Here is a 60,948-nt window from a genome sequence, read left to right as displayed (position 1 = left end):
CAGACAAGCAAAAGCTAAGAGAATTCAGCACCACCAAACCAGCTTTACAACAAATGCTAAAGGAACTTCTCTAGGCAGGAAACACAAGAGAAGGAAAAGGCCTACAATAACAGACCCAAAACAATTAAGAAAATGGTAATAGGAACATACATATCAATAACTACCTTAAATGTAAATGGATTAAATGCTCCAACCAAAAGACATAGACTGGCTGAATGGATACAAAAACAAGACCTGTATATGTTTTGCCTACAAGAGACCCACTTCAGACCTACGGACACATACAGACTGAAAGTCAGCAGATGGAAAAAGATATTCCATGCCATTGGAAATAAAAAGAAAGCTGGAGTAGCAATTCTCATATCAGACAAAATAGACTTTAAAATAAAGACTATTGCAAGAGACAAAGAAGGATACTACTTAATGATCAAGGGGTCCATCCAAGAAGAAGATGAAACAATTGGAAATATTTATACACCCAACACAGGAGCACCTCAATACATAAGGCAAATACTAACAGCCATAAAAGGAGAAATTGACAGAAACACAATCATAGTAGGGGACTGTAACACCCCACTTTCACCAATGGACAGATCATCCAAAATGAAAATAAATAAGGAAACACAAGCTTTAAATGATACATTGAACAAGATGGGCTTCATTAATATTTATAGGACATTCCATCCAAAAACAACAGAATACACTTTCTTCTCAAGTGCTCGTGGAACGTTCACCAGGATAGATCATATCTTCAATCACAAATCAAGCCTTGGTAAATTTAAGAAAATTGAAATCGTATCAAGTATCTTTTCCCACTACAACGCTATGAGACTAGATATCAATTACAGGAAAAAATCTGTAAAAAATACAAACACATGGAGGCTAAACAACACACTACTTAATAACCAAGAGATCACAGAAGAAATCAAAGAGGAAATCAAAAAATACCTAGAAACAAATGACAATGAAAACACGATGGCCCAAAACCTATGGGATGCAGCAAAAGCAGTTCTAAGAGGGAAGTTTATAGCAATACAATCCTACCTCAAGAAACAAGAAACATTTCAAATAAACAACCTAACCTTACACCTAAAGTAATTAGAGAAAGAAGAACAAAAAAACCCCAAAGTTAACAGAAGGAAAACAATCATAAAGATCAGATCAGAAATAACTGAAAAAGAAATGAAGGAAACGATAGCAAAGATCAATAAAACTAAAAGCTGGTTCTTTGAGAAGATAAACAAAATTGATAAACCATTAGCCAGACTCATCAACATAAAAAAGGAGAAGACTCAAATCAATAAAATTAGAAATGAAAAAGGAGAAGTAACAATGGACACTGCAGAAATACAAAAGATCGTGAGAGATTACTAGAAGCAACTATATGCCAATAAAATGGACAACCTGGAAGAAATGGGAAAATTCTTAGAAATACACAACCTTCTGAGACTGAACCAGGAAGAAATAGAAAACATAAACAGACCAGTCACAAGCACTGAAATTGAGACTGTGATTAAAAATCTTCCAACAAACAAAAGCCCAGGACCAGATGGCTTCACAGGCAAATTCTATCAATATTTAAAGAAGAGCTAATGCCTATCCTTCTCAAACTCTTCCAAAATTCAGCAGAGGGAGGAACACTCCCAAACTCATTTTACAAGGCCACCATCACCCTGATACCAAAACCAGACAAAGATGTCACAAAGAAATAAAACTACAGGCCAATATCACTGATGAATATAGATGCAAAAATCCTCAACAAAATACTAGCAAACAGAATCCAAGAGCACATTAAAAGGATCATACACCATGATCAAGTGGGGTTTATCCCAGGATTGCAAGGATTCTTCAAATCAAGGTTACGCAAATCAGTAAATGTGATAAATCATATTAACAAACTGAAGGAGAAAAACCATATGATAATCTCAATAGATGCAGAAAAAGCTCTCGACAAAATTCAACACCCATTTATGATAAAAACCCTCCAGAAAGAAGGTATAGAGGGAAGTTACCTGAACCTAATAAAGGCCGTCTGTGAGAAGCCCACAGCCAACATCATTCTCAATGGTGAAAAACTGAAACCATTTCCTCTAAGATCAGGAACAAGACAAGGTTGTCCACTCTCACCACTATCATTCAACATAGTTTTGGAAATTTTAGCCACAGCAATCTGAGAACAAAAAGAAATAAATGGAATCTAAATCAGAAAAGAAGAAGTAAAGCTGTCACTGTTTGCAGATGACATGAAGCTATACATAGAGAATCCTAAAGATGCTACCAGAAAACTACTAGAGCTAATCAATGAATTTGCTAAAGTAGCAGGATACAAAATTAATGCACAGAAATCTCTGGCATTCCTATACACTAATGATAAAAAATCCAAAAGAGTAATTAAGGACACACTCCCATTTACCATTGCAACAAAAAGAATAAAATACCTAGGAATAAGCCTACCTAAGGAGACAAAAGACCTGTATGCAGAAAACTGTGACACTGATGAAAGAAATTAAAGATAATACAAACAGTTGGAGAGATATACCATATTCTTGGATTGGAAGAATCAACATTGTGAAAATGACTGTACTACTCAAAGTAATCTACAGATTCAATGCAATCCCTATCAAACCACCAATGGCATTTTTCACAGAACTAGAACAAAAAATTTCACAATTTGTATGGAAACATAAAATACTTTGAATAGCCAAAGCAATCTTGAGAAAGAAAAACGGAGCTGGAGGAATCAGGCTCCCAGACTTCAGACTATACTACAAAGCTACAGTAATCAAGACAGTATGTTACTGGCGGAAAAACAGAAATATAGATCAATGGAACAGGATAGAAAGCACAGAGATAAACTATGCACATATGGTCACCTTATTTTTGATAAAGGAGGCAAGAATATACAATGGAGAAAATATAGCCTGTTAAATAAGTGGTGCTGGGAAAGCTGGACAGCTACATGTAAAAGAATGAAATTAGAACACTCCCTAATACCATACACAAAAATAAGCTCAAAATGGATTAAAGACCTAAATGTAAGGCCAGACACTATAAAACTCTTAGAGGAAAACATAGGCAGAACACTCTATGACATAAATCACAGCAAGATCCTTTTTGACCCACCTCCTAGAGAAATGGAAAAAAAAAATAAACAAATGGGACCTAATGAAACTTAAAATCTTTTGCACAGCAAAGCAAACCATAAATAAGATGAAAAGACGACCCTCAGAATGGGTGAAAATATTTGCAAATGAAGCAACTGACAAAAGATTAATCTCCAAAATTTACAAGCAGCTCATAGAGCTCAATATCAAAAAAAAGAAACAAGCCAATGCAAAAATGGGCCGAAGACCTAAATAGACATTTCTCCAAAGAAGATATACAGATTGCCAACAAACACGTGAAAGAATGGTCAACATCACTAATCATTAGAGAAATGCAAGTCAAAACTACAATGAGGTATCACCTCACACCAGTCAGAATGGCCACCCTAAAAAAATCTACAAAGAATAAATGCTGGAGAGGGTGTGGAGAAAAGGGAACCCTCTTGCACTGTTGGTGGGAATATAAATTGATACAGCCACTCTGGAGAACAGTATGGAGATTCCTTAAAAAACTAAAAATAGAACTACCATATGACCCAGCAGTCCCACTCTGGGGCATACACCCTGCGAATACCATAATTCAAAAAGAGTCATGTACCACAATGTTCATTGCAGCTCTATTTACAATAGCCAGGACATGGAAGCAACCTATGTGTCCATTGGCAGATGAATGGATAGAGAAGATGTGGCACATATGTACATTGGAATATTACTCAGCCATAAAAAGAAATGAAATTGAGTTATTTGTAGTGAGGTGGATGGACCTAGAGACTGTCATACATAGTGAAGTAAGTCAGAAAGAGAAAAACAAATGCCGTATGCTAACACATATATATGGAATCTAAAGAAAAAAAGGTTCTGAAGAAGCTAGGGGCTGTACAGAAATAAAGACGCTGTCATAGAGAATGGACTTGAGGACACGGGGAGAGAGAAGGGTAAGCTGGGACGAAGTGAGAGAGTGGCATGGACATATATATACTACCAAATGTAAAATAGATAGCTAGTGGGAAGCAGCTGCATAGCATAGAGAGATCAGCTTGGTGCTTTGTGATCACCTAGAGGGGTGGGATAGGGAGGGTGGGAGGGAGACGCCTGAAGGAGGGGATATGGGGATATATGTACACATATAGCTGATACACTTTGTTATACAGCAGAAACTAAAACAACATTGTAAAGCAATTATACTCCAATAAAGATGTTAAAAAAAGATTAGCAACTGGAAAAGATTGGGTTTTTTTTTTTTTTTAAGATTGGGTTTTTAAACAAAAGGATATTTTTCTTTCATTTATTTTTAAACAATGAAATAGATTTTCCTGCATTGGAAAAGCTTCCTGAAGAGAGAAAATAATATAAAAGAGATATCATATATGTTCAGTTTTTTAAGAACTGATTTCTGAAATAGTGGAAGATTCCACTATGAAGGAAGAGAAAAAGTTTCTCCAAATCATTAAATCTCAGAGGTAGAAGAGACTTTAGGATTACCTAAAGGGATGGTATCCTTGTTCTAGTTTCACAGACCTAAAGCCTTGGGATAATCTTTGACTCTTCTCCCATTCCTCGGAAAATCCCGTCAGCCCTACCTACAGAATAGATCCAGAATCAGACAATTTTGCACCCCTTGCACCCACTGTGGTCCAATCTTACCACCTCAGTGGTCCCTCTGCTTCTTCCTCCTTTTCAGTTTATTCTCAAATTAGCAGCCAGAGTGATACATTAAATATATGTCAGATCATGACCTTCCTCCAATGGGTCCTCATCTCAGCCTGTTTTAAAGACAAGCTTTAAATAGCCACAAGCCCCTATGTGTCTGATCCCAACTCTCTGATGTCCTTCTCCTCCTACTTTGTGTCTTTCCTCTGCTCAGGCCACACTGGCCTTGTTACTTTGTCTTGATCATACCGGGTATGCTTGTACCTCAGGATCTTTGCTATGCCTTTTGCTTAGAATGCTTTTACCCAGAGTCTATGCGGCTTACTCCCCTGCCTCCTTTAGGTCTTCACTCAAATTTTACCTGCTCAGTGAGGTAAAACTGTAGCCCTATCATCCTCACTAATCCCCTCTCCTGCTTTATTTTTCTCGGTTTCACTCATCATCAACTGACGTATATTTTCCTAACAAAGTTTTTGTCTGTCTTCCTCTTCTGCAATAAAGGCAGGGAATTTTATCTGTTTTGTCCATTACTGAATTCCTAGCACCTTGAACAATAGTGAGCACTCAGTAAATATTTGTGGAATTAAATAAAATCTGGTAATTCAACCACTTCATTGTGCATATAAGGTGGGGGGGGGGGAAGATGGTCTAGAGAGATTAATTGATTTTTTTAGGGTTCCACTCCTGTTCAGGGTCAATGTTGGTGGCACTGACTTTCAATTTAATGTCCATTTCACCACACGATGTTTTTTTTTTTGAGCAGTTATTAGCAGTTGATAACTACGCTCCAGGTTTGAGACTCAGTACATCAAATAACGATAATGGGAGAGGCAGTCAGCCAGAGAGATAGAGAGAGTGAGAGAGAGCAGAGAGCCAGAGGGTGTGAAAGAGGGAGACACACACACACACACACACACACACACACACACAGGTTGGGGAGACAGAAAGGGCAGACAGGAAAAAAGACTCAAGAGGACAGAGACAGTCCTAACTGGATTCATGCCTCCAATCGTCCCCCATTCAAAGACACCCTCCATCCAACCCACTTCACTACTATCAAGGTTAATTTCACCCAGACCAGTTCTGGTCCTGTATCACTCTTCTCTGAGAGCTACAGAACAAAATGTACACTCCTTAGCTGGGCATACAAGTCACTATCTGCCTCCTCTTGTTTTTCGTAACCTAACACTAAAGAATATTTCCTGACATCATGACACTCTTGCCATATTATTTCCCCTCCCCAGACTCTCCAGAGCTTTCTAAATATTTGTCCATCTGCACTTGTGGTTTTCTGAGCCTAGAATTCCCTCTTTACTTCTTCCACTTAAAAAACTCTGTATCTTTTCAGAGCCAACCCCAAAATACCCTCTTCTGAGAAACTCCACCCTTCTCTCCCAGCAGAGTCAACTTTTCTGTTCTTTGAGTCCTTATCTAAGCAGCAGCATTTACCGCAGCACCTGAGTTACCTACTCATCTTGGTATCATTGTGTCTCTAGTGGCCAGCACAGTACCAGGGTCTAGTAGGTGCTCAAAATGTGTTGGCTGAATGAATTAAGTACAATCGCAGAAGCTTAACTGAACTTGACTCTTACGATAAGTAATTATGGGCAGTATAAAATAGGGGACCATGTACATGTAGCTGCTTATACAAAATGACTTAGGCTATTGCCTACTTAAAGCCCTCTCTTGTGGCAACAAATAGTTAGTCTAAATTAGAGACTCATTAAGTCTAAATGTGCAATGGCAGTTTTTACTGGCAAAATTCTCACCAGCTTTGCTTTCTTTTCCAAAATCTATGGCAATTATGCATTTTTAATTCATTAAGTCATTCAGTAAATATTTATCAGGCACATATTCTGAGTCAGGTACCATTCTAGCATCTGGAGACACTGAGGTAAACAAGACAAATATCCCTGCTGTCACAGAGCTTATGGGCTATAACAGGGGAGGCAGATTTTAAACAAACATTACACAAATAATTAATTCATTGCAATTGTAATGATAGGCGGTATTATATACATCAATAGTTCTAAAAAGCACAGTAATTGCTAGCATTTATGGAGCTCTTAATATGCAAGTCACTATTGTAAGTTCTTAACAAACATGTTGAGTTTTAATACCTTTCTTAACCTTGCATGTTTTGCTTTCACATAAGGAAGCCATGGCACAGAATGATGAAGGAATGGGGTCACCAACCAGGAAGGGCAGAATTGGTATTTAAACTACTGTGCTGTACTGCTGTCTAATGAAATCCAGCCATGGAGTCAGGGTTAATTCACAGGTTTCCTTCTGCCTGTGTAACACCAAGACTCAGAAGGTGCTTTAGAAGTGGTAGAAGGTAGCACAGAATAACAGACTGGGAATACCTTGGTCAGACTGGCTTCCAGTGGGTCCCATGTTCTTCTCTGTGTAATTTTGAGCAAGTTATTTAACTTTTTTGGCATTCAGTGTTTTATTTTTAAAAATTTTAATGTACCTTAAAGGTTCTCCAAGGACCTTTCAGTTTGGAAATCATCCCATTCAAATGTCACCTCCTCAGTGACCTCTCCCTAACCACCCCGTAGTATCTTCTTCCTCCTTCTTCCCTCACTCTGTTTTAGTTTCTACACAGGGCTTATCATTATTTAACATTGTATCACAGATTTGGTTTCCTGTTAACTGCTTTTTTTTTCAATGCCTGAAATAGTGCTTAGTGCATGGTGTTCACTTGGGTCTTTGTTGGACAAATGTGCTTTCCAGGAGACTGGGATAGGTAACCACCCTCAGCACCAGCATGGGATCTTTCACAAAAGTATGTGCTTGGCACTAACATTTCTAAAACTGCAAAAAAGGAGACAAAATCTATGTTTTCAACACCCACACCTTTCGTAAACTTGGCTTGAATGTAGCTGACTTGGCATATTTGGGCATGGGCTGGGTATAAAAGGAAGTTTCAGAGATCCAAGACAGAGGGACAGTCTTAGGATTTCTGACTTTCTATCTTCCATTTTTTCCCCAAGGTTGTGCCCTGTAGTAATGCTGTAGCTTCCGTCATCTGGGACTTAGCCTTCCTTGCATCATGGAGTAGCATAACCCTAGACAGTCATATTGAAATCATGTCTAACCTGTGCTAGACACATGACTCCAGGGTTGACCATTTTATGTCAGTTTTTCTAAACACATCTTTAAATAACACCTCCACATTTCTAGATTGTGAATAAATTAGAATGTAATCCCCATCCACTTGGGAAAACCCACAGTCATTTTCTTTGCTGTGCTCACATAGCTTATCTTTAAGTCATTATCAAACTGGTGGTTATGTGAGGGTTTCTGGGCAGAAAGGTGCTGAGCCCTGTGAAAGATGAAAGTGCAGGCAGAGAGCTGAAGACATCAGCAAAAGGTATGCTGACAAACAGCTTCATAATGATCATTTCTCAAAGCTGGGAGTTTTGTTTCTAGCGTCTGGCTTCTGCAGAGTGTGGTTGCCGGTACTCCTACTTTCCCCCTAGTCTCTAGTGTTTATGGAAGAAAGGAACTGTCTAAACTTTGGGTTTGGTGCCCCTCTTTGCAAAATGCAGCCCAGCCTGTGTGTTGATGTCCTTTGACTGATAGTCACATGCAGCCCATATGAGCTGACCTTTCAGTACGAGCTGCAGATTTGGATGGAAGTGGAACACACCTAGGAATTCAAAGTTGTCATGAGTTGGAGACTTGTTTTCCTGAAAAGAGTATTTTCAAGTTCTGAAAAATTCAGACTATGAGTCAGGGTCAGTTTGAATATTTGCTCAAGTCATACAATACCATATACTGGTAGGTATTTGAATGATTAGACTTTAGGCTGTCTGAGTAATCCCTGAAATTGTAGGGAGAATTTTATGAATACTAGGAAAGATGATTCATAGCTTTCATTTGATTCTCAAGTGGATGCTTGACTGCTGTGGAGGTTCTGTGTGAGAGTGCTGAATGGGAAATCTGAAGGTCTGCATTTTTCAGCTATTAACAGCAAGTAGAATTTGAAAAAAGACATTATTTTTCTGGGCATTAGACTCCTCACCCATAAATGAGAATATTGAATTAAGTTAGTGTTTTCCCAAACTTTATTCATATACATAGTCATTTATGTACTACTGCCTTCGTGATTGTTGCCATATCCTACCCTAATCTGTACTGTTTACTTAATTTCAAAATTTTTAACGCTTAAAAAATAAAATTTAGTTTAAAAGGAACCTCATTTTTGCATCTGTAAATGGAAAACTTGATGTAAGTAAAGTATGGTTATTTATGTACTACTTCAAAATTATTGCCTTTACACTGATGGCAGGTGTGACAATTGAGACACATTGGCATAATGGATCTATTATGTTTACTATTCCAGATTCACTCCCAACCTTTCTCCACCCAGAATGGCCTAGAAGACACTTCCTTGACTAAGGCATTATGAAGAGCTCTGTGGTTTTATCCTCTGTAGGTCAGATAAAATGATAAGGGCTGCTGCTTTGGAATATCAATGGGTAATATAGAATTATGAAATAATAGAGGCCAGGTGGTGACGCTTATCTCTCAGAGACAAGGAGGATATAATAAGCCACCAGATGGAATGGTAGTCAGGGTGCTTTGACCTACAGGGATCTGTGGTGATGACTAGTAGATCATGGTCTCTAGAAAACAGTAGATGGACATCCTGTTAAGGTGCTGCTTGACACAAAAAGATAAAAAGATTCTAGGTTCACTAGGGGCAGGACAGAAATAAAGACGCAGATGTAGAGAATGGACTTGAGGACACGGGGAGGGAGAAGGGAGGGTAAGCTGGGTTGAAGTGAGAGAGTGGCATGGACATATATACACTACCAAATGTAAAATAGATAGCTATTGGGAAGCAGCCGCATGGCACAGGGAGATCAGCTCGGTGCTTTGTGACCACCTAGAGGGGTGGGATAGCGAGGGTGGGAGGAAGATGCAAGAGGAAGGGGATATAAGGATATATGTATACGTATAGTTGATTCACTTTGTTATACAGCAGAAACTAACACACCATTGTAAAGCAATTATACTCCAATAAAGATGTTAAAAAAAATTCTAGGTTCACCAAACCTAACTCAGGTCACCACAATGGAATTCACAGTCTCTTATCTAGTTTTCAGACCTAGAGCCCCTTAGCTGAGGGGAGATGAGGTCCCTGTGAGAAAGACCACATATGTATATTTTGGAAGTTTCCTTAGATTTTCTCTGGAAGGACTTGAAGCAGTTTACTGTGGTGACTGTGTAGGGTGGAGTGAGGGAAGAGAAATAGCCAAACTTTCTGGAGGTTATTAGATAGTGGTTATGAACCTGAAAATCTTCATATTTTACCAATTAAAGCTTATAGAAGTCATATGAGAGATGGAATCTTGGTCTACATCCATCTAACTGTGGCCCAATGACTCTATCTTGTGGTTATTTCCCCAGTCCCAGAATATATAGTCAGAATAGATATGCCTAACGATTGGCAGCATTCCACATTGATTCCTACCCCAGTGGAATGAAAGCTATAAGTAGGAAGGTCCAAGTGGAAGGAAGCTTCTAGAACTGTATTCCTTTCTTTAATCCCTCAACAAGATGGTAAAACCTATAGGGGGAACTACAGAGATTAGTGTCACCACTGAAGGCTTGGGAGATGACCTACCACATCCGCACTTAACTCACTTGTTTGGCTGATGTAAATGCTATATGGGTCATGGGGACACAGTGGATTATTGCAAAATCAATCAGGTGGTGATGCCAGTGGTAGCTATAGTTCTAGATGTGGTAGCTTTATTGGAACAAATCAGTATAGCCCATGGCACTTCATATGTAGCTATTGATATGACAGATGCTTTCTTTCTATTCCAATCAGTAAGAAAAATCAGAAGCAGTTTTCTGTTAAATGGCAGGGACAATACAAACTTAAACTGTTTTGCCCCAGGACTGTGTCACCTCTCTTGCAATTTGTCATAAGATAGTCCTGAGGGTCCTTGATCATCTTCAAATCCCACAGGAAATCATGCCAATCCATTACATTGAAGACACAATGCAACAGGTTTTAATTAGAATGAAGTAGCAAGCCAGAGGGTGGAAGATAAATACTGCAGAAGTTTATGGGGCTCCTGACATTTCTAGAGGTCTAGTAGTCTGGGGCATGTCAAGATAACTAAAGTGAAAGGCAAGTTGCAGCAGCTTGCACCACCCTACAGTAAGAGAGAAGCACAATGCTTTTGGATTTCTTTGTGTTCTGAAGACAACATATACCACCTAGTATATAACTTGAAAGGCTGCCAGTTTTGAGTGGGACTTAGGACAAGGGAGGGGTACGTGTTGTAGCATAAGCTTCCCTGTCACTTTGGCATTATGACTCAGGGCTTTATGGAAGTATCTGTGGACCTCTGACAAGTCCTGACAGGAGAATAAGAGCACGGAACCTTAGGGTTCTCCTTGTGAAAAGAAGTTCTTATCTTGCTACTGGACCCTAATAGACACAATATGCTGATTTTGGGATGCCAAGTGACTATGCTACTTGAGTTACCCATCTTGAACTATGTGATTTATGATCCAGTGAACCATAAAATAGTATAAACAGCAGCATTCCATTGTAAGTGAAAATGATCAGGCTTTAGCAGGTCTGGAGGCATCAAGTAATTTGCCTAAGCAACAGGTTCAGGTTCCTCTTTATAACTTTGATGGCTTTCCCTCAATCCACACATTTGGCTTCACGGGGAGTTCCATATGACTAGAATAACCAGATGTCAAGGTTTGCCCTAGGTAGTACTGGTTTACACCTGTTGTCCGACATTCATTCATCATTCATGACACCACTTTTCGTTATCAAAGTATCCTAGTTTGGAGAATCAATTATATGACTACCTTATTTCTGATCAATTAATGGAGAGGAAAGAGCGTGTGTGTGGTTCATGGATTTCTATACTCAGGTATCAGCTGGAAGTGCACGGTTAATGCACCACAACCCCACTGAGTGGGCAGAATTTTAGTTTGTCTATTTTGTGTGGAAGGACAAATGGCCTGAGATATAGATCTATACAAACTCAGGGACAACACCAGATTGGTCAGCTGGTCAAGGACTTGGAAAGAACAAGATTGGAAGATTACTAATAAGGCAGTCTAGAAGGCAGGCTATTTAAATAGAGGCTTCGGGATGGGATGCAGTGGGAAGATATTCATTTCTCATATAAATTTCTGGTAGAGGGAAACCATAGTAGAAGAAATTCTCAATAATTAAGATGGCTCCTCCTGTGGGCGACATTTAGCCTCTTTCCCTGACCACCTTGGTGTTTTCTCATGGACTGGTGTTTGAGGTGGCTATGGTGGCAGGGTATCAACAACTTGGTATCCCACCTTGTCAAAGTTGATCTAACTATTTACACAATTAAGTGCCCAGCCTGCTTTGAGCTCTTTATAGGACAACATTCATCAGAGAAACCAGCGTATGTGAGCTCATAAATGTATGCTCTGAATTACAAAGAAGGACGAAAAAGGTAGTGTGTGGAAGTGTGAATAGAAAAGCACAATTTCATCAGATGATGGGAAAATTCCATTTCTCCACTGTTACTGCTGCTGTTTTGCTTGGTTCTCCTTATGAAAATGATCAGTAGGAAAAGAAGGAAACTACTATGATTTAGCAATTTTATCTGTGTACTTTATCTCATTTAGTTCTCACAACAACCTTGTGAGGTGAGTTGGGTTGTAGCTCCAATTTGGAAATGAAAGCACAGGAGCAGAGAGATTAAGTCTTACTTCCAAAGACTCATAGATGGTTAGATGTGATGTCAAGGTTTGAACACATATCTCTCTATATGTCTTTTACCATACTGCTTTCTTTTTTTTGATGTGGACCATTTTTAAAGTCTTTATTGAATTTGTAACAATACTGCTTCTGTTTTAGGTTTTGTATTTTTGGCCCCGAGGCATGTGGGATCTTAGCTCCTTGACCAGGGATCAAACCTGCACTCCCTGCATTGGAAGGCGAAGTCCTAACTACTGGACTGCCAGGGAAGTCCCCGTATTGCTTTTTAGGAGACTGTCTGGAGTGCTAAGGTGGGTCTCAGTGGGCATCTGCTGGCTACTATGGCAGTCATTCTGTTACACTTACACCTTTGCCAGAGCCACTATGGGACAAAAACTGAATTTGAATCTCCTACATCCTCTTCTGCTCTAGCCCATGGAGTAGGGGTGAGCAGAGCTCTGCCTGGAGAGAGCGAGAAAATAAGAGGTGGCTGCATGGTCCTGTTAAGGCTCCTGAAGTATCCCAGGTCAGGAGGCATCTCAGGGCTCTTTTCCTTGGCTGCATCTCCAAAATCTCCACAGGGCATGGAGGGGAATCTGAGCTCCATGGAGCCTAAGACCTGGGCTGGGCAACTTGGGAGGAAGTGGAGAGAATGGGGGAGGAGGCTCCTTTTTAGGGATGAGGCTAATTTTCAGATCTGGCCTTGGAACCTCTTAATTTAGGCAAATAGCCGTGACTGATATATACCTAGCTTTGGTGACAAGTAATGATCATTTTCTGGTTTTCCTTTTCCCACATTATATTTCACAGAAACGAGCTAATTCTTACATGGTGCCCACATAACTCTTCTTGTTTCTTCCTCTTGGAGGCCTCATTCTACAGATGCTTTTGATACTGTTCTGAGAAAACTTATGTGATCCCTCCCATCCCCTCCCATGCTCCTAACCTTAGGCTGGAGACGCCCCTAATCTCCTCTGTGGTTCAAGAATACCCTGTACTTGGCCTTGTTATAGCACTTTCACATGTTTGCAGGTTTGGGAGTATCTATTTTGCAGTGTTGTTGTGAGATAATACATATAAAGTACTCGGGCTTGGCCTAGAGTGGCTGTTTTTGTTATTACTGTGGTTGCTTGTCTGCTTGTCAATCATCCCTATTGAAAGCTCTGAGGGAAGGGGCTGTGTCACTGTTCCCTAGCACAGTGCCTAGGACATTGGTAGATACTCAATAAACTTTCCAGGAAAGAAAAATGAGTTGAATAAAATGGGTTAAAGAGTAGCAAATACAGGGGGTGAGTATGCTTTTCTTAATAGTTTGAATATATGTAAATAATAAGCGTATAATTTCTGATAGTTTCAGTGAGAAAAATTTTTATTTAAAATAGGCTAGATGCTTTTACTAGATTAAATAAAATACTCTACAAATGAGAATTTTAAATCCAGTATACCAAACCCAGTAATACCAGTCAGGGCTTGTCCACCAATCCCCATTTAATAATGTTTAAATGAAATAACTTATAATTCTAAGAATATGTGCCTTTGCTTAGAGAAAAATTTCCAAAGCAATGTCACATTTCCTGGATATAACAGTGTCATGCTAGTAAGAGAAATTCTATAATGTCAAGACAGCTAAGAAATGGTGATTTTCAAATGCAGAGACCCTTAGACTTGCTCTGATGTTATTAATAGTATTTCTAAATCACAGAGACAGGCAACACATTTTATTTCAATAAGAGAATGAAAGCAAGAAGGGGACCTACACTATTTCTAGCCACTTATATTTATTAGTATGTGCTTAACACTTTTAATGCCTTTGCTGCAGAGGGTAATAAGTGTTTTCACAAAAAGATAGACTATTGGGACAAAGCTGGGAAGCTTGTGCATACAGTAAGTAGCTGATATCTCAAGGCTCTCAGGGCTCTTGGAAATGCCATGCATCATGCTTAATCTGGGGCTGCTGGGCCTTGTTTCCTGGCATCGATGTGTGCTGACTGTCAGGGGTCACTGTGGAATCCATGGTGGTTTCTTCCTGGAGACCCAGAGTTGTGGTCTCATCAGCACTGTAGGTCTCATAAACATCAGCTAATCCAGGGGTCATCAGTGGGTCTGCAGCTGCTGGGGTGACCCTGAGGGGTCCCCTGCTCTGCCCTGCAGGGCCTCTTGCTAGGTTGGGGATATTGCCTTTAGTATTAGCAAGAAGCCCTCCAAGGGAACCAGGTGCTAGCTCTGAAAGGAGAGCTGGGTTTTCCAGATCGGCTGGGTTGGCCTCCGGCACAGGGGGGTCTTGTACACCTCCTTCTCCCTTCTCCGGGCCTTTGGTTCCAGCGACTGGGGAGTCAAATTCCAGAGTAAAGTCCCCGCCCATGGCTGGATTGGGGGGCATCCCTCCAAGGCCGGGCCTCATGCCTCCAAATCCCGGGAACATGGCTCCATAGGCCATGGGGCCTCCTCTTCCTCCCTGGAAAAAAACATTTATCACATATTATTAACTATACGATGCCATTATACCCGTCAGATTCACTGAAAAACCATAAAAAACTGATAGGGAGCAGAGAGTTGGCTGACAGCTTTGTGTAAGCACATTTCTCACTAAATTGACTTCTGTACTTTTCTGGGTGGGGACGCTCACTTCTTTGAAAGGGAGATGAAGACCCTTTGAATGCCTGCCGAAGGGTAAGAGGGAAAGAAGCAGGGAAGTAGGACAGAACCAAGTCTACAGGCAAAAGGTAGTTTAAATTTCATTTTAAGAAAACAATAAGCAGTTGAAAAGGGCAATACCATCATAAGACAAACAAAATCTGATGCATTCCTGAGTTTGTTGAGCAGAGTTTTGGAGGACATTGTCAGTATCATTTCTCAGTATCCCTCAAAATGAATGAAGCCCCATGTAATATTTTCTCTTTTGCTTTAAAATTTTTTCCTTCCTTCCTTCTCTACTTCCTTCCTTCTTCCCTCCCTCCCTCCCTCTGGAGAAACAGAAATATTTTCTTCCTGTGGACAGTTAAAATTCTAGAACTGACCATGTGTCCTTTTTTCCTTTGTTGTGAAAAATTTCAGGACCAAATCTTGGGCTTCTTACAGCAAGTGTGCAGGGCTTTGTAACTTGCATATCTGTATTCTCATTTCCTCATTTTAAATTCTATCTTCAATTTTTTGGTTATATTTATTGTGTTTTTCATAAGCTACAGAAAAATCTTTTAAGAATGAGGCAAAATATAAATTAATTAAAATTCTAAAATAATAATTAACACACTTGAATTTTCAACCCGTTTCGTTGGTGTTATGTAGAGTCAGTACTTTTTCCTCTTATCTTCTCCTGGCTCTCCACTCGCAGATTTTCCCATCATCTCCTCCAGGGATGGCACTGTGAACCCCTGGGCTGCTACCTTTATCACATGATTTTCACATTTTCTGCCCCTGTATCTATTTTTTCCACTGACTAGACTGTGAACTCCCTGAGATCAGGAACCTTATCTTATTTATCTTGCCTCCATAGGATCTTTTTATGTGTCTCACTCACAGAAGGCACTCAATAATGTTGAGATTCAAGTTTTCTTCGGTGATAGCATGTTTACATGTATTTATTAACTCAGTAGGATCCGTAGTTGATAATGATTTGTTAATTCAGTATGGTTTTGTTTTGTTTTGCTTTGTGCTCTAACAGATTTAACGTAGAAATTTCTGAGGGAAAAAAGTCCAGTTGTGTGAGTCTATTGATCTCAAATTTTAAAGTTGTAATATGCATAGATAATGATAAGAGAATAAGAACACACTTGACTTACATTGTTAATGTACTTTGAATTTTACAATAATCAAATTTTAAACTTGGTTAATTTTGTTTCTTTTTGATCTCTCAATTTTGAGGTCTAAATGATTTGCAATTTTGTTGAATTTGTTATTTTGAGGGGTTAAGTGGTCTGAGAAGTAACGGGAACTTCATGAACCATGTGTATCTTTTTTGGTTTGAAGCGTTTGCTGTTCAATAATGGTGGCTTTTCAAGAGAGGTTTCTCCTGTTCTCATATTCAAGAAATGGGGCAAAATCCTATGTGCAAGAATGGTCATCACTCAGAAACGACTATATGGGAAATGTGATGAAATCTTTGCATACTGCTTCAGAATCAAGCTTTCGGTTTTGGAGTGGAACAACTTGAGTCCCATGTTGTATATTCAGCTATATTCAGGGCCAACACCTCTTGCAGCCAGTCATCTGTGACTGTTCTCCCTTGGCCACTATTTTAAGAAGACTTTGAAGACATTACTCACAGCCATTTCTTCTGAGCTCATGATGCCAAGTCTGGCAGGAGCGTTCTGTTCAAAAAGAAACACAGCATCATATTATGAGCCAGCTGACTCCTATTATCTTTGTAACTACTCAAGACAAAGTTAAAAGTCATTTAGTCTTTCTTTAAAACTTAATATTAATACTGTGTCCAGAGGCAGGGTAAAGTGGAGAGATGAGTCATTATTAAATAAATGTAGCCAATTTGGATAATTAAGATAGAAAATTGACCTTTTCTTTAATGCCACTGTGTGTGTGTGTGTGTGTGTGTGTGTTTGTATTTGTATGCCTGGCCAGAATTATCCAAATAGGAAGTGTGCCTCCTTGCCATTTCAGTTGCTAACTTAGGCATTCAGAGAATATGGAATCTATTGTTTGAGGCCTAGATTTTATAATATTATCTCTTAAGAAAACATTTAATTAAAATGATACTTTTTATAGGATAAAGACTTACCAATTGATTTGCTCCATAGGACATGTAAAATATTCCTGGATAAAGCTAAATATAAATACAATAATCATCACAAAATGCATTTCCCAAGAGAAAAACTTTTAAGTAAATCACAGAGAAGTGGTATTAAAAAAACTTACTGGAGGTGGTTTATTTTGTGGCACTGGTCCCAGAGATATCAAACGGGCTATTGGAAACATCTTTAAGTGGTAGAAAGAGAATAAGCAATTCATATATGCTATAACACAGGCAAACCTCCCATTACGGCCATTTCTAGGAATTATATGAAACTTATTTTCAGATGGATTACTATGATAAACAAGTATTTAATACTTAAGCAAACAAAGGAACCCATTATATTTCATATTTATGGATAAATGGGGCAATTAAAATTTTTTACTCTCCTTTCTTGAAGTATAGAGATGTATTTCCCAAGAAAGTGTCTGACTGAGATTTGTACTTACCGATGGATCTTGTGGATCAGCAAAATTCATTCCTGGCAACTGCATTACAGATAAATATTAAAATTACTGAACAATTAAAATAGACGAAGTGAACTTAAAATGTTCTTATCTTATTTACGATTATGATAAAACAATCTAAAATGAATTTCCTTGTTTTTACTTTCATTTCGCCTCTGAGGGTACAACCAAAGAGATTACAGTTGCCCTTTACTAACATGACTCAAGTGCACAGAGAGGAGATGGGGCATGTCTGTCATGAGTTTGCTTTGTTTTGCAGAATAGATAGTAATGAATTTTGGAATCAGAGCATGCCAGATTGATTTGAATGCTGGCTGTGCCACTTAATTTTTGTGTAATACTGGGAAAATTTTATAACCTCTTAAAATATGTCTTTTTAAAAAAGGATGATAATATCTATCTTCATAGGATTGGAGTCAGGATGGTATGTGGGGATGTTAAATGCCTGCAGCATACTAGTTACATGATACCTTCCTTTTCTGTCCATTGCTCTTTTCTCAATATTATTACCTGATACTTTTGCTTGATTGTCTTCTCTATTACCAGATAGAGAAATAATAATGCAAAAATACTATTTGCAATGCTGAGGGATGAATCACTTTTCTCAGTCCTTCCAACATTGAAAAAAGCCTGATGATAAGAAGCCTGGAATTCTCTGGGCTGTCCTATTTCCTCTGAAAGCTTTCATCTTTTGTAACTAAGAAACCAATTTTACAGGAACAGGATCTTTTAGAATCCATGCCCCATCTCAGATGGCAAAGGGCAGGAATAGATATTTATATTCTACTCCCAGATATGTCAATTGCTCGAAAACATTTGTATTTTCGTGCATTATGCCCAAAGCTCTGATTATTTAAATGTGCTCTGCAAATCGATTTTCTTTCACTAAGTTAATGGACGATCCAGATCTGACTTCAGAGAAAAGAATTACCTCGGTCTTTGATGGCTTTTCTGATGGTGCCACCTGTTGAATCATTGGCCCCTCTGATTGCTGCAAGGGTGGATGTCCCGGGTAGATCGGAGGCTGAGGTATTCCCTTCTGGACTGTGTTCTGGACGGAGGTTACAACGGTGGGCTGGAGGAAAGGTTTCTGTCCTGGCTGTGGAGGCTGCAGGGATGGCTGCGATGGGAGAGGTGGGGGATGCACAGGCAAAGAATATTCATACTGCAGAGAAATTTGAAAGGAGCGTCAGGAAGTGATGGCTCACTGAACTGTGGTGTCTGACAAAGCAAAAGGGCGTGAAGAACTTTCTACTTGGAAGAGAGTCTAGGAGACTTGTCTTGAAGATGTGTTCCATAGGAAGCACTGATTCACTTAAAGTCAGTGTTTTTGGGAGCAGTCTGGTAGGTGTTTACCTCCCCTACTTCCTTTAGGACTATGACTGCGCATGAAGATGGAAAGCTATATGAACTTCTGGGTAGACTGAGCCGTTTCGTCCTCTGGGTTCCCACAGCTGCCTCTATGTATCTCTATTTTAACACTCTCTCACTGGATTACAATTACTCCTGATAAAGCTTTGTCCCTTGGTCAGCTGACAGAGAATAATGTCTTATTTATCTTTATAGCCCCAGGACTTAACATACGTCCTAATAAGTGACTGGCACAGGTTAGATAATATATTTTTTGAGTTAATGAAAGGAGAAAGGGTAATTAAATAAAATACCAATCAAATTCTTACATCATGAGTTCATTTTGGAAATAATCAAGTGAAGAAAGAATCACCATTAACATAATTTACTGTCCCACTAAATGTGGCTTTAAAAACAAAAAAACAAAAAATAAACAAAAAAGAAGTCTCACAACAATCTGGCTGTGCTTCATCTCTTCAACCATTGCCCATCTCTAAACTCCTGGGCTTTCATTACTTGTACCTCATTCATTACTTATACCTCACAACTTAGCACCCTGTAATATGTTGTCTTGTCTTATCCCCTAATCAGATGTGAAATTTTGTAAGCTTTGAAGGCATTCTTAAACACCTTCACTTTCATTTCCAATCTACCATTTGGTTTATGTATTTGTTAGGTATCTAATAAATAATGATTAACTGATTGATGTATTTATTAATTGCTTAGGGTTTATGATTTTTTTTTTCCAGTACGCGGGCCTCTCACTGCTGTGGCCTCTCCCGTTGCAGAGCACAGGCTCCGGACGCGCAGGCTCAGCGGCCATGGCTCACGGGCCCAGCTGCTCCACGGCATGTGGGGATCTTCCCGGACTGGCGCACGAACACGTGTCCCCTGCATCGGCAGGCGGACTCCGAACCACTGCGCCACCAGGGAAGCCCTATGATGTTTTAACTAGGAATGTTTGGCATCATTTTAAATGTGTCTTTTAGTAATTATTTAAGGAATCTTGACTGAAATCAGAATTTTCCAGGATATAGCCTGCTTTCATTTTCAGGCTAGTTTATTTATTGTTCATATCTTTAACATAGGTATCTATGTTTTGGAAGCCATATCTTCCTATTTGAAGTAAATATACAAATGGGTTGAAAATTTGGACCATTTTATTTTAAATTTTCCTAAGTACTAAAAACAGTTATAGGTTTTGATTTATTGTTATTTGGAAAATTTTTTATTCATTACTGTTACCTGTCTGTGGTTACTATATGACAACTTAGAGAAGGCAAGCAGGAGAATATTTTAAAGCTTGAAGTTTCAGACACATTGATGCAATTAACTTACCTGTTGAGTTTCATGTTCCCTTGGTCTCATCCACGGGAAAGAGGAATGTGGTGGGAGGAGACCATGCATCCACAAAGAATTAAATGATTTCCCAAAGCCAAATCTTGAATACTAAAGACATGGAGAAAAAAGTATGCTTATACTTCAGTGTTTTCTTAAACTTGGTTTCCATTTTCTAAAAAATCCAAAAAAAGTGTAGAAATAGCAAAAATTAGAGTGTTATTGGTTAATTTAATGTGGCTAGGTTAAGTCTTCCAATAGACTTGCTTTTTATTCTGAGCCAATCTGACATATTCCCATAAACTTCTTTGAGATTTTGCTTTTTTAAGCATTCATATTTTGGGCTGCATAATAAAATTAATAATACAAAAAGGAATTTTTTCCTTACTAAAGAAAATTCAACATTATTTTTATTTTCTCCTATCATCCCATCCTAGGTCCTTATTTTGTTTTAGGTTATCTCAATTACTCATTTGCTTTTTCAGTATTTAGGATATTGTTTATTCACAAACAAATTTTATGAATTACAGTGCTGCTGCTAATATCACTACCACCAACACCATGAATATTTGCAATAAGAATTATTTGAAAATAAGGTTACCTGAGAAAGCATGTTTAATTTCTGCAAACTTCCCAACTGTCTCATTGTCTATCAAGGAAAAAAAATGTGGGTTAGTGTTTTTCACATATGTTCCTTTTGTGTATGACACAATTGATTTTCAACATATGGTAGTATTAGCACAAAGTTTGGGGTGGGTCAATTTGAATAAAATAAGAGACACAAATCATCACTAAAAAGTAGAAATGTTAAATGTGATTCTGCCATTGTTGTTATCATTGCTATTAAAATAGTGAGCTTGCTTTTCATCATTAATTAAAAGAGAGAAAATATTTAAGTGGAGGTCATATTGAAACATGGGAAAATAGTTCATTGAATTGAAATATCAATCTAATGACGAGGACATTGTCTCATTGACTCTTTTTTCCCCCATTTAACTTACTTTGCTTTTTATAAATCCAGCCCGAAGAGGAATTTGAAAAAACAGGCAAACAAACCAAGCAAATTAAAACAAAACAACCCTACCTCCTTCCCAAGTAAAAGTTCTCAAAATAATAAATATAAAAAACACTGGGGAAAATGGTAAGTATCTAGATAGATGGTCAAGAATGCTGCCAATTCAACAGAAAGTCAATTTCATTTTTCCTGGGAAGAGGTTTAGAGTGCTTTGCGTTAAGTTTAAGCTAGAAAGTAAGAAAAAAAAAAACAAAACTCAGTGAAATTAGCTTCATTTTGAAATAAGCTTCTAGCACAAAGTATCGATTGCCCTCAGACTGTCATGATATAAATAAATTTTGCAAGGCCTTGTGAAAAATTTGTAATCTCATAAATATTTTTCTATTCATAACTGTTTATATTTTTTACTGATATCTGAAACATTTCTATTTTGCTGGGGTTTTCTAGACAGAGTATATGTTAGGTATAAGAACTGCAATAAGACAGACAGAGGCTATGCAGGAGGCACTATAGTACAGTGTTAATGCTATTTACAGTCCTCATAAACAATTACATTTTGTAAGATAAACTTTCTTCATGGGAACTTTATCATATGCTATATGGAGAAGGAACTAAGTATAAGCCATTTGTGACTTCAGAATAATGTGTTTCAATTAATGTATATATATGTATTAGGTATTAAATATTAGTACTGCTTTGATCACACACAGATGATGTTCTAAAGACCAAAACAACTGAAAATTTAAAATTGCAGTAAAATTATAAGATGAGGCTCTAATAAATGTCATAAACTTCTCTAGAACTGCGCAGGAGGACAGCCACTGACTTCTGGCCAGGAAAACTGAGAAACAGCCCATGTATTTCTCTTATGAAGAACATACCAATGTAAAGATTATATGTAAATACTCTAACAATACATACCTCAAGGCTCAAACTAGCCATGCCTGGTGTCCCAGGTTGCTGAGGAAACACCTAAATGGAAATAAAAATAATTTTGAATTTTCTTTGATGAGAAACTTCATTACACACTGAAAATAGAAAGCCACACATATACGTAAGGACCAGCTAATATTGGTTTATTACCCAAATGACTTGAGCTTTTGGGTAGAAAGAAGAAGAACTTAAATTGTTTGGAGTATTAACATAATATTAAAATTTATTTTTTTGGCTGCACCACACGGCTTGTGGGATCCTAGTTCCCTGACCAGGGACTGAAGCCAGGCCCTTGGCAGTGAAAGCATGGAATCCTAACCACTGGACCACCAGGGAATTCCTAATATTTAATAATTTTGCTCCCACATGAATCATCTACCCTTTATCTACATCTTAATGCTATATTGCTTTAAAAGCAAAATTTGATTTAGTTTGAAAGTTATGTTGAAAACAGATGAGAAGTAAAAGAAACAAAATAGAAAACTAATAACTCAACTTAAATATTATCACATAGAAAAGCAAAGGGAACAAACTTGAACTCAGTTTTCTTGTGTGTTTGACAAATCTACATACCTGGTTTGTGGAACGTGGTGTGGGATCACGGCATTCGGCAAAACCATGTGTAAAACCTAACTTGCCTCCCATTCGAAGGGCTTCAACAAATCCTCCATCATCTTTAGTGAAAGATTATTATTTTTTAAATGTTTTTTCTTCTTTTTCTGTTTTTATTTTTATTGTGAAAGATTATGTATAAACATGTTGATCTGTGTTTATATTTTTGGGATCATATAAAAGGCATTTTTTCTGAAATAAAAGGTATTCTAGTACCAAGTACTATTATACTTACTGTGTTCATTTAAAAGTTGTTAAAAAAATATAGCTATATTTACAGCTAGGTTTTTAAACTGTAAGATATTTTCCTTTCTAAGCCAATCCTTATTAAGATGCATGAATACAAGTGGGGGAAAAAAACCAGAGAATGGAAGAGAAGAGTAACAGAGTAAATTGGATTTTAAGCGGTTTTTGTTCTTTGGATATTCTTACATCTAGGGTCAAGGGGTTTTAATGCCTTACTTCCTTCATTTAAACCACAGGTATTTTTGGAGTCTTCACGAAATGTATTGGGATTATTTTTCCTTTGTGAGGAAGTTCAGGAATATTTTTCTGAGCATATGTTATTTGTCTCCACGTCCTACATTTTTATACAGGTAAAATCCCACCTTCTGGGTCATGGTGCAAATTTCTTCAAATAATGCAGTTTTGCAAGTGGATAGAAGGGAAGGAGTTATAAATGTGTAACAAATACTCCAAGTAGAGAAAGAGGTTACCTTTGTAGACAAAAAGAGTGATATGTGTATGTGTGTGGTGAGAAAATTGTTTGGAATTTGAGGGGATGTGAGAGTAGAGCCTTCTTTCCTCCTATTAGTCAGTACAAAAGTAAGGTAACTGGGATAGATTCAACTACAGGACAAAGTATACTTTGCTTCTATTTGATCCAAGTCATGAATTAATGAACAATATTTACATGAATGCAGATAGACAGAGGATATCTTTCCCAGGAGGAAGTAAAAGGAGAAGAACATCTGATTTGGCAGTTGGCAATCTTAAGCCATTGTCCTCTTGCTCAGAGTGGACCTGACTGACACAGGTGTGGACCATTGTAAGTTCCAAGAGTGTTAAGGTGTTAGACTGATGGTGGATGGCTGAGGTGACCCCAATGTCAGTATTATGCAAAGGTAAGCTAAGGTGGCAGCTTTAATTTTTCTTTCATTTAAAATTCATGTTGAGTAATGTAAAAGAAACTCTTTTTATCTGTAAAATGGAGGTTTTCATCCTAGCAGTCAGTTTTCATCCCCCTTTTTTGAAATGTTTTAACTTTAAGAAGCTCAAATGGCTACTCCTTTGTCTCAAGGAACTTAACTATTTAAAGTTCATTTAAGACCACCTATGAGCTCCTCAAGACAAGAGACCATGTCACATTTAATTTCACATCTCCAATGCCAGCACATTGCTGGATACACTGCAGGTGCTCGGTCAATATTTGTCAAATGCATGAAGCAACTGAATAATGTCTTCGTGTAAACAGAATCACATGATATTGGCTGGAGTAGTTCAGTGCTCAAAGGATTGTATTCATATGAAATCATCTCAGTATATGATGGAATGTACCAGGTGCAGGACTGTAACATACAAGTAGCCCATTGCATGGCGTGTTTTAATTTAAGAAACTTCAGTGCTTAGTCACACAGTATCTCCCTATAAGACAAATTTGTTGGTTAATTACTAGCTTCAAATGGAATTACTTAGCTCAGTTTTGTAACCATAGTAATTTGGCTAATGTTGTTCTTTTAAAAATGAAGAAGAAAACGTACTTTACTTTTTTGGAGAAATTTCCTCTTTCCATTTTGATTTCATAATGGTTGCAGGTAATTGATTATAAATTTGTGCTGTGACATTGTTGGAGACCACATACATCTTTTAACTTTGAGTGAATGGTATAAGATGTAGAAGTTGTCTTTGGAAAATTTAAAATATCTTTTTGTATAACAAAATTTTATATTTGGCTTACTGCTTTTGGATTATAAGGGCTGACATCTGGGCACCTGACTTTTGACTCAGTAGGAAGATACCACTGGATTAATCCCAATGAGTCCAATTATGGACACTCAGCCACTTCCTTCAGTGTTGTTTGGTGTCTGGCAATGTCTCTACTAGGGTACCCTCTAGAAGACTGACTTACCGGCACTGCAGAACTCATTTTCAGGAGGCACAGGATCAGTATCATGTCCTTCATTTTGAAAAGTGGGATCTGAAACAGAGTTGCATTGGAGAATCAAATCGGATGAATTTTTATTTCAGAATGGCTAAAAGACAATATTTCCACGAGCTCTTTGCTCTTCCAAAACGACTGGGTTCAAAACAAAATAAAACAAAACCAAAACAGATAAATGTTGCTAAACAACTGATTTTTATTTATTAGTTTTTGGAATGAATTGACGAGCAATTAAAAAATTTCTAAGTACTTTTTTTTTTTACAGAGCTACCACCTAAATGAACATGTGGGAACACTGCCATGAATATTTAATTTCATTTCATAAATGAAAATGAATTAAATGAATTAAATTAAATTCATTAAAATTTTAAATGTGAAATGTTCCACTATGTGAAATGTTGGTCTATTAAGTATGATTCACAGGAATTTTTACTTTGTTTCCCTCCAGAATAAATTTTGAAATGCATTTTAAATGTAATACAACCAACAGTCATTTCATAACAAACCTTTATATGCAGATATAAAGGGTATACTATTCTATGTTTAGGTTAGCCAGGAAACCATGCCAATAATTATCATTTAAAAATAAAAATTAACTAAATATTTTAATTTCCTTTGATATTAGTGGAAAATATGTCTCAAAATTGAGTTTTCCTCTTTCTAAAATGAATTATCTCTTCAGTTTATTCTATAAGTCCAGAAGGCACTTTACTCTCACATGAACAGAAATCTGACTAGTCAAGAGATTTGCTCAACTTCTAATACTTTTCCAAATTAGGTACTGTCACTAACAATCATAAATAGTAAAAAAAGTCTATAGGCAAGTCTTTTTGTCCTTAGCTGAAAGGGTATTAGGCAGGTCTCCTCTGGAACATGCTAATAATGTTTCACAATAAGCTATTATTCAGCTTCTGGTGACAAATGAAGATAAATCCTCTTTATAAAAGCTGCCTGGAGATAGGAAAAAAGAACAGGAATCACATGGAAATCATAAAATCACATTTTACCTTCAATGCTGGCATGCACTGTGCTCTCAGGGCCTGGTGATGCCAACCAAGATAGTTCTAAGAAAAGAAGATTAAAATTTTTTTCTGGACTGTGCCTGAGACTCACTCTGTATCCCTCATTCAGGGAAGACCTGAAACCTTTATTTAAAGTGCCAATCCACCAATCAAAGTAAAGCTAAATGGGGGGAAAAAAATCACAACTCTGCTCCTGCAATTAGCCCACACCCTTTTATTTCATGCAAGGACGTTGGCCCAGTAGAGTCTCATTATTTTTAATTGTAACTCAACCCCTGTATTTATTCAGAGAACTTGATTGCAGAGAAGACACTGAAGGAATAATAAACATAAACTCTGAAGACAATGGTTTTGGTGAGCTGGGGGAAATATATGTAAAATAGGGGCAAAATAAACCCTTATTTGTTTTGTGCAGGTTTTTATCTTCAGTTAAAGTTAGTGACCAAGTGCTAGTATTCTCACTTTCATGTTTGTTGTGGTAAAAGTAACACTCCTCCCTTCTCCCAACATACACACAATCTAGAAGGAAACACTAAAATAACTTTCTGGGTTTAGAAGCGAGGATGAAAATATTAGATGGATAATGAATATGTTATGATTTTTTCCTCAGAATTTCCTAGATATTTTCGTATCTGAAGATTATAGACTAGAGATAGCCAAACTTTTGTAAGAAATTTCAGTTGGACCTGCTGAAATAATCACCTCAGGTAAACTTTTAGTGCGTATTCTTTGGGAGGAGGGAGACATAAATCAGGACATTCTCCATGAACCAATCAAGTCCACGGGCACTACTCTCAGTTCACTCTTTAGATAGAACAATTTTCAGGCATTTAGTATCAAGCCAGGTTAGTAAGTCATATTCATGTCACTTAAAAGGCCAACATCAACATGAATGGAGTTTTCTCTGTGAACAAATAAGCATGTCTTAGATATGGATTGAACTTTAGCTGCTTTTGTTATTTCTCTGCCCCTCTTTGTCTTTCCAAAGGTATGATTTCAGATGTGGTAGGGATAAACATTTAAGATTAGTTTCTTGAGAAGGGATGAGTAAGTATACTCCTTAGGGAAGTAGAGATCTTGCAAATTACAGGGAACATTTAGGAAGCTGGTATTTTAGGAGAGAGATTTTTTCATACCTAAGTTAGGCCTAACAGCTTCAAATAGTGTTATCTAAGAAGCTGTCCCTGAAAAACTCCATTTCCCATTGATAAGAGAATTATTTTAGGGGGCAAGGAAATAAAGATTGTGAATATGTTTTGTAAATAACAAAATGTTAATGAAATGATAAGTATTATTTTTGGTCTCTCGTCTCTCTCTCACTGTCTTTACTCCAGCTGTGGTGCTTGATCAAGTCCGTTAATCTCTCTGAGCTCCACTTTCTTCCTCTGTAATATAAGAATAATCATTTACTACCTACCATAGGCTTATTTTGAAGATTTGGTGAAACGATCAAGACACAACAGCTGCCATACAGTGGGTGCTTAATAAATAGGTTGATTGTCCTTTGTGTAGGAGAAACTACATGAAACATGTGACCATGAAGACATAGTGTGTGTTCGTGTGTTATAGGAGAAGTTTTGGTGGTTAGGTCCATGAGCTCCAAGGATGTAGAGGAGGGACCTGATGGAAGGCATTTCCTCTTCATGGAAGTTGATGCTAAATCTATGGGATTAAGTTTCCTAGTTGACAGCTAAACAGGGAAATGTGTGTGTGTGTGTGTACGTGTCTTTTATGGTTTATGAGCATGATCATAATTTTGGTAGCACTCACATGTTCTGCCTTACTCTTAAGCCAAATATCCAATACATCATAAGTAATGTTGCTTTTACCTTTTTAAAACATCCTTCATACTCAGTCCTGGGGTTGTTGTCTTCTAGATGTTTGCCCATTAGTTTCTTTTTCCTTCAGTTTCCTGCATACCAACACCAAATTTATCTTCCTAAAATATTGGTTTCAGCATTTCACTGCCACACTCAAAACCATTTAAAGTATCCCTAAGGCTATAACGTAAAATCCACCCTCTGTAACTAGACAGTCAAATTAACATTTTAATTCACCTTCCAATCATATCTCCCACTTTATGTGAGACACATGGGTATAATAATAATGATTGTTGTAATCAGTTGAAGTTAGTCTCATTTTGTATCCAGTACAGTTTTTTATTTTTGGCTTACGTTACTGGGAAAGTTAGTAAATATTCCTAATATATGCTATGCAAAATGTTTTAATTACAAAAAATCTGGAAATTATTATGAGTATATGAATGCATTTCTGATAGTGATTATAGGTTTTAAGGAAGTAACTACAGCTGATGGAAAGTATATAATGTTGGTCAAGACAGTACCTATATAAAGAACAACCAGAGTCCCAATTTAAAAAATTCTGTGTCCAGCAAAAATAAAAAACCTCAGAATAACAGAAAATCTGAACACCTGAGGGGACACATGCCACAGAAAAAGTTATAAAGAAAAATCTAGAGAAAGAAGACCCTGTGGACAATGTTAATAATTATAGTAGCTGAGAGCACAGCTGTTTAAATCCCCTCTGTCACACTGATCATGCGACACTGGGTGAGCTACTCAACTCGAATATATATAATATTTTCATATAGTAATTTCATCTGTGAAGTGTGGTCTACCATAGGACAGCATTAATTTCATTTAATTTAAATAGAATACTGAACAGAATACTAAAATAGAATATAGTGCTTAGCATGCTCTCTGATATGGAGAAAATGTTCAATGACCATGAGTTATTCTTCTTCTTGAAGTAAAGAAACATATATGCTGAAAATATGCTTCATATTGAACTGTGGGCCTTGGTGTGGCTGTTCCAGCCACCAGTGGGAACTGTAACAATTAACTAAAATGTATAGAAATGATTTTGTATGTTGATTCCATGTGACAAAATATGAACTTTGATTTTTGCTTTTTTTTTACATATTGTCCTTTCAACCTTCTACTCTAGCCAGAATTATTTAGTCATTCTCTCCAGTTATGCCCTGGTTTTTCTCTTCCTGCATTTTGGATGAAACTTCCTCTCTGCCGAGACTCTTTTCTCATCTCTTCACAACTTGTTTTTAAAGTTCTACTCAAATTTTACCTCTTCTGTGACTCCTTCCCCCACCATTCCATTCCTCTGTGATTTTCTCTTCCCTGAATTCCAAATAATTGTCAGTCACTTGTCAGTTGTTCGTACACTACATGGTGACTGTTTGTTGTATACACTTCACATTTTACTTTGCATGTGGGCCTCTAAATTTTGGGTATGGTTTTCATGTCTTTTCAACCATATAAAACATTCCTGTGAGAACAGAAATCATCCATTCTACTATGTTGCACCTTTTGGTTCTATGCACATTATAATAGGTAATATTTGGATAGTATTTACCATGAGAAGGCATTATTTTAGAGTTTTACATGTATTAATTTATTTAATTCTCATAAGAACTTTATGAAGAAGATACTCTTCTCCCCTTTCTATATATGATGAAACTGATCTATAGAGAGATGAATTGCCCGAAGTGACAATCAAATAAGTGGTGAAACCAGAATGTGGACACTTGCTTCTTATGCACTATGCTTAAATGAATCAGTCATCCATGGCAGATGACATGGACCAATCATTTCAAATACAGAGAAGTACAACACACCTGTCTGTAAGGAATTTATCAGGTATTTAATCAAAGAAGAGAGATACACAAAAATAGTTAATAAAACATATAACAAACCAACAATAATTTAGTTAAAAAGCACACATAATATCAAAACCATAGCCCCACATGGATTAACTGCTAAAATAAGAATGCTACAGAACAGTGATTCTCAGTCCGGGATGATTTTACCCCTCAGGGAAATGTCTAGGGGGTCAGGGGGTATTTTTGGTTGTCACAATTTGTAGCAGGGAATGGGGAAGGAGGGATTTGCTATTGGCATCTAGTGAGTAGAGGCCAGAGATGCTGCTAAATATCCTACAATGCACAGCATAGGCCCCTCCACCTGACCAAAAAAATTTATCAAGCCCCAAATGTCAACAGTGGTGAGGTTGGGAAACCCTGCTGTAGAAGATTGCTATAAAATTTTTGAGGTTGGAGAAATACTTTGGGACTTTGGGGTCAGGTATGAGGAGAATAGATTCATGCTGAGCCTTGAAAGAAGGACAAGCTTTGATAATATGCTCAGTCAATAGCTGGTGACTGAATGAACTGTCAAATATTAAGTGTTCCAGGGAAAGAATCTGATGGAGTGTCAGGCATTAGACTTTAGTGGAAGGAAACAAGGGCAGAGGGTATTATCACGTCAGGGAAGGCCAATTTTTAAAGCTGATTTTGTATGTTGAATAATAAAAGCAATAATTAAGGGTTTATGGATCTTACACTAAAGTCTACAGTATATAATATTAATAGCTTATTTTACATGTACACACTGCTATATGTAGAATGGATGGCCGACAAGGACCTACTATATAGCACAGGGAATTCTGCTCAATATTATGTAACAACATAAATGGGAAAAGAATTTGAAAAAGAATAGGTACATGTATATGTGTAACTGAATCAGTTTGCTGTACACCCCAAACTAACACAACATTGTTAATCAACTATGCTCCAATGTAAAATAAAAAGTTAAAAAAATAAAAAATTATTATATGAATAGCTTATTTTTATCAACCACCATTTACCATGCACTAGGCGCTGTGCTTTATATTCCTTATCTTAAATCATCTTCATTAATCACCTCATGAGATAAGTACTGTGAAAACTGGACTTTAGAAAAGGTACTATGTCCTTCAGAGTTAATAAGTAGCATGACTGGAGTCAATCTCCAAAGACCATGCTCCTGACTGCTAGACCACCCATATTGATTGCTAGTGCTTAGTGTTTTATAAGGCTCATTGTCATGCTGGTTTAGGCTAATGTTTATAACTGATTTTTAATTTTTACAAAATTTGGATAATAAATTTTTGTGAAATCTATTGATACATTATTACCATATAGTTCTACAGCATAGGAGTCAAATTTGAATTATTTTTGCTTGCTAATAGTCAAAGTTGTTTTGAAAACTGCAAAATATTAGAAAATAGTATTTTTGTTGGATTCTGTTTGTTTCATAATTAAGAACAATAACCAGAAAAATAAGGTGATTATGATAATGATTGTATAAATAAAAAAGAGAAACAAATTAGACAGAATTTTACTACCTTACCAACTGTTTTTATTTTTTTCTCTTACAGTACTTATTCATGTTAAATTCATATTTATCATAGTTATGATTGTAGTGTAAGTATAATTTTGTATTGGGCTTTATGCTTTATATTAATATGTAGGTATAAATACTGTATTTTAAGTTGCTTGGGTAATAGCTTCTCAAATTGGTGCTTAAGACTCCTTTTTTAAAATGTATTTATTTATTTTTTTATTTTTGGCTGCATTGGGTCTTCATTGCTACACATGGCCTCTCTCTAGTTGTGGTGGGTGGGGGCTACTCTTCTTTGTGGTCCGCGGGCTTCTCATTGTGGTGAATTCTCTTGTTGCGGGGCATGGGCTCTAGGTGCATTGACTTCAGTAGTTGCGGCATTGGGCTTAGTTGCTCTGTGGCATGTGGGATCTTCCTGGACCTGGGCTCGAACACGTGTCCCCTGCATTGGCAGGCGGATTCTTAACCACTCCGCCACCAGGGAAGTCCCAAGACTCCTACTTTTTGACTTTTGATTGTTTCTAATTTTTCACCATAAATATTTTAATAATTTATATTTTAATTAGTTTCTTAGTATAATTTACCAGAATAGGATTCCTAGTTAAAAGTATGCATTCTTTTATGACTCTTGTTAAGTATTGCTGAATTATCCAGTTTATGTGTTATCAGTAATTTATGTATACCAGTTCACTTGCCAGAATTTGTTCATCTAATTAATTTTTCCCCATAACTTAATAGGCATAAAGCAATATTTCATCATTTTTTTGAGGTATAATTGACACATAACTTTATACTAGTTTCAGGTGTACAATATAGTGATTCAATATTTGTTTATATTGTGAAATAATCCCTGCAATAAGTCTAGTTATCTGTCACCATACATGGTTACAATGTATTTTTTTTCTTGTGATGATAACTTGGGGTTTTGATTTATATTTCTTTGATCATTATCAAGGTGAAATATTTTCCTCCTGTATTTATTTTCTAACTATACTTCTACTTTATGTAAATTGTTCATGTATTTGCTTATTAGCCACAAGGAAATTGATATTCTTATCAATTTGTGTTTTATATGTATATCGCTGAGCATATATTACGAAACTCTTATATAACATACAAATCTCTTGCCATGTTTGATGTAAAGTTTTTGATAGACATTTAAAAAATATATGTTAAAATGCCTTCCATGTAAAGAGTTTATATTTTATAGTAATTTCTCACATAGTGTGTTTCATATATACTTATTGGAGTCAGGTTGAGCTCATTTTCTGCCCCACTTTCCTTTCTTTGCATGGTGGATTCCAAAGTCACATACTTGGAAACTCTGATGATGAACAAATTTGTCATTAGTCCTTTACAAACAAAGGAATTTGTGACAGAAATATGTGTAATGGGTACAGTAGTTCTTGGTAGATTGTCAAGTAACACACCCACTTGCTTTGTATGTTAAAAATGGTGATTCATTTGTATTTTTCTGGATTATTATCTGCCAGTTGATACCCATTATAAGCCACTTCAGAAGAACTTTTGGAAGAATGAGAGAGTTGACCACAAACCAATACAGTGACTTCATGTCTACACACATTGACCCTACAAGATGACATAAAGTTAGTTTTACCGTAGAAATGGTGTTTTGTTTTTACCCTACCCAGGAGAAGCTTCTTGCATAGATAATTGGAAAGCAAGGCAGGAAGCATGTCTTGTGCTAGTTACTTAACTGCTGAGTTTGTTAAAGAGCATTTATTAAAGGCTCACTATGAACAGACTACATATTAAATTTAATGATGGTAAAGAAAGACACTCAAGCTCCTTTTCTTCAAAAGTGTTACAGTCTAGGGCTTCCCTTGTGGCGCAGTGGTTGAGAGTCCGCCTGTCGATGCAGGGGACATGGGTTCGTGCCCTGGTCCGGGAAGATCCCACATGCCGCAGAGCGGCTGGGCCCGTGAGCCATGGCCGCTGAGCCTGCGCGTCCAGAGACTGTGCTCCTCAATGGGAGAGGCCACAACAGGGAGAGGCCACAACAGTGAGAGGCCCGCGTACCGCAAAAAAAAAAAAAAATGTGTTACAGTCTAGTTGAAGAAACCCTACATAACGTTGATACATGAGCTGACGTGAGCCTTATTATGCAAAATCTTATGTTGAAGAAGATAGGACACAAAGTGCTTAGCTGATGAAAATGTGGGCTTTGGGGTTAGTGTGGTTGGGTTGGGATAGAGATTCATGACTTTCTAGCTGTGTGTCTTGGGCAAGTTACTTCAGCATTCTATGCCTCAGTTACTTCATCTGTAAAAGAGTATAAATAAAGAAATCTACATAGAGTAAATAAAATAATGTCTAAGGTACTTAGAACAGTGTCTGGTACACTGAAAACATGAAGTTAATGCAAATTATTATAGATTTAGCACAAATGCTAAAGGGATGTCAAATAAAGAGTTTATTAGAATGGGAGAGGCTTAATCATAGAAACACTTTTGCAGAAAGTGAGTTTTACAACCAGGGTTGCAGATAAAGAATATAGAAGATAAGGTGAAAGATGCTTCCATATTGAAGGAATGACTTATGAAAAGAAAGGAACTGGTTGCATGATGGTGAAAGAAAATGTTGAGGTCAAATGATACTAGGGAATCTAGTGAAAAATGTATCCGATTAGTAGGATGTGATGTGATCATGATGCCAAACATACTGAACCTTAGTTTTTCTTTTTGGAAGACGAATATGGTAATAAATGCCTAGGACAGTGAAGAAATTAGTTTCTCTTCTTTTGTAAGTTACTTATAACCAAAGTATGGTATCATGAAAAAGAAAATTTTATCTCAGCTTTTGAATTTTTTTGGTCCCCATAATGTAAAAATCTGATATTTGGATACATACATTAAGAAAAATTCAAAGTTTATGAAAATAATAGATTATATTTGCTAAGTCTTTTCTATGTTCTAGATCCTGGCCATTTATTTCATTTCCTCTGTACAACAGCTCCATCAGGCAGGTACTATTATTACTGTTAATGTTTTACAGATTAGAAAATGAGTTGAGTCAATTTAAGTAATTTGCCCCAAGTCACACAACTAGTAAGTAGCACTCTGAATTCAACCCAGATCTTTCTGACACTGGAGTCAAATTGCACCAAAAGATTAAAAATTCCTCAATGGAAAGGAGCTGAATATTAAAAAGGAATAATTATTAATTGGATGATTGAATTTTATTGCAACTTAAATGAGAGGTTAAAATTGCTCCCTTACCCATTTAACAGGCTGAGCATCTAATGTGTACCAGGCATTGTTCTAGGCATTGAGATTTGAAAGAGAACAAAACAGACAAAAAACCCCCAGAGAGCTCACCTATTAGTGGGGGAAACTGTCAATAAACACAGTAAGTAGGTTAAATATGTAGTATGATAAGTGCCAAGGGGAAAACATTAAGTAGGAAAGAAACATAGGGATTGTTGAAGGGTATGTGTTGAAATTTTAGGTACGGTGGCCATGGAAGGTTTCAGTGTAAAGATGTCATCTGGGAAAGAAGTGAGGGAGAAGGCCATATGGATATTTGGGAAAAGTGTATTCCAGGCAGAAGAAATAGCCAGTGCACAGAGAGATGGTTCCATTGGTGTTTAAAAACAAGTAATGGAGGCTAGGTTTGGTTGGAAAGGATTGAATGAGAAAAAATCATAGAAGGTGAAATCATGGAGGATCTCATAGTTCATGGTTAAGACTTTGGCTTTTACTCTGAGTGAAGAAGGAAATCATTGGGGTTAGAACAGAGGAAGAACATGTTCTGATAACATCTTTATAGGACTATTCTGGCTGTGTTTTGTAGCCTGAAGGGAGCCAAAGGCAGAAGCATAGTATAGGTTAGGAGTGATTGCAATAATCCAGGTGAGAGATGATGGCAGCTTGGGCTACAATAGTAACAGTTGAAGTGGCTGGACTCTGGATATTTTTCAAGGTAACTCTGGTAGGATTTACTGCTAGAGTATATGTAGGGGTGAGAGAATGAAAGGAATCAGCAAGGGTGGCGTAATATTTATCTAGTGCATTTAATTCAAGGGTTATTTATCTTTAAATGTAGCTATTTGGAACATGTTCAAGAACTCAGAAGTAAGCAAAAAATTCTCTTCAAAGCCACTAAAACAGAGAGCACATAGCCCTAAAGCCAATGTGCTTATAAGAGATTTTTCTTAGTTCCTTTTTTGTTCTTATTTGAGTTATAGTTCAAATAAATATCATCATTTTATTATTTTCAGATCATAAGAAAATAAGAAAGGAAAGAGAAATACTTCTAAATTTAGAAACACATAGTCACCAGAAATAATAGCTGAGACTAAGAACAAAGGTAAAAACAAACAAAACAAAAACATAAAAATCAGACAGGCTGAGGATGCTTTATACAGAATATCATGTTTCTCACTGTCTTAGAAGCCCCTCTTAAAATAGAAAAGGGAGTTTTAAATGATCATCGTGTCATTAAAATCAGGTTACATTATGTTTTTATCTTGTAGTCTAGGAAGCAGAGAGGTAAAATTATAGAGTTTGCCTCTAAAATGATGAAATGTGTTGGAATTCCTTACCCTTATCAGTTTCTAGGGTGAGCACAGTGAATTCTGATAGATATACACAGCTCCGGTAGTCTCAAATTATGATCTCCTTTCCTTCCCTGGACAGCGGGCTTAACAAACCATAAGACAGTGTAAAGACCCTTTTTTCTTCCCTTTCTTTTAAAACTGGAGCATAGAGCAAGCCCCATTAATGAATTACCTTTTTTTTTCTGAGACCCTTCTTGACACATTTCAAAGGCCTGTAGATGCTCCCAAAGCTCTCAATAAGCCCCAAAGACCCCTGAAACCAAATTCTTTCAAATATTTCAGCTTTAGGTCAATAAGTAGAGTAAAAAGCCACACAAAATTTCAACTCAAGATACTTCTAATTTCAAAGCTTGTCTTTCCAGGCCTCTGCAGCTTGCCATCTGTAGTTCTACCTCTCCTGCCAATGACCATAGGCCATAGTGTTGCACTGTCTGCCCTAAGCAGGGTAGGGAGGAGGACAGGGGCTCTGGCAGCATTTTCTGCCTTGGACTGGGATGTGGCTTCTTCTTCCTGTTCTTCTTTAGTCAAGCTATCTACACTGCTCTGAATTCATAATATGGGCTTTCGCTGCTTCTCCATATTTCTCCATTTTCTTCTCTGCTTTCTAGAACTCATTTTAAGTAAGCTGGGGCGAGTGAAATAGTAGTGGGTCAACTGCAAACTTCATTTATCTGAAATTCACATACGTGGAATAGCTCATTCTCTGATAACCCTCACAAATGGAGCATTACTGGTTATACAGTGTATATGAAGACATGTTTCACATGATTATTTCTTTCAAATTTAATTTTATCATTGAGAAGTAAATTTTAACCATTTCTAGAGAGAGATGGATTAAAGTAATGATGGAGGAATCTTATTGTGACTCTGAGACACTGCATTTCACAGCGTCACATTTAATGATACATCATTTAAAAAAAATCCTGACCATGTGAGTCCCAGGGATGAAGAGTTTGGAGGATTTTACTGAATTTTAGATAGAGGAAGGTAATGTTGGGTTGATGTAAAAATATAAGACTCTAAACCAACTGGACTGCAAATGTAAGAACAACTTCTCCCAGAAAGCAGCCAGGATTTCTCATTCAGGCAAGAGGAAGATCCTGTCACTTTCCTACTGTTGTCTCAGCATTTCTGGCTGAAACACAGAAGTGCAGAGAGGTACAAAACTGTAAGCAAAAATAATAGAGGAAGTACACATGATGAAGCACATGTATTTGCTCTTTAAACCAGAAAGGTGTGTTTATCTCTTGACTGGTAGCTGTGCTTTCCAGGATATAATAAAATCTAGCATAGAATAGGGGGGAAGTGAATGCTATCTGTTAGGGTCTACTTTTACTCTATTCCTGGTATTTTCCCTATATTATTACATTTATTCCTCATAAGAACCCCCGGAGGCAGGTATTATTATGAGTGCTAATGTTTAGATATGGAAATGAGCATCAAGGAGCTTTAACTATTTGCTCAAGGCCATGCAGGCAAATAGTAGAGTCAAATTTCCAATTTAGTCTGGGTCCAAAGTCCACAGCTCTTCCGCTGTAGACATGTAGCTCAACCTTACAGGGTTCAATATTTGTTGAATAAATGACTTAGTGAATAAATAAACTAATATCTTTCACTCTGGCCACTCCAGACAGATCTACCTGAAATGAAGGGGCAGCACAGATCTGTCCTTACTCAAGGTGTAAGAGGCAAGATCCTTAACCTTCTGTATTGTGTCTAAGGACATTCAAGTCTTCTCTCATATTTTCTGAGATATACGTGAAATTGGATTGATCTTCATGTTGTGATGGGGGAAGATGGGATAGAAATAAGAAAGTAACATTTATTAAATGTCTGCTAAATAATAGACAATGGACATTTTTTCTATGTTATTTCATGAAATTCTCTTATAAGCTTTATAAAGAAGACTTATTGTCCCCATCTTTAGAGATGATAATACAGGCTTTGAGAGGTTAAGGAACTTGTCAAAAATATATATCTGATAAGCATATCAGAATTTGAATTCAGGTCAGTATCACTCCAAGATCTGTACATTGCTGGGTTTTGTTTTTGTTTGTTTGTATATTTGATTTACAATATTATATTAGTTTCAAGTGTTCAGTATTGTTATTCAGTATTTTTATAGATTATACTCCATTAAAAGTTATTACAAGATAATGGTTATAAATTCTTTATTCTGTACAATATATCCTTGCTGCTTATCTATTTTATACATAGTAGTTCATATCTCTTAATACCATACTCCTAATTTGCTCCTGTCCTTCCCTTTCCCCTTTGGTAACCACTAGCTTGTCTTCTCTGTCTGTGAAACTGTTTCTGTTTTGCATATAATTTATTTGTATTATTTTTGAGATTCCACATATAAGTGATATCCTACAGTATTTGTCTTTCTCTGTCTGACTTATTTCGCTAAGCATAATAGTCTCTAGGTCCAGCCGCATTGCTGCAAATGGCAGAATTTTATTCTTTTTCATGGCTCAGTAATATTCCACTGTATCTATATATTATATCTTCTTTATCCATTCATTTGTTGTTGGGTACTTTGGTTGCTTCCATATCTTGGCTATTGTAAATAGTACCTCTATGAATATTGGGGTGCATATATCTTTTCAAATTAGTGTTTTCATTTGTTTCCAGATATATACACAGTAGTGGAATTGCTGAATCATATGATAGTGCTGTTTTAGTTTTTTGAGGAACCTCCATACTGTTTTACATAGTGGTTGTACTAATTTATATTCCCACCAAAAGTATACAAGGGTTACCGTTTTTCCAGATCCTCTCCAACATTTGTTATTTGTAGGCTTTTTGATGATAGCCATTCTGACAGCTATGAGGTGATATCTCATTGTAGTTTTGATTTGCATTTCTCTGATAATTAGAGATGTTGAGCATCTTTTCATGTGCCTGTTAGCCATTTGTATGTCTTCTTTGGGAAAATATCTATTCAGGTCTTCTGCCTATTTTTTAACTGAGTTGTTTGTTTTTTTGATACTGAGTTGTATAAGCTGTTTACATATATGCTGTTTACCCTATATCACACTGTCCTTAAGTAGGAAACTGAATCTGAATGGATTATATTAATCAGCATTATTTACTTTGAGCTTTGAAGTGCTTTGAATATGTTATATATTAATTCATAATATTATTTCACAATATTAATTCATAGTAGTTGTTAAAACAGAAGGAAGCTTAGACACATTTGACTCAATTACTCTCATTTTGGTTATGGGATCCTGTACATTAAAACAAAACAAAACAAAAAGACAATCTTCTACCTAAACCCTGGAATTGTAAGTTATGGTGTAAGTGCTCTGTAAGTGTGTATGTTGTGTCACCATGCTGCTTTTTTAGATAGTATCTCCTTACTCATTTCTTAGCTAAATTTCGCCATTTGTACCAATCCTTCAAAGGCAAGAAAACATACTGATTTGTTTTGGAAGAGCTGGGCAGAACTGGCAGTCTCTGATTAAAGGCCTAAACCAACTTGGAAAAAAATCACATTATTTTCAATTCACATTTCTGCCTGATAGGCAATGTCTGAAGTGTGTCTATGGAGGTAATTACCAGGGAAAATATGGGATAGAAAAACCAAGAAACAGTGGACTATCTTTCCTCCAAAAACCAAAGAAATGAATCAACAGAAAGTAAATCAGTAGAGTCAGCATACCTTAAATTTTAGGGTTTCCATTTAAGAGACCAGTAAAACTGGAGAAGCATTTTAAAGAGTATGATCAAAAAATTTTTGTGAGATAAATATATATTAAGGAATTAGAAAATGTAAATTTGCCAAGCAGTTTCATTTCTCCAGATGATTCTTATAGATATGTAGCTGTTAATGATGATTGTAAATGATATAAGACAATAATAATGAATATTAATGAGGTCTTGCAATGTGCTGGACATATAGTAAGCATTGAACATGCATTATGCCATTTAAAGCTTAAGTTCTCTCATACTGTCATTCTGAATGGTAACTATAACCAATGTTAAGGTGCAATTGTTCCCTTTAACAGGGCAAGCATCCCTCCTTACTTCCCTTACATCTGTCTGTCTTCACTCATGTATGTTACCTGCCTTGCCTGGGTAGGCATTTTGGCTTTTGAAGCCTGCTCTAAACCTTAAGTACTTTTCACTGCAGCATGCAGGATGACTTTGGCTAAATTGACTTTCCACTTTCTCATTCAGCTTATGATGTAATGGGACTTACACTGTTATAAGTTGTAAGAACAAAATGTGCTTCTTACTTAATGAAAGCGAAATAGGAACAGATGTATTTTCAGGCCTCATGGAGATGGAATGTCATCCAATACCTTGTAATTGCTCTGGTATCCAGCAGCTTCACAACTCAGCAGGCACTGCAGCTTTCTCTTCTGGTAGCTGTGACATCTTACAGAAACATAGCTGTTCTCTGCTGCTTTTCATGATCCAGCTAACTAGGTTTACTAACTGCCTCTTCCTAAGTCTCTAAATTTCCTAAGAGAGAGGACATGACTGATTTAACTAGTCACCATTACATATAGGAACTCTGAACTGGGCAGGACTTTTGAGTCAGGGCAACTCATAGACAGTTGCCCAGAAAAAGTACCCATCCCTAGTCCAATAAGTTGTGTCCATGGAGGTATGGTGAAAGTTATGAAGCATGACTAAGGAAATTTTAGAAGGGGAAGTGGGTCTGGCAGGCATTTTGAAGCTACCAGAAGGGCTTATGACTGTCAGATACCTTTCTTGGCCTGTTCTGTATAAGCTTCTTGACACAATGGTAATATTAAAAACAGTCAAAACCAAACTATTTTATTAATTTATAACAAGCAGCAGAGCTCTCTCTGGTCAGACTATTCATGATCACTTTACTATTGCTCCATAGAAAGACCTATATCAAAAGCTAAATCATAATCACATAATTCTTTGTGAACATAAGGTTAGCTGGCAAAAGACTAAGTTAGTCTGGCACATATAGCTAACAAAATGGTGGATTTGTCACTAGACCTGGAATACATGGAGTTGCTTAGCCACAGCCTCCTGCATCTATCCCATTAGAGATGGCCTTACAAATTGTTTGTAATTTTGAAGATTCACTGGGAAGAGCTCCTTCAGTAGGTGATGTTGGCTAGACACTACCGGTGTTTGTGGCTTGCCTTTTTCTTTTCTTAAAAAAATAAATTTATTTATTTATTTTTGGCTGTGTTGGGTCTTCATCACTGTGCACAGGCTTTCTCTAGTTACAGTGAGCGGGGGCTACTCTTCGTTGTGGTGTGTGTGCTTCTCATTGAAGTAGCTTCTCTTGTTGTGGAACATGGGCTCTAGGCATGCGGGTTTCAGTAATTGTGGCATGTGGGCTCAGTAGTTGTGGCACGCGGGCTTAGTTGCTCCACAGATTGTGGAATCTTCCCAGACCAGGGCTTGAGCCCGTATCCCCTGCATTGGCAGGTGGATTCTTAACCACTGCGCCACCAGGGAAGTCCCTGTGACTTGCCTTTTTCTAATTTATTTAATTTTTTTAAATTTCTAGCTGAAGAATTGTTAATATTTTTCAAAATGAGAATACTTTATTTTAATTTTTATTGTAAAAAATAATATATGACTTTCTTTGGTCCTTCCAGTCATAAGCCCTTGCCTAGGTGAGACTCTACTCTGGTCATTCACTGTGCCATCGTGGTGGAGAGGCCAGAGGTGCAGTGGTCCATGTGCAAATTATCATGCCCCAAGACTGTGATGTGACTGAGCCAAGGCTGGCACTCTAGGGTCTTCCAGGAATAGTATGGCCAATGTGGAGTTCCTGGAGTACATGGAGCAGAATCTGTGCTGAAGGGAGAGGCCCATTAACATTTTCTCATCCACATCCAGTCCACAGGACTACACATTCTCAGAGTATGGTCTGGAGATACCCAGGGGTCCCAAGATCATTTTGGGCATCCTGAATTCAAAACTTTCAAAGATAATAGTTCTAAGATGTTATCTGCCCTTTTCCCTCTCGTTCTCTTCTCTCACAAGTGCATGGTGGAGTTTTCCAGAGGCTACATGATGGATGATATAACAGAGGGAATGCAGAAATAGATAGGAGAATCTCCCTATCTTCTATGAAGTCAGACATTAAAGAGATTTACAAATATGTAAAAACAATTTCATTATTTCTTTCTAAAATTTTGTTTTGAGAAATGTAGTGACTTTTCATATAAATTTTTTTGTTTATGTTAGCATGTAATTGGTTTGTTATTGTTATTCCAAAATAGTTAATAAATAAATATCAAAAAATTCTAATTTTAACCCACAAAGCCCTTTGGGGTCTTCAATAATTTTTAAGAGGAGTCCTGACATTGAAAAGACCCCTGTTATAGGCTTCTTTTTTTTTAACCATTACTGTAATTTAAAAACTGGAAAAAAGCCCCATATATTTCCATTATATGATCCTAATTCTGTAAAATTGTAGACACATAGATGCATAGGGAAAAGACTGGAAAGAAATACACAGAAACAGTGATCATTTTTGTTAGCAAAATGGATGATTTAATGTTTGAAAATATCTGTCTTTTCAAAAGTTCTACAATAAATGTGAATTCTTTTATTATTAAGATAAAATGATACATTTAAAATATAGGACATGCTGATTCTGTGGTGATGCACAGGTGGTAAAGTGAACTAGAATAAACTTGGTTAGACATTTAGAATTATTTCTAAGTCTACAAAATTTAGTCTTACAAGAAGTCTATAAAATAGAGTTCCTCCCAGTTTTCAAGGAGGATAAAGGCTTTCTAACCTCGAGACGGGTTTCATTTTTTTTCTTTTTGGGCCGTGCCACGCATCTTGTGGGATCTTAGTTCTCTGACCAGTGATCAAACCTGTGCCGCCTGCCATGCAAGGGCTCCACTGGACCTCATCTTTTCTTAACCTCTATCTTCTTTCAGATCTCTTTCAAAGAGTTACCTTGTGAGAAAGTTTCTGCAGGGGAGAGGATTGAAAATGAGACAGAAAGTCACAACAAAATGGTAATGTGAATGTGAAGGTAAAACTCTGGGAACCTCCGTTTCAGGATTTTCTCTGCTGCAGTGACTTTTAATTACATTCATTCCTATTAAATTGCTTCCACATGATCTATAGTTAATCAGAATCCTCCTCATGTATTTAATTAAATGCATCCATCTGGTCATTTGTAAACAGCCACTGGGTGATTTCTGTGAACTAGGCAGTGGGCTCTGATGCTGAGATTACAAGGCTGAATAATCATGGTCCCTTTCCTCTCTAACAGTTTGTGGGAGAATCAGATGTACACAGAACTAATTAAAGTTTGGTCTGACAAGAGGGGTGTGCCAAGAACTATGCTATCATATAAAATTTAGAAGTTGGTTTATTTACTCAGCCGGAATTTACTGAGTTCTATCTTTGTGCGAAGTACAGTGATAGAGGATATAGCCTGGCAAATAATTTTGCTTTCCAGAAGCTTGCATTTCAGTTGGGGAGGCAATAATGCACACACACTTAAGATCAGCAGTGGTAGTTCAAGTCAGTAGGAGACTAAATTTCAACTACTTATAATAAATAGAGTCATAGGATTTCAAAGAAGAGACCTTCAAAGGCACAAGCAGTTTCGAAAATCTAATTGCAAAGCTCTCTGAATGAGCCTTGAAGAGCAGATAGAACCACAGGGCAGAGAGGAGGGACAACGTGTCTGAGGGTAGAGGTGGCAAATAGTGTACATTTTTTCTCCTCCTCAGACCTGAAGTCCTCTTTTTACATAAATATTTCCTTTCCTGAAATTAAATTCACTCTGTAACCTACATGCAAACATAATTTAAAAACTAAATTACATTAAATATGCATATAATATCCTTACTGCAATTTAAAGGAGAAGGAAAAGTATAATAAGCAGTGTGCATTTCAATATATAACACGTGAGCACGACTACACAAGAAGCCAAAATGAGGTAGTCAGATGTTTGTACCTACTTGTAATGACTAAGAATTTAGAAGTAAAAGTAAAAGCCATGCTGAATAAGAAGTAGAGGAGAATGAAAGAGCAGAGGTACAGTAGACACTAGAATAAAAACTAGTGTTAGGGTAAGTAATGACAGACTAGACCTGTCTATATATGATAAGAGAAAGTGGGAAATAACCTTAACTGCAGTAGGGATAACATGTCAAGACAACTTACAGACTGCTGAGGTGAGAAAATGAGGGAGTATGATCTTGCAAATTAGCTGTACCTTATTTACAAGTGTATGTCTAAATAATTCCTTGTGTTTCATGGGACAGAGATGAGACAGAATAGTTGAGTAAACAAATTCTATTTTAAAACCACATGTTGAGGTATACATTCTGTCTTGAATATACAAAGGGACCACAGAGACCATATACTTTGATAGTCAACGGGGAATTAGAGACCTACTGAGAAAATAAATAGTAAATCAAGGGACAATAGAGAAATTTTGTGGCAGATCTATGGGGACTATAAGGTTGAAAAGAAAGTTAGATTGAAGAACAATGGGGAATTTCAAGAAATTTCATGTTGTAATTTTTATAACATACATAATAAGAAACCATTATTCCCCAAAGTAAAATGATAGAATTATTAATAAAACGTGGTAAGCTCTTTGCACTTCTTGTATCTCAGTTAACATTAATGGTGTCTAAAATCTCCACTGTAAAATATTGGCAAGCGGCAGCTATAAATATAGATGGTACCACTGTGGACCATTGGCTCAAATGCCATGAATGGTGCTTGTCTTTAGGGACTTGATTTTCCACAACGGTTAACAACTCTCTGAAAAGTTTGAGCAAAAACAAAGCATACTCTTTCCATGATTAAAAGGAAGGTGCAGGCCTAAAATATTCTGTGTATATTAACATTTAAAAAGAGTTGGATCCTAGGCTTGGATAAACAAATTGTTTTATTTAACTCCATGAAAGTCTGATGGGGCATTTGAAAGGCATGCAAGATGTGAACCAAATCTTTCTCATTTGGCACTTGCCCAGGTATTGCAGAGCATTTAGCAGCACTGGCCTTTGCCACTGCACATCAATAGCAGCTTTAATCATCATGACAGAAAAAAATGCCTGCAAAAATTGTCAGAATACCCCCAAGGGTTTGTCCCATCTCCATTACAAGGTTCTGTTTCTATACAGCTGTGAAAAAGGCTTAGGCTAAGTTCAGTTGCTGCAAAACTAATGCAGTATGGTGGATTTCAAGGAGAGTGAGGACGCCTTCTGTTCAGTAGAGCCAACTGGTAGAGACTTTTAAATCAAAGCCTGCAGAATTTATTCAAAGTCTTGAGAAGTTACTGGAATGTTCTAATGGCTTAAGTTACTCTGAAATTCACACTTTAGTTTTTCATGTTTCATGTAATTTTTATACTGTCATAGCTCAAAAGGATCAAACACCTTGGGTAAAAAAACAGTGAGTTTGCAAGTTGTATTGACTCAATAGTATATGTTTAAGCAGAGTCCAAATCCCATCTGTCTGTCATGGCCATTTGTGGTTAAAACATCAATTATAGGGAATGTTTATTTAAGGGATGTCATTCCTGGAATATCATGTCTGCTCACCACATCAAATAGGTAACTACTTGTTATGTAATGAAGGGGGTAAGGGACTTCCCTGCTGGTCCAGAGGTTAAGACTCTGTGCTTCCTATGCTGGGGGCACGGGTTCAATCTGTGGTTAGGGAACTAAGATCCCACATGCTGTGCAGCACAGCCAAAAACAAAAACAAAAAAAAAAGGAAGAAAAAAGAAGGGGGTAAGAATAGAGCACCTCTAGAATTTTCATTTCATGGAATTTTATAGTCTTGCAACAATTCAAATCTTGAAATCATGTCTTAAGTTAGGAAAGAATCAAGAACATACCTGACTTTTCTTGGGGCAGCTGACCATATTTTTACCCCAGACTGCTCATGGTTTTGGGTCACTTTTCTCCCTTGTGTCTAGGTCTCTTACTTTATGCTGACTGTCTTAGTCTAGGGTAATTTAAAGCTTAAATATTTTAGTATCTTCCAGAGAGTATTATAGAAGGGTGCCCCTGATTTCCACAGAAACATGTTATTTTCATAGCCCAGCATGAATACATACCAGTCATCCTTTCTAGGCAGAGTGGATATTTTTTCTTGAGTCCTAGGCCCAAGGAATCTTCTGGGACTTGGTAATTTCCTAGAGAAAAGTATAGGACAATTTCAAGGACAGGGATTATATCTTATTTCTCTTGTATTTCCAGCACCTAGGATGATGTCTAGCACATCATAGGTGTTCAGTAAGTGTCTTTTTATTGAACGAATGTGGGATAAGTGTGTAGGATAGTTGCTGTGCTTTGTGATTTTCCAGGTTTTTCCTCAATTTGGTCTTCATCTGTTTATGCTGTCTGGCGACCAGAGGGAGTTGAAGATGCACCTCAGGATTAGAGATCAAAGTGGGAAAAGGAGGAAATTTCTAGCCCATAGAAAAGCAACTGTCAAAAAAGGAGACAGATAAAGTTGAAATTTCCAAGAGGGCTTAATTTAAATCTTTCAAGAAAAGATTACTTTTGGAGTGTTAACTCATCTTGATACCATGTGGATAATAGATTTGAGGAAAATATCTATTTTTATATGAGTTTGAAACATGGGACTACCAAAATGCTTAAAGATGAAAATAAAGATTGCCCAGAACTAACTTTGACTCATGTTTGACTGTATCTACTTTTGTTTCAGATACCTAATATATAGAATGTAAGCTCCTCAAGGAAAGGGATCTTTGTATTACTTACTAAATATTCCAAGCAACTATTAGAATACTGCCTGGTACATACAGATACTAAATAATTAAACTGTTGAATCAATTAATCAATTAAAATCATACTGTACATACAGTTTGCATTATTTTTAAATTTAACATTATATTATCCATCAATGGAAGGATGGATAAAGAAGATGTATATATACATACATGTATATATATGCATAAACTTATTTATATATACACACACATGCATTATTGTGTGATGAAATATTATTAAACCATGAGAAAGAAGGAAATCCTGTCATTTGTGACAACATGGATGGCCCTTGAGGGCATTATGCTAAGTCAGACAGAGAAAGACAAATACTGCATGGTATCACTTATATGTGGAATCTAAAAAAAATGTCAAATTCATTGAGCAGAAAAGTGGTTGCCAGGGACTGGGTGCTGGTGGGGGAAATAGGGAGAGGCTGGTAAAAGGGTACAAACTTTCAGCTATAAGATGAATATGCTCTCAGGATCTAATGTATAGTCATCAATGATGACTATAGTTGATAAGACTGTATTGTATAGCTGAAATTTGCTAAGAGAGTAGAACTTAAATATTCTCACAAAAGAAAAAGAAAAAGATAGGATGTGTTACTTAACTGGATATGGGAATCTTTTTTTAAAATTTTTTATTGGAGTATAGTTGCTTTACAACATTGTGTTAGTTTCTGCTGTACAGCAAAGTGAATCAGCTATACATACACATATATCTCTTCTTTTTTGGATTTCCTTCCCATTTAGGTCACCACAGAGCACTGAGTAGAGTTCCCTGTGCTATACAGTAGGTTCTCATTAGTTATCTACTTTATAAATCATTGCGTATGTATGTCATTCCCAATCTCCCAATTCATCCCACTACCCGCTTCCACCTTTGGTGTCCATATGTTTGTTCTCTACATCTGTGGCTCTATTCCGCTTTGCAAATAAGGTCATCTATACCATTTTTCTAGAGTCCACATATATGCATTAATATATGATATTTGCGTTTTCTTTCTGACTTACTTCACTCTATATGACAGTCTCTAGGTCCATCCACATCTCTACAAATGACCCAATTTTGTTCTTCTTTATGACTAATATTCCATTGTATATAGGTACCACATCTTCTTTATCCACTCCTCTGTTGATGGACATTTAGGTTGCTTCCATGTCCTGACTCTTATAAATAGTGCTGCAGTGAACATTGGGGTGCATGTGTCTTTTTGAGTTATGGTTTTCTCTGGGTACATTCCCAGTAGTGGGATTGCTGGATCATATGGTAGTTCTATTTTTAGTTTTTTAAGGAACCTCCATACTGTTCTCCATAGTGGCTGTATCAATTTACATTCCCACCAACAGTGCAAGAGGGTTCCCTTTTCTCCACACCCTCTCCAGCATTTGTTTTTTGTAGATTTTCTGATGATGCCCATTCTCACTGGTGTGAGGTGATAGCTCATTGTAGTTTTGATTCCCTTTTCTCTAATAATTAGTGATGTTGAGCAGCTTTCCGTGTGCTTCTTGGCCATCTGTATGTCTTCTTTGGAGAAATGTCTATTTAGGTCTTCTGCCCATTTTTGGATTGGGTTGTTTGTTTTTTTGATATTGAGCCGCATGAGCTGTTTGTATATTTTGGAGATTAATCTTTTGTCAGTTGCTTCATTTGCAAATATTTTCTCTTATCCTGAGGACTTTTTCCATCTTGTTTATGGTTTCCTTTGCTGTGCAAAAGCTTTTAAGTTTCATTAGGTCCCATTTGTTTATTTTTGTTTTTATTTTCATTACTGTAGGAGGTGGGTCAAAAAAGATCTTGCTGTGGTTTATGTCAAAGAGTGTTCTTCCTATGTTTTCCTCTAAGAGTTTTGTAGTGTCCAGTCTTACATTTAGGTCTTTAATCCATTTGAGTTTATTTTTGTGTATGGTGTTAGGGAGTGTTCTAATTTCATTATTTTCCATGTAGCTGTCCAGTTTTCCCAGCACCACTTATTGAAGAGGCTGTCTTTTCTCCACTGTATACTCTTGCCTCCTTTGTCATAGATTAGGTGACCATAGGTATGTGGGTTTATCTCTGGGATTTCTATCCTGTACCATTGATCTATATTTCTGTTTGTGTGCCAGTGCCATACTGTCTTGATTACTGTAGCTTTGTAGTGTAGTCTGAAGTCAGGGAGCCTGATTCCTCTGGTTCCATTTTTCTTTTTCAAGATTGCTTTGGCTATTTGGGGTCTTTTGTGTTTCCATACAAATTGTAAACTTTTTGTTCTAATTCTGTGAAAAATGCCATTGGTAATTTGATAGGGATTGCATAGAATCTCTCAGTTGCTTTGGGTAGCATAGTCATTTTCACAATATTGATTCTTCCAATCCAAGAACATGGTATATCTCTCCATATGTTTGTGTCATCTTTGATTTCTTTCATCAGTATCTTATAGTTTTCTCAATACAGGTGTTTTGCTTCTTTACATAGGTTTATTCCTAGGTATTTTATTCTTTTTGTTGCAATGGTAAATGGGATTGTTTCTTTAATTTCTCTTTCTGATCTTTCATTGTTAATGTATAGGAATGCAAGAGATTTCTGTGCATTAATTTTGTATCCTGCAACTTTACCAAATTCATTGATTTGCTCTAGTAGTTTTCTGGTGGCATCTTTAGGATTTTCTATGTATAGTGTCATGTCATCTGCGAACAGTGACAGTTTTACTTCTTCTTTTCCAATTTGTATTCCTTTTATTTCTTTTTCTTCTCTGATTGCCATGGCTACTTCCAAAACTATGTTGGGTAATAGTGCTGCAAGTGGACATCCTTGTCTTGTTCCTGATCTTAGAGGAAATGCTTTCAGTTTTTCACCATTGAGAATGATGTTTGCTGTGGGTTTGTCGTATATGGCCTTATTATGTTGAGGTTGGTTTCCTCTAGGCACACTTTGTGGAGAGTTTTTATCATAAATTGGTGTTAAATTTTGTCAGAAGCTTTTTCTGCATCTATTGAGATGATCATATGGTTTTTATTCTTCAATTTGTTAATATGGTTTATCACATTGATTGACTTGTGTATATTGAAGAATCCTTGCATCCCTGGGATAAATGTTGTTGGATTCCATTTGCTAGTATTCTGCTGAGGATTTTTCATCTATGTTCATCAGTGATATTGGCCTGTCATTTTCTTTATTTGTGCTATCTTTGTATGGTTTTGGTATCAGGGTGATGCTGGCCTTGTAGAATGAGCTTGGGAGTATTCCTCTGCCTGCAGTTTTTTGGAAGAGTTTGAGAAAGATAGGTGTTATCTCTTCTCTAAATATTTGATAGAATTTGCCTGTGAAGCCATCTGGTCCTGGACTTTTGTTTGATGGAAGATTTTAAATCACAGTTTCAATTTCATTACTTGTGATTGGTCTGTTCATATTTTCTACTTCTTCCTAGTTCAGTCTTGGAAGGTTGAACCTTTCTAAGAATTTGTCCATTTCTTCCAGGTTGTCCATTTTATTGGCATATAGTTTGCTTGCAGTAGTCTTCTAATGATCCTTTGTATTTCTATGGTGTCAGTTGTAACCTCTTCTTTTTCATTTCTAATTTTATTGATTTGAGTCTTCTCCCTTTTTTTCTTGATGAGTCTGGCTAAAGGTTTATCAATATTATAAATCTTCTCAAAGAACCAGCTTTTAGTTTCATTGATCTTTGCTCTTTTCTTCATTTCTATTTCATTTATTTCTGCACTGATCTTTATGATTTCTTTCCTTCTGCTAACTTTGGAGTTTTTTTTCTCTTCTTTCTCTAATTGCTTTAGGTTAAGTTTAGGTTGTTTATTTGAGGTTTTTCTTGTTTATTGAGGTAGCATTGTATTGCTATAAACTTCCCTCTTAAAACTGCGTTTGCTGCATCCCATAGGTTTTGTGTTGCTGTATTTTTGTTGTCACTTGTTTCTAGGTATTTTTGATTTCCTCTTTGATTTCTTCAGTGATCTCTTGGTTACTTAGTAGCATACTGTTTTTTCTACATGTGTTTGAGTTTTTACAGTTTTTTTCCTGTAATTGATTTCTAATCTCATAGCATTGTGGTTGGAAAAGATGCTTGATACGTTTTCAATTTTCTTAAATTTACCAAGGCTTTATTTGTGACCCAAGATGTGATCTATCCAGGAGAATGTTCCATGTGCACTTGAGAAGTAAGTGTATTCTGCTCTTTTTGGATGGAATGTCCTATAAATATCAGTGAAGTCCATCTTGCTTAATGTATCATTTACAGCTTGTGTTTCCTTATTTATTTTCATTTTGGATGATCTGTCCATGGGTGAAAGTGGGGTGTTTAAGTCCCCTACTATGATTGTGTTACTGTCGATTTCTCCTTTTATGGCTGTTAGCATTTGCCTTATGTATTGAGGTGTTCCTATGTTGGGTGCATAAATATTTACAATTGTTATATCTTCTTCTTGGGTTGATCCCTTGATCATTACGTAGTGTCCTTCTTTGTCTCTTGTAATAGTCTTTATTTTAAAGTCTATTTTGTCTGATATAGAATTACTACTCCAGCTCTCTTTTGATTTACATCTGCATGGAATATCTTTTTCCATCCCCTCACTTTCAGTCTGTATGTGTTTCTAGGTCTGAAGTGGGTGTCTTGTAGACAGCATATGTACGGGTCTTGTTTTTGTATCCATTCAGCCAGTCTATGTCTTTTGGTTGGAGCATTTAATCCATTTACATTTAAGGTAATTATCGATATGTGTGTTCCTATTACCATTTTCTTAACTGTTTTGGGTTTGCTCTTGTAGGTCTTTTTCTTCTCTTGTGCTTCCTGCCTAGAGAAGTTCTTTTAGCATTTGATGCAAAGCTGGTCTGGTGGTGCTGAATTCTCTTAGCTTCTACTTGCCTGTAAAGCTTTTGATTTCTCTGTCAAATCAGAAAGAGATCCTTGCTGGGTAGAGTAATCTTGGTTGTAAGTTTTTCCCTTTCATCACTTTAAATATATTCTGGCACTCCCTTCTGGCCTGCAGAGTTTCTGCTGAAAGATCAGCTGATAGCCTTATGGGGATTCCCTGGTATTTTATTTGTTGTTTTTCCCTTGCTGCTTTTAATATTTTTTCTTATATTTAATTTTTGTTGGTTTGATTAATATGTGTCTCAGCGTGTTTCTCATTGGGTGTAGCTCTCTGTGCTTCCTGGACTTGATAGACTATTTCCTTTCCCATGTTAGGGAAGTTTTTGACTATAATCTCTTCAAGTATTTTTTCAGACGCTTTCCTTTTTTCTTTTTCTTCTGAGACCCCTATAATTTGAATGTTGGTGCATTTAATGTTGTCCCAGAGGTCTCTGAGACTGTCCTCAATTCTTCTCATTCTTTTTCTTTATTCTGCCCCTTGGCAGTTATTTCACCTTTCTATCTTCCAACTCACTTATTCACTCCTTTGCCTCAGTTATTCTGCTACTGATTCCTTCTAGTGTATTTTTCATTTCAGTTATTGTGTTGTTCATCACTGTTTGTTTGTTCTTTCATTCTTCTAGGTCCTTTTTAAACATTTCTTGTATTTTCTCGATCTGTGCCTCCATTCTATTTCTGAGATTTTGGATCATCTTTACTATCATTACTCTGAATTCTTTTTCAGATAGATTGCCTATTTCCTCTTCATTTGTTTGGTCTTGTGGGTTTTTAGCTTGCTTCTTTGTCTGCATATATTTCTCTGTCATCTCATTTTGTCTAACTTACTGTGTCTGAGGTCTCCTTTCTGCAGGCTGCAGGGTCATAGTTCCTCTTGCTTCTGGTGTCTGCTCCTGGTGCCCTGGTTGGTGAGGTTGGTCTAGGGGCTTGTGTAGACTTCCTGGTGGGAGGGACTGGTTCCTGTACTCTGGTGGGTGGAGCTGAGTATTGTCCCCCTGATGGGTAGGGCCGTGTGAGGTGGTGTGTTTTGGGGTGTCTGTTAGCTTAGTATGACCTTAGGCAGGCTGTCTGCTGATGGGTGGGGCTGTGTTCATGTCTTCCTAGGTGTTTAGCATGAGGCGTTCAGCACTGGAACCTGCAGGCATTTGGGTGGAGCCTGGTCTTGCTGTTGAGATGGAGACATCCAGGAGAGCTCATTCTGATTAATAGTCCCCGAGGGCCAGGAATTCTCTGGTGGTCCAGCATCTTGGACTCAACACTCTTACCATGGAGGCTCAGGCCTGAGCCCTGGCTGGGGAACCAAGACCCTGCAAGCCTCATGCCATGGTGAAAAAAAAACAACAAAAAGGAAAAGAAAACAAACAAACAAAACCCAAGACAAATAGCAAAAACAAAAGCAAACAAACAACAATAACAAAAAGAAAAGAAAACAGACAAACCCAAGACAAGTGGTAAAACCAAAACCAAACAAAGACAAAGAAAGAGACCCAAAGAAAAAAACAAAGGAAAAAAACCAACAGAACAACCAACCAAAGAACCCCAAATGAAAACAAACAATAAAAACAAAACTAACAAAAAACAAAACAAAAGCAGAAAGCAAACTAAAATAAGCAGAAAGAAAACATAAAACACACAAAAATGATAAAAAAAGATAACAAAAGAAAAAACAAAAACAAGAAAAAAACAACAAAAAAGTAAAGTAAAAATAGAAAAAATATATTAAAAAATTTTTAAAAGAGAAGAAAATAAAAAACAATGGAACAAAATAAAACAAAAAAAATAGTAATAATAATATTTTCCCAGGGCCTTAGCTGTCAGTGTGTTTGCCCCCGTTGTGAGCCACAGCCAACCCCCGTCTCCCCAGGAGGCCCTCCAATGCCTCTAGGTAGGCCTCTGGACCCGCTCTGGACCCTGTTGGGCAGCTCCGATGCTTACCTGGCCCAAGTCCCTTGTGTACTTGCCCCCAAAGTCTACAGCTGCTGAAGCTAGACCAGTCTCAGTTGTGGGATTCATGCATTCCACAGATGCAGGGTTTACCAAGCTGATTGCTGGGATTTAATCTGCAGCCTGTGCAGCTGCATGGGGAGACTTGCATTCCTCTTCCTTAGTTGCACAGCCCCTGTAGCTCAGCTTTGGTTTTGGCCCCATCTCTGAATGTGGGCCACCCTCAGGCATCTGTTCCCCACCCAGGCAAGAGGGGGCAAAAGCAGTGGCTGACTGGGGCACACTTACTTGCTCAGGCCAGGGAGGGATAAGGCAGCCACAACTGGGACATATGCGAATTGTCTGTGGCGGCAGAGAGCAGCAGTTGGCCCTGGATCACAGGACCTTCTTCAGTGGCAGGCTGTGCAGGCTCCCGGGAAGGTGGGAGCAGTGACCTGCACTTGCTCACAGTATCCTTGGTGGCAGCAGTGACAGCAGTAGTGGTCTGCATCCACCTCTGGGGTTCAAGATGGCAGCTGCAGCTCACTCCCACCCCTGAAGCTCATGGAGGTAGTGCCCTGCCACCTGTGAATGCACGGAGAAAGAAGCTCCTATGGCAGGCTTGCCTAGATGGGGGAATTATTTCACAATGTTTATGTCTACAAGATCATCACAACATACACTTTAAATATCTTATAATTTTATTTGTCAACTGCACCTTAATAAAGCTGAAAAAATTGGCATTATATTGTAAACATTTTCCTACATTATATTTTTAACACATAATATTTCATTAATTATCTATATAATCACAATTTTATCTATTCAATAAAATTTTCATTTTCCTTTGATTGAAAATACTATTAGTCCCCACTCCCAGAGATTTTGATTTAATTGTTCTGGAATGGAATCTGGGCATAGATATTTTGTAAAGTTTGCCAGGAAATTTTAATGTACAGCCAGGACTTGGAAGCACTGCTCTAAGTTACATAGCCAAAGTACTTTCCAAAAGGTTGTACTGATTTATATCAGAATGCTATATACAACACACAGCTGTTTTCACCAGCACTGATCATTATGTTTACAGTTTGAGTGGTCAAAGTATGGTCCTCAGGCTCAGCAACATTGGCATTGCTCAGAGATTATGAGAAATGCAGTATCCCTCTGGTCCTTTCTTTGCCCCATTGAATCAGGATCTAATTTTTAACAAGATCCTCTGGTGGTTTGAACGCATATTAAAGTTTGAGAACAGCTGATGTAAAATATCTTAATTTGATAAGGCAAAAACAATATATTTTTATTTGAACTTGCAGTGGTTCAACTTTTGAAGTTAAACTGCCACTTTTGGTTCTTGTTTTAGAATTGTCCATTTCCATCCTTTGCCTGTTTTAAAATTAGGGCTATTTTCTGAGATGTTTTGAAGATTTGAAAAACCTGATGGGTTTAAAAAGGAACATGAATGAACTATGAAATAGAGATCTATTGACACTGAAGTTTAAACCTGTCTAGATGCAAATGACACAAAAGAGAGATAGGGGAGAATGTTTTGAACAAAGGAATAATATTTAAACTGATCCTTATTTAGGGCTCTTAGCATTAATATCTCTTTTCTTGGCATTTATGAAATACCCATTCATTCATTCATGCATTCAGTCAGCATTTCTGACTGTCCCTATATAATACAGTGTACTGGTGCTATGAGTCTCTGTGGCCATAAAGAAATCTGTTTGCTCATCTTTGGGCCTTACATTCTATTTGGTGTGGTCACATGTGTGCAAAGTTATCTAATGATAAAAATTTTGTTGATTATGGTGGATTGAGTACTAACTGTATGGCTTAGATATTGGGCTCATCTAGACATTAGAAAATGGGTAGTGGAAGGAATGGAACTCACATCCATTGAATACTTACGCTGTATGTGTTCCATCTTATTCAATTCCCATGATAACTCTGTAAAGTAGTCAGGATATTTGGATCATAAATCATGTGAAGAGTGATTGTTATTAGTGACAAATCAAATAAAATTTATTTGGGGGAAGAGGGGGACAACTTTTCCTTACAGAAGAATTCGAACTAGTAAATGTAGAAAGAATGAGGGAAATAGTAAATTTCCATCAGAATGCCACAGTAATCATTGCTGCAGGCAAGATCCACAGATGAATGCTAAAATTAATGGTCAAAATTTTAAGGAGAAACACAATATTTGCAGAGCCAAAAATTATCTCTCCCAAATATTTATTTAGTCCAAAGAGAAACATAGTAAATTTATAGTGGAAAAACCTAGCAGATGTAACTTCAACATCACATAAGACATAAATGATACCATTTATCCCCCTGAGGAAGGGCACATCACCTCTGTGGAATGCTTCCTCAAAATTTATAACCTCAATCTAATTATGAGAAAACATTGGAAAAATTCAGATTGGGTTAGTCTACAAAACACCTGACCAGTACTCTTCAAAAATGTCAAGGTCATTAAAGACAAGGAGAGACTGAGAGGTTGTCACTAATTAGAAGTGGCTAAGGAAACATGGCAATGAAATGAAGTGTGGGACCATGAATTACATCCTGGAACACAAAAAGAATAGTAGAGGAAAAACTGGTGAAACCCACTTAAAGTCTGTAGGTTAGTTAATAATATTGTGCTAATGTAAATTTCTTAGTTTTGGTAATTATACCATAATTATGTGACACATTAACATTATGGGAAGTTGGTTGAAGAGTATATGGAAGTTCACTGTACTATCTTTGCAATGCTTTTATAAGTTTTAAATTATTTCCAAATAAGAAGTTAAAACATAAAAAACATTTTATACTATCAAGGAAAAAGTCTGTGCCTCTTCATCTTGATTCAGCCTTCAACATAGGACTGCAATCTTAACCATCTTCAAGAAAAAGAAGAAATAAAAAATATAAATGTAATTGGGTTTTCCTTTTGTAAAGAGTGACCATTTCATTTCAGAATCCAGAAGTATTGGCTGTATAGTGCCACTTCTTCACTGTCAGAGGGTCTGCAAAGCATTGCTCCTGTGAGATGAAAATTACATATTATACAGAATAATAGGCACTTCTGAAACTTCTCTTCACAATCAATAAAGTTTCATCTTGGTCATCATGTATCCCAGCCTGCTTATTTTCATTTTGTAGTTAAAAAGGAAGATGGAAATAACAGTATATGTTTATATGTTACTTTATATTTTGCAAAGGAGTTTTACATTTATATTTTACTTTATCTTCACCAACCCTATGAGACAGGGTAGTTATTATCAGCAGTCTTGCTTGGTGATTTCAAAATATAGGCTCTGAGATATTCATTATGTTCTAAGGACACAGTTATTTGTTGGTACTCTTTTCTACCTCCCTGAAACTTTCCTACACTCTCTGAAAGTGAAAGTGGAAAGTCAAATTCTCTTGTCCTTACAGGTCAGAAAACAGGGTAATACTTATAATGTAATTAATCATCATCATCATAATAATAACACCCAGCCTTTATTGCATTCTTAAAATATGCTAAAGAATTTGCCAAGTATTTTCTAAGCATATAATCTCATTTAATCTTTTTTACAAGGGGGTTGAAGCAGACATGGAGAGGATTGGCATCTGATTGGATGTGATGGACAGGAGAAGAGGGAAGCATGAAGGGTTACGATGGTGATGTGGCATGTGGTGGGACTACTAACAAAAATAGAGGGTGCAAAAAGAGGAACATGAGGGAATATAATTTCATTTTTGAGTATGTTGTGTGTACTATCAACCCTACAATATGCCTCCTATTTGGCTTCTCTAAAACACTTAGAATAATTTGTGAAGGCTAAAAAAAATTTTAATGTGCATTTTATTATAGTGGCTCAGAGACTGAGATTTGATCAGATATGAGAATGTAAGCTCATAACTTTCAGCAGACTCTTCCAGTAGCCACTTGCTTGGCATGGTGCGCAAGCTTCCCTAAGAAAGTTTCTGGAAATTGCACTGGTACAGCAATGCAATTTCTGGGGAGACATTCCTTTGAAAAGCCCATCAGACTACAATTATAGTGTGTGGGTTAGACAGGGCAATGGAGGGGTTAAATGTTTGACAACTAACTATGAGAAGCTTGCTGACACAAAGTCTGATTTGAACAGAGATTAAAAAAAATACGTCTACAGGTATTATCATACGTGGGTTTTCCCTCTCTGTAATCCCACAACTACATCCCTTGGAGTGGAGGACAATGAGGAGAGACACTGCATTATTAAGCAGTCTTACATCAGCTGATCAAACACACACAACACCCACAGGAATGTACAAAGCAGTCTTTCAGGTCAGAGACAAGTCCCTTCAACCCACAACTCCACGGGGCCCAAGGATTCAGTCATCCTCACCACTTATTCACAGACAAGAGACCCTTCATCTCTCATAGAAATATAGAAGCATAGTTTATGATTCTATGTTGCTTTATACTTTGTAGGAGAAAAAACAAATCTTCCCTTGAACTTATATCTTTTCCATGGCCTTTAGATTCGTTTAATCTAGGGCCCCACACTTTCTTGTCCCAGGTTTCCAGAGCAAGTTGATTCCCCACTGGATAGGGCTCCTGAGGGGGTCTTGTCCCATGGGTGGAGCATCTTCCAGCCGGTCAGACCTTCCACACTGCCAAGATGGACCACATTTTAGCCGGTCTTGCATTTGGTATAATCCCTAAAACCACTCTCTTCCCTTCCTTTACTTACCTTTCTTCTCTACCAAATGCCTCGCCCTCCCCCTGTTGCCCTTGGTGGGCATGTCACAGTGATGGGGAGGGATGAAGGCTAACATACTAAATCATCTCACTGATACAAATTTTCAGGTAGGGAAAAGGAGGAAAAGAGGCTTCCAGTGATAGGAAGTTCCAACGTCACTTCTCACACAGACAGATCAACAGAGATCATTAAAGATTTCTTACTGTACAAAAATCCCTTTAAAAATTTAGGGAATTAGGTTGTATAAATTATGGTTAATTGATAAAGTAGAACACAATTTAGACATTAAAATTGTTTAAGCAAAATAATGACAGGAGAAAATACTTATGGTATAGAGTTAAGTGGAAAAAGCATGTTACATAACAGTATATATTACTGTGGAATAAGCTCAACTCTGAAAAAAATACATAAAATATGCACAGAAAAACGTGACTAGAAAGTATTTATCAAAGGGTGAAGGTTAGTAACATATGAATGGTGGGATTTGAGTTACTAATTTTCTTTCTTATAATTTTCTGCATTAAAAATTTTTTCTATCTGCTTCTACTTTAAAAAGCAAAGTCGTGGGCTTCCCTGGTGGCGCAGTGGTTGAGAGTCCGCCTGCCGATGCAGGGGACATGGGTTTGTTCCCCGGTCTGGGAAGATCCCACATGCTGCGGAGCAGCTAGGCCCGTGAGCCATGGCCGTTGAGCCTGCGCGTCTGGAGCCTGTGCTCTGCAACGGGAGAGGCCACAACAGTGGGAGGCCCACATACCACAAAAAAAAAAAAAAAAAAAAAGCAGCAAAGTCGTAATAATCAGCTGGTGACTGGCTGAAAGTCTCATTATTTGATAAACTGCACCAGCTCCAAAAATAGTGGATATTTTTATAGTCTTGGTATAATAATGTGTTTTACTTTTTAAATGGAAACATGTATACATATTCAAAGTAAGCAGAATAACTTGTGTAATATTTTGGAGTCTAGCATACACATATACAAATATACTCACACACCCTCCATATCAGAGTCTTGTTCAGTTTTTCTTTATTCATGACAAAAGGGGACCATTAACATTTAATTTTTGAGAATTCCAGAAGTATTGTATTTTTAATGAATAATCACTTCTTATTTGATATATGGTGACATGAGGCACCATGTGGGGTTGTTCCTAAATTAACAGAATCAGCAACCAAACCTCAGTTGAGAACAGGGGTGAGTATCCACACTCCTAGTTTCAGGGGTGAGTATCCACACTCTTAGTTTCGGGGGTGAGTATCCACATCAGGTGTGGGGACTGGCCACTTCGTTGAGCATCATACACCTTTTGATTGTTCATAGATCTTCCCCCTGCCAGAGATACTGTGGAATGGGTTAGGAGTAAAGATCAGGAATGGAATCCTGGTTTTCAGTAACGATAAAGTCATTTGGACTGATTCTTCCTGCTCAAGACAAGTAACAACTGAATGACACACAAAAATTTTAAAACCATCAAAGAGTTAATCAGATAGTGTAGATTACTAGGCTAAGATCCAGGAGGGGATGGAAATCTAGAGAGAAGAGTCCAGCATTTAGGGCCATTTTTGTGCTGATTCTAGTTGCCAATCTAGAAGAGTTTGTTTAATAGTCTGGCCAGCCTGAAGGGACAGCAGTCAGAGTCCAGGGCCCACCAAAGGTGGGAGCCCTGGACCTGCCATTGATTAGGGACCAGTAGGGGTGAAACAGAAGTGAGTCAGCTGCCCTCGAGGGACTGCTGCCTGTCCTTCTGTTATTTGGAGGGCCCAGAAAAATCTCAAACTCTAAAACTGGATTAGGATGATCCAGGTTGTTATTTCCCTGGGCTCCTGGCAGAAACAAACAAAAATACCCTCTGACACTAATTGTTTCTACAAAAATTTTTAGCAACGAAGTTCGACATATTATCAAAGATAACCTGATTCAATAGGAGGCAAGATCCTATGGGAAGAATGAGAGGAAAAACAGAAAATAGAAAGCAACGGATGGGGAATCAAGATAATTAGAATTATACCTTGCTTTGAAAAAACTAAGACTACATTCAAAGAGATAAAAGCAAGCCTTGAAATCTTTGACAGGCAACAGGAAGCTATATAATATGGTGTAGCCGATTTCAAAAAGAGCCAAATATGAATTCTGGAACTGAAAATGTCAATAAACAAAATTAAGAGAACCAATGGAGGGGTTTAACAGCATGTTAGATACATTTGGATAAAGAACTCATGAATTCATAGGTCCAAAGGTTAGAATGTAGGGTGAAAGTAAACATCCTTAGCAATATATATGGACATCCAGGAGGTTGAATTCAAAATATTGAGGATGCTATCTGCAACATGAATCTGTCCACAACACCAGTGGAATTCACCTGGAATCGTAGTGGGAGGGCAGTGTGTTTATCTGCACAGAAAGTGCTCTCATATGTGCTATCTTCCTTCTATGATTTCTAGTCTATGACTTCTCAATTATATTCTCAGTTACATAGGGACACAAATAAAATGTCAGGATTTTTGGGTCCTAAAAATATTTGATAGATTCTGTAAGGGACATAAGTACAATACTTGTTGAGATGTTCTTATATGTAATGTCTTCTTGCAGTTTAAAGGAAGTTTAATTCAAATTAGCTGTTCTTTTAAATTTTATTCTGAAGTGAATAATTGTTGCAATTATTTGTCCTACGTGTTGGTCTAAGATCTGTCATGACCTATTTCGTATTGGGTATATGGTAACCTGTTTTAGTTTAACAAATTTAAAGTTTTAACTACATTAATAATTAAAAGTTCAACTTGTGTTTGCTTAGTCCCCTTGAGTTTCTTGAA

At 37.1% G+C, this 60,948-nt stretch overlaps 2 protein-coding genes across 2 annotated transcripts in view; both read right to left on the bottom strand.

Annotated features, from left to right (window-relative positions):
• Window positions 1-14,395: 14,395 nt before the first annotated feature.
• On the bottom strand, window positions 14,396-53,512 carry AMBN (ameloblastin; the record flags this gene model as incomplete). Its single annotated transcript, XM_082838160.1, has 11 exons — window positions 14,396-14,941; window positions 16,749-16,793; window positions 17,219-17,263; window positions 17,356-17,415; window positions 17,680-17,718; window positions 18,629-18,862; window positions 20,386-20,496; window positions 20,987-21,034; window positions 22,322-22,372; window positions 25,074-25,142; window positions 53,435-53,512. 11 exons carry the CDS (start codon window positions 53,510-53,512, stop codon window positions 14,396-14,398), a joined length of 1,326 nt encoding a protein of 441 aa, XP_082694286.1.
• A 5,842-nt stretch (window positions 53,513-59,354) lies between these two features.
• AMTN (amelotin) overlaps window positions 59,355-60,948 on the bottom strand; it is a gene marked incomplete at both ends in the record, with an annotated part of 23,920 nt that continues 22,326 nt past the window's right edge. The window contains one exon of the mRNA XM_082838159.1: window positions 59,355-59,479. Coding sequence (XP_082694285.1) covers window positions 59,355-59,479 — 125 coding nt within the window. The remainder of the gene's footprint in view (window positions 59,480-60,948) is intronic.

Source organism: Leucopleurus acutus (assembly GCF_964270905.1).
Source record: "Leucopleurus acutus genome assembly, chromosome: 4".
Taxonomy (NCBI): domain Eukaryota; kingdom Metazoa; phylum Chordata; class Mammalia; order Artiodactyla; family Delphinidae; genus Leucopleurus; species Leucopleurus acutus.
This window is presented reverse-complemented; position numbering and strand designations above follow the sequence as displayed.